Raw genomic sequence first — 72,089 nt, 5'->3', positions numbered from 1 at the left:
GACTGCTACTTTCCTAAATAATAGTTGCACACATCACCAAAGCGTTGGTGATGTGTGCAACTATTATTTAGGAAAGTAGCAGTCCGCACAATTCCAAATCTTAAACCATATATCAGATGCACGGTAGTAGAAAGGAGCGATAGAAACAAAACCCCGGCTCTAATAAATAAAGGGTCTTCTTAATCACCATGAGCAGAAAACAAATGCGTTTCAACTGGAATTCTAACGATGACGCAACAGGAAGTTGTTTGTTTTTTCTTTAACAATCTTTAGATAACTCTCTTCTCTTTTTGTTTCCGACAACACAATCCTGAATGATCATCATGCACTTCGGTCTTGTTATGCCGTTGCTTGCTTGCGTCTTCCATGACCCTTGAGGTTCTACAATCTCAGTCACGCAGACACCTCACACCTGCGCTGGTCAGCCAGCGGCCTTGCTCCCCTATTGTCTCCCATCCTTGCAGTCGTGACCCCGAACGCCACACAGCAGGGTTCTGTTCCTATTTATACTGGAGGGGGTTTCCTCCTCTTGTATTGTTGCTGTTTGCCAGCACTTCCTCCATTCATTCACTGACCTCTTCTCTACTTCCTGTTTGCGCGACCGACAAGTGGTCATCCCAAGGGCAGTTTGGTAAATCCTTAATTACTCCGGCTAAAAGGGTGGGGTTGAAGCAGCATGGAGTGTCATATATGGTCACAATATCCTGTTGGACCAAATTGAAGTGCGGTAAATTAATTCTATTCATTCATTTTTTCATTACTTTTTGTGCGTACATACAATGGGTACATTTTGGGGTTCAGTGTCTTGCTCAAGGGCCTTTTATCACATTGGCAGGAAGAAGTCAAGCTTGAATAACAAATCTTGGGATCGATGGATCTAACTGCTAGTAGCAGAACATCAAGGAAACTGATGTTTTATTGCACTAAGTAGAATAAAAAAATGTAATCAACTAGCCTTCACTGAAATGTACTTCTTAACTCAACACTTACAGACTTAAAATGCCCAATTTAGACATTTAAAGTCCTGTTTAAATATGATCAGTGTCAGTATTCACAAATTCTGTGGCTAACTTTTAACAGCAGTGCTTATTTCATCCATATTAATTAAAATATCTATCCAAATTCTTACTCCGACTAACTTTTCTGTAACTTTTTCTTGCCACCAAGGACCCATTATTTATCAATTTATTAAGATCCAGGCTGGTGGTGTGCAGTCGCCTCTGATTGCAGAACAATCTGTGAGTTCCACTTCAGATCTCATGTCCCAAGGGAGACCTTTTTATAGTTTAACAGGAACCAAACCTCCCATGTGGCTTCTACTCATCTGTGCGAATGACATAGTTTTCTTCATAATTTATCTCTGTTATTTTCTCCTCTGCTTTATGTTCCTCACACAAAGTAATCAGCAGTCATGAGGGAAAAGTGAGATTGTTTTTTTGTGGTGATGGTGAAGCGAAGGGTTAAAAACTGGAACACAATGATACTTTTGCAGCTTTAACTCCAAAGTATAATCACATGCATACTTGCCAGTTTTGTGCCAGTCTGTTGTTTCTCAGAGACTATGGCCTCAGGTGTTTAGAGGAGCAATTGAAAATAAACAATACAGTTGACACTGCGATTCAAACTCAGACAATTAGCAGCACAATATAAGCTGAAGCTCTGGTGATACCAGTGCATTGCTCACCATTGATGCATACTTCACTTTGTTGCCCGGCCCAAGTTAAAACTATGGCAGGAAATGATGTAAATGGTGACCCGGAGAGGCAAAAACATTGTATAAAGGGAGTCTCATGAGAGTCTGGCTGACAATGGATCAAAATGAGACCAGGAACAATGGAACACGAGTTACTGACAACATTCACAGCCTCGACCAGATGCTAGTGTGAGAAAAAAAACCTCTAGTTTGATTATTTGGACCTTTGAGCTGTTAGAGCCAAGGGTACGGCCCACCTGGATGTTACAAAGCCTCATCATAGAGAGATGGGAGGCTGAACTCCGACTCATGGGCTCTTATCTCATTCCGACATCTGTTTGCACTGGGTCTTCCAGATGTTTCCTGCTTGGCTTCTGCTGATTCTTACTAGGGCCAAGGGCCTGCGCACTTGCCTGTCCTCCCAGCTCAGTGTTGGTGCTAGACCTTTGGGTCCCATTAAATGTGTTTACCTAAGACCCCACACTGATAGTAACTTGGCGACAAGGCTAAATCATATTCCAAATGTCATCATCTGTGGGAGAGGCAAGTTATTTTTGATATGGGACAAGTGCTTTGGGCTTCAAAAGGCACAAATGGGAGGGTTTTCGCTGAGTACTTTTTCATCCAATGGACATTATGTAACTGAACTCTATCTGCTGCGCTAAGGCACAGTTAAAATAGTCAATCAAATGTGATAATCTGCCAACTGCAGTCCTTCAGGCCTACGTGACTTCATTCACTGTTTATTTCAGAAGCTAATAATGTCCTTTGTTTCGTTTAAGAGACAGGTTGGATGACAGCCAAAGTCACCTTTCCACTAAATACATTCCCGGACTGAAATGTGAACAATGACTTTATCAATACTTTTATATCTGATGTAGAATTTGCTAGACATTCAAGAGACACGTACACAGCCTTGTTACTATGAGTCACTGTAGCATGATGTATTTGGCTTTTTTTTTTTGTTAAATAAGTGTGACGAGAAACGGGACATTGTGACATGTGACCGTGAGAAGTAAGATTTCAGTTAATTCTGACCACAAGTAAGACATTTGTTAAAGTGGGTTAAATCAATATTTTACATTGAAAATGGATCACATGATTGTATGTGAAGGGTGTCGCATGTAGAGATGAACTCACAGATTGTACCCAGTTATCACCCAACTCTGCAGCGGCTACAGCAAGCAGCTATGTTTATCAATCAAAGCATTTCAAATGTACTGTATGCTTGTTCCCCAGCAACCTAGCTGGAGACCAATCTAAGCAACTAGCTGGAGAACATAGCAGAGCATTTATAAGATATTTCTGGATATTAACCTTAGGAGTTGGTGGAGACCAAAAATATAGCAAAAAAGGAGAATGAACATTCACAGGGTGGACATAAACACAAATCCAAATGCATGCTAATGTTGCTCTGTGTCTACTGAATGAGCTAATAGGCAACTGTTAGCTAACAGGTTAGCAAATCAAAGTCAGCAATGCTTGTTTTTGCTGCCTCTTGCAGCCAAAAATCGGTTATTACTGGTATAAAAGAGCTTGTATAAAGAGCGTTTTTCTCAACACAGTTATTTTGATGAGTACTTTACCTTTTTTCTCAAAGCAACAGTACTTTTTGTTGAGTACTCTTTTGCTGTACTCTAACAAACACTGCGTTTATGACAAATCACTGTTCATAGCAGTCATATTTTGAGAACTGAAAATAAATAAGGTTTGTGCTTTCAACATATTTTGGCTACTTGTATCACTCAAAACAATTTGCCAAGAATCTGAACCATAATTCCTGAGAAACGGGATTGATAAGCAGAGTTATAATCAGAACTTGACAAATCTAAGTGATACCTGACCCTGCTGAAGGCTCACACACAAGACCTGTAAGCACACATGGGGATTGCATCGCACTTGATATAAGTACAAATAGGATCTTTCTAAAATATGTTTTCTTCTGGTTCTAGCTTTATTGGTGGCTCACTTGGTAGTCTTACAATACATTTTCATTCATTAATCATCATTTCATGCACAGTGAAAGAGCCACTGGTCATGAAATAATGCGTTTTTATAACTTCACCCCAAACCTTGGAATCACTAATGATGGTGAACACTGTCACCACCCCCATGAATTGATCCACGCTTTGATCTTCTGCTTAAGTGGCAAATGTCTACAAGGCCTGTATCTGAGCAATGCAGGGATCAGTGGTTTACTGCAGCTTGATAATAGTTGGAGACAGTCTCTTGCAAGATGCTGAGTTACTCTATCATATCTGACAGCAGTGGAGACTGCCTGCCTATCTCCTGTCTCATCCTCCTCTTCCTGATATTCTTCTCCAAATTCTCCATCCAACCCTCCTCCCTGCTAAACCACATTTATCTCCCCCTAACCCCATTCCTCCTGTACTTTCTACTTCCTCTCATTCCTCATTGCTCTATCTTTCCTCGTCCTGCTGCCTAAACCAAGATTGGTGTAGCAATGGAACAAGCTATAATTAAGTTGGACCTTTAACATCATTTATAATAATTTCTAACAAAGAAACAGACATTTAAAAAAAGACATATTTGTAACAAATTAAAGTGTATTATTATTCCATTAGTTTTTAATTACAAGTTATTTTTTTGTTATTGCTCCAGAGAGCAAACACCTCTCTTAAATTCCTACACCCATGCTGTGTTAGAATGTAAAACAGAACACGTTTAACTCTATGCTCGGAAAAATAACATCTGCTAGAACGCCCGGCACAAGGTGTCTGTCACGCTAGGCTGCAACGCTGCAAGGCGAGAAGAAGACTGAAGACGAGAAGCCGTAGCACTTATTACATCATGAAATGAGTGTCTGAAGCCTGCAGACATATCACAGAGACATTGTCTGATGGTTTGGCAAATGCGTAAGCGCCGCCTCTCTTAGCCCACACACACAAACAAACCCAGAACCCTACATCACCTCAGTGGTTCATGATGATTTTTATTTTTGTCCTGCTGCAGATCATGAACTCTTCTAGAAGAGAATGAGAAGTTGAATGCGTCAATTTCCAGTGAGACACCAATGGCAGATGAGATGATCAACTTGACACAGTTGTGATTCACTCACATGTTTTTAAGTAGTTTAATAATCCAACTGTTTACTGTCTGTGGCATTGTGGTTTCTCCTTCTTGCGTCACTGTGAAGCAGCAGTTCTGTCATTGCTCCTGCTTATTCATTTGAAACCATTTTCAGAGAAAAGATACTTCAGCAACAAAGTGCCACCACCTGGAAATGCTGACGAATACAGAACATTCGACAAACAGAGAAGAACCCTTTACGTACACAAGTATCTGTCGGTTCAATGCGACAAAGATGTGACATACCCTGTATGGATGTAGCAAAGGAAATTGTAGCCTGTCCAAAACCCTCCATGTAAATCTGATATCAATTTTGAGTTATTTCTAGCAAGCGTCTATTCCTAGTGAGTTACTGTACTCACACCACTGGCACTGGTATACACTAGCTTTAAGGCAATGGGATCTATTTAATATCCTCCTACGTTTCATTTGAATTATAAGGATCAGAGCATATTTATGGGATGTACTGCCAGAATGTGTGATTCTTTCCAGACCGTTTGGCACAAAGCTTCGCAGAGTGCCCTGCAGATGGTTCTTTTATTCACCTTATCTGCCTTTTTATTTTTTTCGCTCTTTCGTTCTCATTTTTCTTTCATAAAATGCTCCGGCTCAGTCTTTTTTAGAGAAACGAAAGAGGAAATCCATCAGATCTGCAGTGGTGCACCGTACCTCTGGGCTCATAAATTGTACTTTCCTCAAAGTAGCAGGAAGCACAGGCCTAATAGGGTGTATCCTCCAGGTTTCCTGTTAGGTTAACCCATTGGGTCTGGGGCATTCTACCCTGCCATTGGATCACAAGGCACGACCCCTTCTTTCCCTAATGCTTGAAATGAATGGACCTATAATGCAGTCAAGCTGCAAAGTCACCATTGAACATTTTTTTGTACTGCATTGTTATGTATATTTTGCGCAATGCTTTTTATAGAAACAAAAGCCACCAAACCCCAAGCTAGCCTAAAGCCACGATTATTATTATTATTATCATTATTGTTGAAGATGATGTTATTCCAGGCTGGTCACGGTGTAACAGATAATGTCTTGTTTGCATAGTGAAGAATGATCAAGAAATCCCGCATATCAAACAGTTATTGAGTTTCCATACCATTATAGGGATCACCACCAGTTCAGATGCACACATGCATACACTATTTCACCACTTGATTCGATTCCGAGCTCTTCACTCAGTCTCTAGGGGATGAAGTGGGACTGGCATCGAAAGGGTTAGATCTGAGCGCACAAAACTCAAGCCAGGAGCAAAAAGAGAGAGAGAGAGAGAGAGAGAGAGAGAGAGAGAGAGAGAGAGAGAGAGAGAGAGAGAGAGAGAGAGAGAGAGAGAGAGAGATGATCAGGTCCCCCATCTGGATCCAATCCCACCTGGGCCCGGATAAAAATAGAGGCTTTGTGATGGGCCACAAGCGCACTAGTCCTTCTTCTTCAAAGGTGTTAGGGGGAGGAGTGCAGTGTGGGTCCACGTTTATCCTTGATACTGACCCACGATCTTCTCTTCATTTTAACTTAAATCTATTTTTACTTTCATGACTGGCCGAATGAAAAAGGAAAAAGACGTTTTAAGTGAGGCTGTACAAGAAGCGCTCTCCCTGTTTCCCTCTTGGTTTTGTCACACTTCATCTCTGTCCGGTGGATGGGTTGCAGGTGTTGGGAGATGAGCTTTGCGTCACACACATCCATATTTCAGCAGTCGCTGCAGTATGTTCGACTGGAGGAGGAGTTGGCCACGGTTTCATCACTGAATTGAGTTAGGCCCTTGAACCGTGGGGGTCATCCCCCTTGTGCCTCTTTTCACAGATAAAATGCTCAGATAGGACATGTTGAAAGGACATGTTTCCAATTTGGCTCGTGCCACCCTTATCCCTCTCAGCCCCCCCCCCACCCACCACCACCACCTCACCCATCATCTTTCTTCTTATCTCCCTCCCACTGTCTGCCTCCCTGTCTGCCTTGGTGCATGTGTCAGACCACTGATTAATTCCCCTGAGGAGAGAGGGTGTGGGTGAGAGAGAGAGAGAGAGAGAGAGAGAGAGAGAGAGAGAGAGAGAGAGAGAGAGAGAGTGGGGAACACAAGAGGTGAATTGATAAATCATCTCTTTATTCATCCACAGGTAAATAAAAAAACATGTCCGTGCTCAGAAGATGCATAGATCTACCCTCTGACACCCACAGATGCTCTGCATTACAGTAATGTCTTCCTGGCCTCGCTGTTGTAATTTATACACAGCTTCTACATGCAGACCACGGGAATGACTCCTATCGCTGCTGCACTCGCATGCATATGTGCCTGGTTGTGTGCATTAAGAGCGTCATTTAATTCGTACACACGTTTATACTTGATATAAATAATTTGCTACGTGGCCACAAGCTGTTGGCTTTAAAGAGCTCCAGACGTTGGTCAAATGGTAGTGTAGTCTTTGCGTTTGTTTAAACCTGCTGAGGATAGCATGAAGCGTGAGATCTATCAGATAAGGAATTCTTTTAATCACACCGTTGTCTTTCATTTACAGTGAGTTTTTTTTGTCAGCACTATCATTGCGTTGACGTACATATGCGAGTAAACTGTCATCGTGATTAAATATAAACTGATGGAAGTATTCACAATTGCTCACACAGGTTCAGACTCAGCTGTACTTCCCCCCCCCCCTTTTCAACTCCTCTTAAAACACTGCTTATTATTCATCACACCTTCGTAAACATTAACTATGTGCTGTAATAATGGCATTACGTGTGTTTCTTCCTGTAAACGTTGTTCTAATTATATTTAACAAGGTATGAAATATGCAACAACGTGAGAATCGTGTTATGTCTGTTCAGTGAGAAGTCCAAGCTGTTTCTTTCGAGCAATGCTTTTTATTCACGCCACCTGCTCTCTCTCTCTCTCTCTCTCTCTCTCTCTCTCTCTCTCTCTCTCTCTCTCTCTCTCTCTCTCTCTCTCTCTCTCTCTCTGTCTCATGTCTACATAGAGGAGAACCATACAAGAACACAGATATTAAAGGTCCCTTTGAAAATATTCACAAAAACATGGACCAGTGACATAGGTCTTCACATTTGAAAACACAGTAGGCCTATTCAGCTCAAGATTCAAGTTTCAAGAGATTTATTTGCACCTTAAAAAAGTACATTGGAATTATTTGAGCAATGCTCATTGAGTCAGTTTAAAAGGGAAAACAAGAGAAAAGGCACAGAGGTAATAAAAGGCACATGAGGATATAAGTAGCAGCATCTCTGCCATATAAGAATAGGACAACGTCTAATAATAGCACAGACAGCAATGTACTCTGAAAGCCATTTAGCCCACTTTTTGGGTATCCAGTTGTTGAAGCCCTCTTACAACCAACGTGTGAGTGTGTCCCAGGCTGCAAAATATGACAACAAGTAGTCCATCAGGTAACACTTATAACCCAGCTCTGAGATGGTATCAAGGACTGGTTTGTATTTAATGACCTTAAAGGCTTCATCTAGGCAGCCAAAGCTGCCACCTCTAAATCAAACACTTGTTGGGACTTTTGATTCACCACACCTGGTGGATTGTCAGACAGATGTGAAAAAAGTATGTGGGTTTCTATTGCAGAGATGAAACGTGGAAGGTTTGACACAAATATGCTTTTTACACGCTGCCGATTGGTCTGAAACGTCATCCATTGCTGCTCAGACAGCAGACAGACGTACTGCTGAAGGCCGGGTCTGGTCTCTGCCAAAAAAAGGAGGAATATGCCTTCTGATAGCTCCAAATGTGTCGTATGTCTTAGCCTAGCCTAGCTAGCTAATTCTAAGCCTGCATTCAGGAATCAGTTTGAAGTGTGGGAGTCCTGCAGCTTCACTGTTATGATAGCAGTAAGGACCGTTGTGGAGTGCTGTGTGCAGTCCCTGAGGATATGTGAAGTAGCTACCAGTAAATTCATTTGTTCTTAGGTCTTTGGGTTAATTACCACCACACCTTATGGCTGATCAGTACCAGCCACTAACAGGCCATCACATACCATCAATGCCTTGGTTGTCACCACAATAAAAGGGCACAAACCCAACCCGAAACGGAGTGAACCAACTTTACGCCACCGTTCCACTCAGTGTCATCCCGTCGACTGCTCTATCGGGCGAGCTCACTCAGGTCAGCTCTGGTCGTTCTCTTGTGTCACCAGCCATGCACATAGTTCAACAGGGACTTCAGTTTATTTAGGTTAACTAATAGACACCGACGGAAACTAAATCTAAATAGTTCAGGGGTGAGGGTTATCGTTCATCGTCCTTCACGCAAAACAGTTGCAGTTATTGCTGTTGAGGGACCCGTCTGACTCAAACAACTTGTTTTGGGATGAAATGGATGATTGTGTTGAGACATTGTGTTCATAAAGACATATTTACCATGCTGTTGAAGTTGTAGTTTATGAATATGCAAAAAATAATCAGGCCCCAAATTATTTAATGTTGTGTTTTTTTAGTTTTTTCTTAGTGTACATTATGTGATAGTCAGTAGTAGTGAGTTTTTGTTATTTAGATAAGTTCAATCATAACAAAGCACGTCTTGTTTTTTTTGGTTCAGGTTTCTCAGGCGTTCAGCTTTGCGAGTGCAGCAAAAGAAATGTCTTCTGGGGTGGAGTTTCTGCTAAAAGTGGTTTCCTGTATTTGCTTCTTTTAGCAAGTGAGTATGTGTGAGCGTGTGTGTGTAGGTGTGTGTGTGTGTGTGTGTGTGTGTGTGTGTTAGATAGAGAGAGAGAGAACTATTGGGGCGAGCAGCTCTAGCTAAACAGAAAGTGGAGAAGATTGTCAAATCATCAATTGGTCATTCACCGTGTGTGTGTGTGTGTGTGTGTGTGTGTGTGTGTGTGTGTGTGTGTGTGTGTGTGTGTTTGTGGGTGCGCACTGTGTTTACAACTGCAGAGTGAGTTACTAATGGTTGCCTGGCCAGTGACCCTCAAAACAGACTGCCCCCCCCCGTCCTCTCTTGCTCACCAGGCCTTATCTCTGCTGCCACTGCCGCCCACCCATTCTCATCTGCTGACAGGGAGGGGAAACTGAAAGTGCTGTAGAGCTGCTTTACTTACTTTGCACACCCAGTGATTTGTACTTTGAGAGTTTCAAGGGTAAGTATGTCCTCTTCCCCGTGGAAGTATACTCACTACTTTTTCTCCAGTTGAACTGTATTTTTAGCATCGATTCACGATACACCATCAACACTCACTTGAGATGTTCTCCTGGCCTTTTGATCAGAACAGGAAATCGCGAGTAATAATCTATCCTTGACATTTGGCAAGCAAATTCAGTTGATCTTTCTCCAGATGTAGGTGAACTTAATGCACATACCTACTCTCACTATGACTACACCAGTCATAATGAGGGCAAGTCGTGCACATGAAGGGTTTACTTAACCCCACAAGTTGCAATCGTGCCCACAATTTGGTTTTGTGATTAAAATCTGCTGAAATATTGCGACGTGTTTGTGAGTTAAGGAAAAACTGTGCAAGAAACTGTGCAAGAAGACACGTTAGAGCATCTGAGAAACATATAGTGTAGCACTAACCTAGGAATGATAAATAACACTGATAATGCTTTACATAAGGTCTCACAACTGTGGCCAAGAATATGCATACAAATGTATACATATTTAAAGAAATTTGATGTTATAGGCATACGGTTTGGGTATGTCAAGTAGTAAAATTAAATATTGTTCTCACACAGCATGTGAAAATATAGTATAAGATTTACTTTCATTAACAAATGAATACATGTAGTTAAATAATCGTATTGTCATTTATCTATTAAAAGCTCAAAAAGATATACAAATCTAACTGTCACATGCAAAATAAACAAAACAATAACAGTACAGATAACAGTCGCTATATGTCGGTAATGCAGCTATACACTAAGGAGAGTAGTTAATAAATACACAGTACAATGAAGATGTTGAGCACAGTATAAACAGCAATCAGGTATGTGTGGTCTGAAAGACAACAATATGTACATTTGAAAATGGTCAGAGTAAAATATAAGTCAACTGTATGTATAGCTCAAGACAGCCAGTAAGTGGAGATTAATAAGTGGAGCAAAATGAAGTGCACAGAATGCATGCAGACATGTAAGCATGAGGTCCACATGTTGCGTAGGCACGCTGGGTTGTAAATGTTATGCAGTTGTCCTATGAGTCATTTGAAAAGGATGACTACAGTTTGGCTTTGGATATGGGAACAGATATAAACACAACTTCCCCGACAGGAAAACATTGATGTTAATCTACATTCGTTTCTATCGCTCCAAGATCGCAATAAAACATTCCCCCCATATTCAAGAGCAGTGTCACTCCGCTCTGCTTTGTTTCAATTTGTTATCACCTGACAGCCAGTCTCCTCTCACAAGACATCAGCTGTCCTCTGACTCAGTACTCTGGGCTGATTCCCTGACCACAAATTTGCCTTGGTTATCTCTTCCTCTCTCCGTCCATCTCTTTCTCTCTCTCTCTCTCTCTCTCTCTCTCTCTCTCTCTCTCTTTGCTGGGTTAGTGACTACAAGGGGAGATGGTGAGAACAGCGGGCCGTAGCCTTTCCCAGCCACAGCCCAGAAGATTGCTGTGGAGCGAGAAGCCCACCTCTCGCCTCAGCCCCTGGCCCCCCCCCCCCCCCCCGGCCCCCAGTGATGTGGGAAAAGCCTGGGAGGGTGTCCCACTGAGCGCACTCAGGCTGTCGTCCCAGGCTCCAAAACTATCACTCCTGCCCCCTCAACGGCAGCGGCAGTAAGGCCCGGGCCCGAGCTTGTTAAAGTTAGCTTGCTTCGCGGGTTGTTTACTTTGCCGTGTTGTTTCACCTTGCCTCAGACCAAACAGAAAAGTGCCACACAAGTTGCAGTGGGAGTCAGTGAGGGTGAAATGCGCCAGTGAGTGGCGACTTCTCGTTACCACTTAAAAAAGATCTGTGTAAACATCTGTTAGGCTACAGTCACGGGAGGGCTATTGCTCTGACGGTTCCAGCTTCAAACTCGTCACTTTAAATTAATTTTGTTTTTTTTCGTTGGGTTTCTTTTTATTGCTTTTGATACGAGCGACCGTTAAAACAACTACGAACAACCTCTTTAAGTGCAATGACTTCTATCCAGCTGCGTGGCTAAAAGTTGAGAATTACACAATGTCCATGCGGAGCGAGAGGGATCGCATGATGGCCTGGTGAGTAATCTCTGGCTAGTCCCCGTGTGTTAAACTGATAAAGAGCAGGAGGATCTGTGTAGTGTCAAATCCTATAACAAGCCAAACGCACGCTCGCGCACGCACATGCGCAGATAAAATGACTTAGTACCGCTGCAGGGGATAAGAACGCCCAAACATGAGGGAGAGAGGGAGAAATAAAGAGAGATCATTGACCTTCATCTAGGCTTAGAGAGTATTATCATTCTAAGATCCTCGCATGTCTCCAGCAGCAGCAGTTCTTGCCATGGGAATGTGTATTGTTCCACTTCCTCCGTCACAATGCTTTCATGTGAGAAGAGGAGCTCAAGCAAAGCAAAACTGCTCCAGAATTCTTTTTTTTTTTTTTTTTGGTTTTTGTTTTTTCACAAAATACACAAAGAGGAATAAATCATGCCTGTTATAGTACGTTCACATGCGCGCCCCTCTCTCAGCTGAGAACTTTACACTCTTCCCGTTAACCCGTTGCACTGATTCAGCATTCATATGTGAGTGAGCATGATCTCTGTGAGGGGAACTCTGTGACCTGAGCAGCGTCCGTCTACTCTGCAGCGTGTGAACAGCCCCCCCCCCCCCTCCTTTTCCCCATGCCCCCACCTTCCACCACTTCATGCTAAACATGGCATTACGTTTTCCTCATGTCATCTTTAGGTTTCATTGTCTCACTGAAGTGGTGACCAGTTGGCACCAGACCACCCCTGTGTCTGCTTCTACGTTAGCTCTGAGTCACCAGGGGAGACCTGTTTATGCTGGCAGGGACGCTTGGGAAGACAGCCAGGAGACAACTTGTCCGCTTATTGTTTTGTTTTTTTATGCTCAAAGTTTTATCTTGGGTCTTGTGAGATACATTAACTGTCTTGGGGAGGGGGTGGGGCAGCATGAGCATGTATTATGATGATGATTGGGCGGCATGGGGGAATGGTTTGTGGTTTTGTGTGCAAGAACTTCTTGGCACGTCATCATGCGACTTTATTGTGTCACACGGTGAGAGAAAAGAGGATGTGAACACATATTGTTTTATTGTGGAAAAATATCACCGTCGCAGAGTCATAGTAAACACATGATTACATAGCAACCACAGGGAGTCTTAAGCCAGTTTGTGTAAATATTGGTGGAATGCTATTGACTCTGTGGGTTCCCAAGATATTTCGCTGCTCATTTAAAAATACAGTGATGATGCTGTGCTGTGGTTATGATTAAGGGAGACATATTCTGCTGATACCACTTACAGTACACCTGAAAGGCTCTGTTTGCCTTTCACATATTTAATTTGGTAAATTTGTCTGGGTTTGAATTTTAAACTTTTTTATTCAAACTGACACAGACCCTTACAGACTTCTAGTTATATCTATGAAAGTAGAACATCTCAGTGTCTGCTTGGGACCCGCTTCAAGACAAACTTAACTTCCAACATTTAGTAAAACAGGAACTTACTCCGCAACAAAAATCCCCTTGTTTTGAACAAAAAGGAATTATATTTGAATTATATAAGACTTTTATAAGAATTGCATAATGGTTATTATTTCTCTAAAGATGAAAGGGTATAAAGGCAGCTGGACAAATCCAGATACGGTCATGGTAAGACTTTTAAAGGTTTTCTTGAAGTGGAAAACTATTTTTTTCCCCCACAATTGTTGTGAATTGAACCCACATTTGTATTTTTAAACAATATAGTATTTCATAAAATGCTGTGAGACCATTCATTCGACTTTTCCAAGTAAAGTTAATCTCAATTTCAAAATGTCTCCTACCCTGGATTCCCAAGAGATTTCTGTTTTCTGTTCTGTAAAATCACAGACTGGCTACTTATGCCCTTCCGTTCCTTTGGTCCCCTTCAGCTGCCAAGCACAAACACATATCCGGAGACTAAAACCATTAGCATTGCAGACTCAGATGATATCTAAACTGTGTCTTTCCATCGCCTGACACAGCTCAGACCAGAAGTGTAAGAAGTGTTTGAAGTGTGTTTAGGAGAAGAGGAGCTGTCCATGGTGCTGTACAGGTGAGCCTTGTGACACACCTGCAGGGCTCTCTCCCAGGTACTGCAGCACCACGGCTAAAGATTCAGTCAAATTACAAAATGAGGTGAAAATGATTTTCAAGTTGTAACAAATCATCAACTGGAACATGATCTGACTTCTTTGGTATGATACAAATAATGTATCAAAGACATTATCAGCTTGGGAAAAGTAACTTTTTTTACGGTTCAATCCGAATGATTAAATATCCCTATTATTGTAAATATAACGTTATTAGAAACACAACTCTACCCTTGCAGCTCTCTGAGGCTGTTTGGCACAGAGGTGCTAAATGCTAACATCACCATGCCAACATGCTTACAGTGGAAATGCTAACATACTGAGGTTTATTATTAAGCATATTCACCATCTTTGTTCAACATGTTGGCATGCCAATATGTACTAATTAGCACGAAACATAAAAATCCAGGGGTTATTGTTGTGTGATTTTGGCATTGTGTACATTTTTGATTTGCATCGTACTTGCACTTTACTGTTATTGGTATCTAAGATTTTATGTTTGCACCCTTCCCTCTTTGTTTTGCAGATGCTCCTCAGCAATATTGAATAAAGTCTTGTCTTATTAATATATTTCTGTCTGGAAAAAAGTGATCGACTGAGCAACAATCTTTGCTTAAAAAAAACCTTAAAATACATTTAAAGTGCTAAAAAGTATTTCAAACGTGTGTAGTCACTAGAACACATTGGCTTTTCAATGTTACACCTTTGTTTTCGGTCATCATTAGGTCACGTTCTGCTGATCTGTCCACTTCTCTGATGTCTCTCCTGGTCTCAGCGGTCTCCTCCCTGAGGGCCAGAGGAGCTGCCTCACTTCTCCCTCCCCTCCTCTGCTCCACGCTGTTATAGCTCATAGCTCAAGACGAAGCAAATGTACTCACTGTGTTATTGCAACAGACATAGTTCATTCATGTTGTATACATATGCCTTCACACAAACCCCGGGTGTTTCTGTCCTTTCCCACAAAACTTTAACCTCTGAAGTGTCAAAGGTGGAAACAGCTAACTTCACTCACTGTGGTCTTTGCAGAAGGGGCTGTGCCTAAATTCCTCATGGGGACAAGATATGTAGTCACTCGCTAGTCGTACTGGAAGAATGAACCCAAATGCAGGAAATTATACAGGCAACAGGAACCTGGAGAAGAAATTTAAATTTAAGATCTGGTGCAGGATTGGAGTTATTGAACATATTGTAACAAAATCTACACTAAAACAATGCTTTCAACAAACTTAATAAAGTCATGGAAAGTATTTCCACACGATTAAACTGCTTTCTACTCTCTATTAGGGTTGGTTCAAGTTATTACTCAGGTCGGGTCCGACTTGACTAAATAGGGTTGGTCGAACTTATTTTACAGTAGTAAATTCAGTTCATTCAACAGAATTGCTTATAGGCTGAAAACCCAGCCCACTCTCACCAAATGACACAACAATTTATAGGCCATTTAACGTGCAATAGGAACGCTTTTCTTGCTTTTTGTGTGTCTGTTTGTCCACCATGTAGTCTGTACTGCAACGTAAACGTATCAGTGCAACCATGATACTCTCTCTATAAGGGACGTAGCATAAAATGCAAGAAAGATCGCTTACAAAGGGGATGTGGGTCAAACAATCAATAGGACTTGCGCTTTTAGAATTGTGTTTCCGACCAGTGTCCCTAAGTATTATTATGTAGTTATGTTAAAGCCTTTTTTTAACATGTAGAAATGACACTCGAAAAGCTAAAAACATGTACTGATGACACACGGAAACATTAGGAAATTTCACACCATGAGATTGGGTTGGTAAACCAGCACTTCAGAAGGTTAGGTGAGGGGAATGAGGTGATTCGGCAGGAGAACGGGCAGGAAAATGATTGGCAGGAGAAAAACAAACTCATTCAGTGTGTAGATGGGCGAAGGAGGCAACGTTTGTACTGTAAACCTAAAACACAGTAAGCAATTACAGTCTGCAAAAAGTCTAAGTGCATCTGGACACAGTGGCAGACTGAGACAAAACTATTCTATTATTTCCAAACTTTCATCCACATGTATCTAGTTAAGATCATGGTCTCATCTCATCTGTAGGAGGCAATTACTCAGCCAAAGCAAAGCAAAGCAGCACGTCATGAAGCACATCATCCGCCAGTTCTCATGACTCAACAGTGGGACAGCAGGTGCTGAGATTTGGCTTTTCACAGCCTTGTACATCTCACTGAAACATATTTGCACTGACAGTGTTTTGTGTGTTGTGTGTTTTGCGCTTGCTGTGCTGTGCTGGGCCTAGTACGCGGTGTCAGAAGAAGCAAGTGAAACAGAGTCAAGCCTGGCAAGTGCTAGTGAGCAGCCTGCATGCAGCAAAAAAAAAAAAAAAAAAGCACTTACTTAGAGGGCCAACATATCCAAATCGAAGGCAGAGATGCTCCTACTGATGCAAAATCGTGGTTTAACACTAAAACATCAAAAATTTAAACTACCAAAAGTCAAAAGTATTTAGAATACAAAAAAAGGAAGAAATTCATGGTATCAAATTAAAGCTTAAATGTATGATTGGCACATTCCAAAGAAGTCCATAGACAAAATAAAACATGCTGAATATACGTCTTTACTTGAACACCGTGCTTTGTTTACAAATGCATTTAGCTTTGATCTGTCCCTTCTGTCACACCTGTATGTCAAGTTGGGTTTTTGTCCTGTCTCCACGTTTGTTTTGTGACTTCCTGTTTTATTTTGGAAATTAACTCTCCTCTCGTTTCAGGTTCCTTGCCCTTCCTCATGTGTCACTAGTCTGATTGTCTTCCCTGATTCCTGATTGTCTCCACCTGCTCCCCCACTTCCCTCATGTGTACTTATAGTCTGCGTCTCCCCTTGTCCTGTGCCAGTGTGTCATGTCCTTTTGCCTTGCACACCCGCCTCATGCTATCAGCAAGACCAAGCCTGAGTATTGTCTATCTTGTTTCTTGTTTCCTCTGTAAGAGCGACCTTGTTTTGCAATTTGCCATTTTGATCATCCAGCTCTTTGAGTTGAATCAGAGCTTTTTTTATTTGTAGTATTATACCTTCCTTGCAAAGTGATTTTTGGTTTGGCTTTTGCCGTTTTAACTTTACTGCTCTTTGAGTTAAATCAGAGTTTTTAGTTCTGCTTTGTAAGTTTGTTTTCCTGCCTCGCTAAAAGAGGTTTTGTTTCCAGGGATTTCCCTGAGCCTTTTTGTTGAAAATAAAAGATCGTCAGTTGAACCTTAACACCTGCGTCCGAGTCCTCATCAAGAGTTCCCCCCGTGACAGTACACGCTGGCCAGAATGGACTCGGCAGATAAGGACCAGTTGACTGCGGCGCTGCACACTCAAGGCTGGCGCAGCATGAGGATCTGGTGGCTGGTCTCGATCGAGGAGTCAGGGGACTAGCTCAAAGCCAGGAGGGGTTTGAGGCCACCATAACCACGCAGGTGGGACTTCTCAGCACCCAGGTGGAACAGATCCTCACCCTCCTCTCCACAAACCCAGCCGCTGCTCCCGAGCAACCTCCCACGCCTTCTGAGCCCTCCCCCGTAGCCACACATGCTGATGCATGCACCAGGCTGGCACCCCCGGAACGATACTCTGGGACCATTGGACAAAGTAGGTCATTCATTATTGAATGCGAAATGCACTTTGAACACTCTCCGCTTCACTTTCACACAGAAAGATCCAAGGTCGCCTTCATGATGTCCCATCTCATGGGAAGGGCCAAGGCGTGGGCCACCGCTGAGTGGGCCAGGAATTCGGCAATCTGTGCTTCGCCTAAGAGGTTTGCCGACGCTCTCAAACTCGTCTTTGACCCTGTGGTGACAGACCGAGAAAGGGCTCGGGAGCTCAGCCGGATAAAACAGGGAGGCGAGCCTGTTTGTGATTACGCCATTCGCTTTCGCACCTTGGCGACGGAGAGCGGGTGGAACACCACGGCCCTATACGATGTTTTTCTGAAAGGACTTTCAGATCCGATCCAGGACCTTTTAGTCCCATTGGACCTCGATTCCCTCATCGCCCTCGCCATCCGCACAGACAACCGGCTGCGGGAACGGAGGCGGCAGCGCAGGGTCCAGGTCGACAGCCACGGCACCTGATTCTTCAGCGGCTCTCTGGCACGCCGCATCACGTCGGACCTCTCCTGAGCAACGTTCACGACCTCCCGCCGGAGGAGAAGAGGAGCCCATGCAGATGGGAAGGGCCCGGCTCTCTCAGGAGGAGCGGCAGCGGCGCTATCAGGAGGGCAGGTGCTTTTACTGTGGCGAACATGGCTAATCGATTGGGGTTTAGCGCGGAGACTGGGGCTTCGGGTTAACCCACTGAGTAAGCCTGTTAAGGCGAGCGCGCTCAATGGAAGCGCATTGTTCACTATAACACATGTTACCGAACCAGTAGATCTTCGCATCGCCGATCATTGGGAGCGCATAAGGCTCCCAAAAAAATCAGCAGGATGGAACTCTTCGCCTCTGCATTGACTATAGCCTCTGCATTGACTATAGCCCACTCAACGAAATCACAGTTAAGAACAGATATCCCCTTCCCCTCATGTCTACAGTATTCGACCAGCTTCAACAGGCACAGATTTTCACCAAACTGGACTTACGCAACGCTTATCATCTGGTTCGCATTCGGGAAGGGGATGAGTGGAAGACAGGATTCAACACGCCATCTGGACATTACGAATATCTGGTCATGCCTTTTGGTCTCACCAACACCCCAGCAGTTTTCCAGACGATGATAAACAACGTGTTGAGAGAATTCTTAGATCATTTTGTATATGTTTATATTGATGACATTCTGATTTATTCCCCCGACCTAGACACTCATAAAAATCATGTTGAACTCGTCTTGCAACGTGTCCTAGACCATGGGTTATACGTTAAAGCAGAAAAGAGTGAATTTCATGCCAATACTGTCTCCTTCCTGGGCTTTATCATAGCCCCTGGAAGGGTTCAGATGGACCCGGCTAAAGTAAGCGCTGTAGCCGAATGGCCAACACCTGATAACCGCAAAAAAGTGCAGCAATTCCTCGGTTTTGCCAACTTTTACAGGCGGTTTATCAGAGGCTTCAGCGCGACAGCAGCTCCGCTCCATGCTCTCACTTCTCCGCAGGTACCGTTTCACTGGTCCGCCGACGCGGACGCAGCCTTCCGAGAGCTTAAGCGGCGGTTCACCACAGCACCCATCCTCACGCTCCCTGATCCCGCTCGCCAGTTTGTGGTGGAGGTGGATCCCTCTAATGATGTTTTATTTTGGAAATTAACTCTCCTCTCGTTTCAGGTTCCTTGCCCTTCCTCATGTGTCACCAGTCTGATTGTCTTCCCTGATTCCTGATTGTCTCCACCTGCTCCCCCACTTCCCTCATGTGTACTTATAGTCTGCGTCTCCCCTTGTCCTGTGCCAGTGTGTCATGTCCTTTTGCCTTGCACACCCGCCTCATGCTATCAGCAAGACCAAGCCTGAGTATTGTCTATCTCGTTTCTTGTTTCTTGTTTCCTCTGTAAGAGCGACCTTGTTTTGCATTTTGCCATTTTGATCATCCAGCTCTTTGAGTTGAATCAGAGCTTTTTTTTATTTGTAGTATTATACCTTCCTTGCAAAGTGATTTTTGGTTTGGCTTTTGCCGTTTTAACTTTACTGCTCTTTGAGTTAAATCAGAGTTTTTAGTTCTGCTTTGTAAGTTTGTTTTCCTGCCTCGCTAAAAGAGGTTTTGTTTCCAGGGATTTCCCTGAGCCTTTTTGTTGAAAATAAAAGATCGTCAGTTGAACCTTAACACCTGCGTCCGAGTCCTCATCAAGAGTTCCCCCCGTGACAGTACACGCTGGCCAGAATGGACTCGGCAGATAAGGACCAGCTGACTGCGGCGCTGCGCACTCAAGCCTCAAGGCTGGCGCAGCATGAGGATCTGGTGGCTGGCCTCGATCGAGGAGTCGGGGGACTAGCTCAAAGCCAGGAGGGGTTTGAGGCCACCATAACCACGCAGGTGGGACTTCTCAGCACCCAGGTGGAACAGATCCTCACCCTCCTCTCCACAAACCCAGCCGCTGCTCCCGAGCAACCTCCCACGCCTTCTGAGCCCTCCCCCGTAGCCACACATGCTGATGCATGCACCAGGCTGGCACCCCCGGAACGATACTCTGGGACCATTGGACAAAGTAGGTCATTCATTATTGAATGCGAAATGCACTTTGAACACTCTCCGCTTCACTTTCACACAGAAAGATCCAAGGTCGCCTTCATGATGTCCCATCTCATGGGAAGGGCCAAGGCGTGGGCCACCGCTGAGTGGGCCAGGAATTCGGCAATCTGTGCTTCGCCTAAGAGGTTTGCCGACGCTCTCAAACTCGTCTTTGACCCTGTGGTGACAGACCGAGAAAGGGCTCGGGAGCTCAGCCGGATAAAACAGGGAGGCGAGCCTGTTTGTGATTACGCCATTCGCTTTCGCACCTTGGCGACGGAGAGCGGGTGGAACACCACGGCCCTATACGATGTTTTTCTGAAAGGACTTTCAGATCCGATCCAGGACCTTTTAGTCCCATTGGACCTCGATTCCCTCATCGCCCTCGCCATCCGCACAGACAACCGGCTGCGGGAACGGAGGCGGCAGCGCAGGGTCCAGGTCGACAGCCACGGCACCTGATTCTTCAGCGGCTCTCTGGCACGCCGCATCACGTCGGACCTCTCCTGAGCAACGTTCACGACCTCCCGCCGGAGGAGAAGAGGAGCCCATGCAGATGGGAAGGGCCCGGCTCTCTCAGGAGGAGCGGCAGCGGCGCTATCAGGAGGGCAGGTGCTTTTACTGTGGCGAACATGGCCACCTCATCACCGCTTGCCCCGTGAAGGCCAACCTGTTGGTGAGTCATGTCACAACAGTTACTCTCACCCCACAACGATTAACCACAGTGAAGATTAAACACCACAATAAAGACCTCGAGCTGGGAGCACTGATTGACTCAGGGGCAGATGAGTCTAATCGATTGGGGTTTAGCACGGAGACTGGGGCTTCGAGTTAACCCACTGAGTAAGCCTGTTAAGGCGAGCGCGCTCAATGAAAGCGCATTGTTCACTATAACACATGTTACCGAACCAGTAGATCTTCGCATCGCCGATCATTGGGAGCACATAAGGCTGTATCTTATACACTCACCTCTGCACCATCTTATCCTCGGGTTTCCGTGGCTAATTCGCCACAACCCACACATAGATTGGCTCACCGGGGACATTCTGGCATGGGGGGAGAGTTGTAGGAACCAATGTCGGGAATCACAGCCCCAAGAGAAGAACCCTACTCTTAACGGTGTCTTCACTCACTCTATCACAGACTCGGAGACCACCGATCTGACCAAGGTTCCAAGCTGCTACCATCATCTCGCAGAGGTTTTTAGTAAAAGCAAAGCCACAGCCCTACCGCCTCATCGCGCCATTGATCTCCTGCCCGGTTCCACCATCCCAAAGGGCCGTCTTTATTCGGTTTCTGGGCCTGAGAGGCAGGCCATGAAAGACTATATCGAGTCGTCTCTGAGAGCAGGTTTGATCCGACCTTCCTCATCCCCAGCAGGGGCTGGTTTCTTCTTTGTGGGGAAAAAAGGATGGAACTCTTCGCCCCTGCATTGACTATAGCCCACTCAACGAAATCACAGTTAAGAACAGATATCCCCTTCCCCTCATCTCTACAGTATTCGACCAGCTTCAACAGGCACAGATTTTCACCAAACTGGACTTACGCAACGCTTATCATCTGGTTCGCATTCGGGAAGGGGATGAGTGGAAGACAGGATTCAACACGCCATCTGGACATTACGAATATCTGGTCATGCCTTTTGGTCTCACCAATACCCCAGCAGTTTTCCAGATGATGATAAACAACGTGTTGAGAGAATTCTTAGATCATTTTGTATATGTTTATATTGATGACATTCTGATTTATTCCCCCGACCTAGACACTCATAAAAATCATGTTGAACTCGTCTTGCAACGTGTCCTAGACCATGGGTTATACGTTAAAGCAGAAAAGAGTGAATTTCATGCCAATACTGTCTCCTTCCTGGGCTTTATCGTAGCCCCTGGAAGGGTTCAGATGGACCCGGCTAAAGTAAGCGCTGTAGCCGAATGGCCAACACCTGATAACCGCAAAAAAGTGCAGCAATTCCTCGGTTTTGCCAACTTTTACAGGCGGTTTATCAGAGGCTTCAGCGTGACAGCAGCTCCGCTCCATGCTCTCACTTCTCCGCAGGTACCGTTTCACTGGTCCGCGGACGCAGCCTTCCGAGAGCTTAAGCGGCGGTTCACCACAGCACCCATCCTCACGCTCCCTGATCCCGCTCGCCAGTTCGTGGTGGAGGTGGATCCCTCTAATGATGTTTTATTTTGGAAATTAACTCTCCTCTCGTTTCAGGTTCCTTGCCCTTCCTCATGTGTCACCAGTCTGATTGTCTTCCCTGATTCCTGATTGTCTCCACCTGCTCCCCCACTTCCCTCATGTGTACTTATAGTCTGCGTCTCCCCTTGTCCTGTGCCAGTGTGTCATGTCCTTTTGCCTTGCACACCCGCCTCATGCTATCAGCAAGACCAAGCCTGAGTATTGTCTATCTCGTTTCTTGTTTCTTGTTTCCTCTGTAAGAGCGACCTTGTTTTGCATTTTGCCATTTTGATCATCCAGCTCTTTGAGTTGAATCAGAGCTTTTTTTTATTTGTAGTATTATACCTTCCTTGCAAAGTGATTTTTGGTTTGGCTTTTGCCGTTTTAACTTTACTGCTCTTTGAGTTAAATCAGAGTTTTTAGTTCTGCTTTGTAAGTTTGTTTTCCTGCCTCGCTAAAAGAGGTTTTGTTTCCAGGGATTTCCCTGAGCCTTTTTGTTGAAAATAAAAGATCGTCAGTTGAACCTTAACACCTGCGTCCGAGTCCTCATCAAGAGTTCCCCCCGTGACAGTACACGCTGGCCAGAATGGACTCGGCAGATAAGGACCAGCTGACTGCGGCGCTGCGCACTCAAGCCTCAAGGCTGGCGCAGCATGAGGATCTGGTGGCTGGCCTCGATCGAGGAGTCGGGGGACTAGCTCAAAGCCAGGAGGGGTTTGAGGCCACCATAACCACGCAGGTGGGACTTCTCAGCACCCAGGTGGAACAGATCCTCACCCTCCTCTCCACAAACCCAGCCGCTGCTCCCGAGCAACCTCCCACGCCTTCTGAGCCCTCCCCCGTAGCCACACATGCTGATGCATGCACCAGGCTGGCACCCCCGGAACGATACTCTGGGACCATCGGACAAAGTAGGTCATTCATTATTGAATGCGAAATGCACTTTGAACACTCTCCGCTTCACTTTCACACAGAAAGATCCAAGGTCGCCTTCATGATGTCCCATCTCATGGGAAGGGCCAAGGCGTGGGCCACCGCTGAGTGGGCCAGGAATTCGGCAATCTGTGCTTCGCCTAAGAGGTTTGCCGACGCTCTCAAACTCGTCTTTGACCCTGTGGTGACAGACCGAGAAAGGGCTCGGGAGCTCAGCCGGATAAAACAGGGAGGCGAGCCTGTTTGTGATTACGCCATTCGCTTTCGCACCTTGGCGACGGAGAGCGGGTGGAACACCACGGCCCTATACGATGTTTTTCTGAAAGGACTTTCAGATCCGATCCAGGACCTTTTAGTCCCATTGGACCTCGATTCCCTCATCGCCCTCGCCATCCGCACAGACAACCGGCTGCGGGAACGGAGGCGGCAGCGCAGGGTCCAGGTCGACAGCCACGGCACCTGATTCTTCAGCGGCTCTCTGGCACGCCGCATCACGTCGGACCTCTCCTGAGCAACGTTCACGACCTCCCGCCGGAGGAGAAGAGGAGCCCATGCAGATGGGAAGGGCCCGGCTCTCTCAGGAGGAGCAGCAGCGGCGCTATCAGGAGGGCAGGTGCTTTTACTGTGGCGAACATGGCCACCTCATCACCGCTTGCCCCGTGAAGGCCAACCTGTTGGTGAGTCATGTCACAACAGTTACTCTCACCCCACAACGATTAACCACAGTGAAGATTAAACACCACAATAAAGACCTCGAGCTGGGAGCACTGATTGACTCAGGGGCAGATGAGTCTAATCGATTGGGGTTTAGCACGGAGACTGGGGCTTCGAGTTAACCCACTGAGTAAGCCTGTTAAGGCGAGCGCGCTCAATGAAAGCGCATTGTTCACTATAACACATGTTACCGAACCAGTAGATCTTCGCATCGCCGATCATTGGGAGCACATAAGGCTGTATCTTATACACTCACCTCTGCACCATCTTATCCTCGGGTTTCCGTGGCTAATTCGCCACAACCCACACATAGATTGGCTCACCGGGGACATTCTGGCATGGGGGGAGAGTTGTAGGAACCAATGTCGGGAATCACAGCCCCAAGAGAAGAACCCTACTCTTAACGGTGTCTTCACTCACTCTATCACAGACTCGGAGACCACCGATCTGACCAAGGTTCCAAGCTGCTACCATCATCTCGCAGAGGTTTTTAGTAAAAGCAAAGCCACAGCCCTACCGCCTCATCGCGCCATTGATCTCCTGCCCGGTTCCACCATCCCAAAGGGCCGTCTTTATTCGGTTTCTGGGCCTGAGAGGCAGGCCATGAAAGACTATATCGAGTCGTCTCTGAGAGCAGGTTTGATCCGACCTTCCTCATCCCCAGCAGGGGCTGGTTTCTTCTTTGTGGGGAAAAAAGGATGGAACTCTTCGCCCCTGCATTGACTATAGCCCACTCAACAAAATCACAGTTAAGAACAGATATCCCCTTCCCCTCATCTCTACAGTATTCGACCAGCTTCAACAGGCACAGATTTTCACCAAACTGGACTTACGCAACGCTTATCATCTGGTTCGCATTCGGGAAGGGGATGAGTGGAAGACAGGATTCAACACGCCATCTGGACATTACGAATATCTGGTCATGCCTTTTGGTCTCACCAATACCCCAGCAGTTTTCCAGATGATGATAAACAACGTGTTGAGAGAATTCTTAGATCATTTTGTATATGTTTATATTGATGACATTCTGATTTATTCCCCCGACCTAGACACTCATAAAAATCATGTTGAACTCGTCTTGCAACGTGTCCTAGACCATGGGTTATACGTTAAAGCAGAAAAGAGTGAATTTCATGCCAATACTGTCTCCTTCCTGGGCTTTATCGTAGCCCCTGGAAGGGTTCAGATGGACCCGGCTAAAGTAAGCGCTGTAGCCGAATGGCCAACACCTGATAACCGCAAAAAAGTGCAGCAATTCCTCGGTTTTGCCAACTTTTACAGGCGGTTTATCAGAGGCTTCAGCGTGACAGCAGCTCCGCTCCATGCTCTCACTTCTCCGCAGGTACCGTTTCACTGGTCCGCGGACGCAGCCTTCCGAGAGCTTAAGCGGCGGTTCACCACAGCACCCATCCTCACGCTCCCTGATCCCGCTCGCCAGTTCGTGGTGGAGGTGGATCCCTCTAATGATGTTTTATTTTGGAAATTAACTCTCCTCTCGTTTCAGGTTCCTTGCCCTTCCTCATGTGTCACCAGTCTGATTGTCTTCCCTGATTCCTGATTGTCTCCACCTGCTCCCCCACTTCCCTCATGTGTACTTATAGTCTGCGTCTCCCCTTGTCCTGTGCCAGTGTGTCATGTCCTTTTGCCTTGCACACCCGCCTCATGCTATCAGCAAGACCAAGCCTGAGTATTGTCTATCTCGTTTCTTGTTTCTTGTTTCCTCTGTAAGAGCGACCTTGTTTTGCATTTTGCCATTTTGATCATCCAGCTCTTTGAGTTGAATCAGAGCTTTTTTTTATTTGTAGTATTATACCTTCCTTGCAAAGTGATTTTTGGTTTGGCTTTTGCCGTTTTAACTTTACTGCTCTTTGAGTTAAATCAGAGTTTTTAGTTCTGCTTTGTAAGTTTGTTTTCCTGCCTCGCTAAAAGAGGTTTTGTTTCCAGGGATTTCCCTGAGCCTTTTTGTTGAAAATAAAAGATCGTCAGTTGAACCTTAACACCTGCGTCCGAGTCCTCATCAAGAGTTCCCCCTGTGACACCTTCGCTCATCTGAATCTTTCCCTTATGTATTAGTTTGTATTCATTCTTCCTCCTTAATCAACCCCTTTAACCTATTTGTATTCACCTTCAAAACACCTGGGACGTGCAAAGGTATTTACACAATACTTTTTTTTTTTTTTTTTTTTTTAACGCAGGCTGAAGAGAGACTGTCGGAGATTTAAAGGTTGAGTGAAAATATGTGTAATTGGTGTGATTATATGTTACTATAGAGCGCGCTGTCAGCTGGGATATGAAATCTTTCCTCCGCAAATGTGTTATTAGCTGTGATTGGCATTCACTCTCTGTGAACACATTGTTGATTTTGCCCATCGTTTTATTCATTATGTTGTGCATTGTAAAATTATTTTCACAAGGAAGACATTTTATTTTAACACATGTCTGGTTAACATCAACTGCATATGCTGTGAACATGTAATGACACAGAACTATCCCCACAGCACTTTAACCCAATGTGGATAGAATTTACAGAGTCTGTTTGAACTATGTAACATTCATATATAATGCTGAATTAAAAAAAAAAAAGTTAAGCTGATAGCATGTAAAGTAAATCTGATTTTTACCCAACAAACAAGCAAAGATAATGAATGAAAGAAACATAACACATTTCATAAACCCTATCTGCACTCAAAATGTAGGTTAACCCTCTGCTGCAGTGGCACACTACAGATTTATTAGCTTGGACTGACCCAGGATTACTCTTGAAGACCAGTCAGCACTACTGCACTGTAAATCAGACCTAACCCAGCAGGAGCACAAAACAAATGGTGTTAAAGGTGAAAGGTCAATGGGGAGGAAGCTCAAAATCAGGAAGCCACTGGTCATATCTTTATCTAGTCTGGAGGCCACAGTCCTCATTAGCATCAGGTTTAAAGTGTACCAATGAGTATTTTTAGTAGAAAGTATGTTTAATTTAAAATATCCTGTAAGCTCAGTGTTTAGTCATTATATTGTAATGTAGGTAGTCCTTATAAGTAACCCTTATCTTCCCTTATTGCTGTCTGTGATGTTTAGATTTGTCGAGGGGTAGCCTCTACACAACTGTTAGTAATAACTTCTACATTTCACTTGACCTACCTCATGAATTCCACGTTATTTCTCCCATGATTGTTTAGCCACGAGGGCCGGAGCCTATTAAGCAGTTTACTGGCAGAAACAACAGTCAGCCTTACTGATGATAGCGAGCTCTTGCTAAGAACTGGGGGAAAACTGCTGCTTACATTGTGTGTTTCTCTCTGGCTACAGTGAATGACCATGCTTATTTCTGAATATCTGTGGAAAGTACCTGCTATAATAAGCATGGCTTTGCTGCAGTTTGTTGACTTGCTGCAGTTGCAAGTCACGCAATAGGGGCAACAGTAATATGACCACACAGGAGGGAAGAGCTGTGAATGAAATAAAGTACGTGGAAAAAAAAAAAGAATAGCAGAAACTGATGCTGGTGGTCAAGGAAGTTGACCCTTAGTGCTATTTTTCTCATGAAAAAGTGAGGGATGAGGTACTGCGGGCCTTAGTTGGTCGATCGTAAATGTGTGTGTGTGTGTGCCTGGGACAATATTTTTCTCTTTTACCAATTTCTGCCCTATTTTGCTCAGTTAATCAGATTTGATTAGTGAATTGATTCATGTATAATGATGTATCATTAGTCAAACCTGTATAACTTCATGCATGTAAAAAGATTAAAAAATATATATAATATAAAGACACCATTTAGAAAAGCAGTTGAATAAACTTCTGTAAGAATATGCACACAATATTTTAATGTTGCTTGAAATGTAAAATTGCCTGACAGTTAAAGCAAGAAAGCTGCAGGGGAAAAAAAAAAAGTTGCTCGTTGCCGTGTGTGTGTGTGTGTGTGTGTGTGTGTGTGTGTGTGTGTGTGTGTGTGTGTGTGTGTGTGTGTGTGTGTGTGTGTGTGTGTGTGTGTAACCCAGACAGCAGGGAGAAAGAGAAGCGGTCTTTTCACTAACGTTGATTGGAAGCAGATGTTGGCGAAAGCCAAGACAGAGGAGAAAATGTTTCGGAAAATTCTCAGGGCTCAGCCTTCTCTTTTCTGGGCCCTGGCCCGGGCAGCCTATCACTGCGCAGCACACGCTCATCTTAGGGTTGAAAGAAGGACTGCTATTGGATGGAGATTCAAACGTGGGCGTCGGGAGCAGATGTCCTGGGAAAGTTGCTGAATCCCAGTCGACTCACAGTGAAAGAAAAGCGAAAACATTTGCTTGGTCAACTGGACAGTGACCAAAACCTGTTGAAGTCCAGCTGCACTCTTTCTCCCTCTCTTTCTCTCTCGCAGCGCTTGAACAAACACTTTTACACCGTCTCTCAATGATCCAGATATACATGTAAAACTATACATTTCAAATGAATTGGTCATCAAATGAATACCAAATTGACTTGCCTTAAAAAAGGAAACCTAAGAATAATATTTAGTTTGAAAAGAAAGTTGACGTCGAGACCTTTTCTCTGTCTTCTTTCATCTAGTTTGGAGACGGTGAAATGAATGCAGTTGAGAGAATCCACACCTTTGAGATCTCCCCATGCCTCCGCACCTCTCAACCCTCCGCTCCTCCTTTGCTCCTTTTCACCCTCTAACCTTCACCCTCCCGTATTCAGCCTTCTATTCAGTTTTTTCATCCCTCTACGTCTCCATCCCCAAACCCCCTCTCCTCTTCCCCTCCTCTTACCTCTCCCCCCCCCCCCCCCCCCCCCCATCATCAGCACCCTGATTCAGTCACACTCTGGTTCACACGAGGCCTCACCTGCACACAAAGCCCCATCTCACTCTTTTATTGTGCCAGTCTATTGCCTATTCACAGCAACAGCACAGCACAAATCAATCATCTTTCCTAATGGAAAGTCCACATTAACATGAGAGGACACTCCATTTCCGTCCCAGAATGCCAGGTCGACTGGTACCTGAGCTCCAGCCAATGACGATCCGGGGGCCTGCGGGCACTCTCATTTCAGGTGGGATAGCAGGGTGATGCCGTTAGGTCCAGGGGTGGCTCCGGGAGTCAATGGTGTATTAACTGAGGATGCGACAACGGCAATAAAAATGCAAATTACCAGCCAAAGCCGAGGATGGCCTGGATCTGCCCTTCATAAGCCTGGATAATACAGTCACCACACCTGCCAAGACATGTGGTTCAACACATCTCAGACACAACAATACAAGGAATGAGAGGAGGCGAGGATCAGGAGAGGTACGGAGTGTGTGACAAACACTGAGACCATAGGTGATATAGCTTAGAAAGGTGTAGTTTTATCTGTGGTAGCCATTATTGGTTTGTCAAATAGCCTCCGTTATGTTTCATTTGTTTTAGAAATGTATGTAGATTCTTAATCGTGTGCAGAAATCTGCAGCAGCTGTCAAAGTTTGCCCAGCCAGTGCATGTCAGTCACTTGGTGGCAAAGAGCTGATATTTGTGGAAGTAAACAAGCGAGAACCAAAGAACAAAATAAAGCTTGTCCACTAATGTTAGAGAGCAAACGCGCCCAGACAAGCTTGACTGCCTTTTTCATGATTTATCATGCAGCTATCTGAAATCTAAATCTAAAATAACCCTCTCCGTCATATATGTAGGTAGAAATAAAAGCATTTGCCAAAAGGTGGGGATATCTGTGTGTTTATCTCATTCAAGATACTTCAGCTGCAGCACAATGTGACACATAGGTCAAATGAGATGTTGTCCAAACTCCCAAATCTTTAATAGATGCAATTTTGACTGAGGTTGGATGTTCAGGTCATCCACCTTTTCTTTTTTATCCATTCCAACAACAAAAACTACTAAAACTTTCGTGACAAAATTAGTTTACAGTTTCAGTTCAAAAGGTGGATCTGAATGCAAGACACCACGCAGGTGAAATGAACAAAAAGCGAGCTTTAATAACACAAAGCTGGTAGCGAAATACAAAACTGAGGGAGCAGGCTGAAGCAACAAGGAAAAACTAAACTGAGCTCAAACCGGTGTCACACAAGGAACACCAGCAAACTGAGACGACCTGACACTGAAAGAAGCAAAGCACACAGACTAAATACACAAGGAGAGCAGCGTGATTAGACACAGGAGGACCAAATCAGGGCGGGGCAGGCAATCACAGAGGCGGGAAAAAAACACACAAAGACAGGATACCAAAAAAAAATTTGCAAATATCTACACCACATCAATTATCAATCACCTGCACCCACTGTGAACCTGTGAAAGTACCTGTAACCAGTTAGATGACTTTGAAAATCAGAACTTCAACACTAGAAACAGGATCCAGGTTTGCTCCTAGTTCTGTGCAGCAATTGAGGTCACTTTTGCAGAGAGACTGAGAACACTGTAAATGCAATACACTGTATCTAGTTTACAGTGCAATACAGTAACCATGTGAATGTCATCTTCACTTAAAGCCATTATCTCTGATACTGTTAAGAGTATGTGAGTACTAAGAACAACATTTACTAAGAACAACATTTTCAAACAAGCCCATTTCACTGTTGACCCTGATATCTGCCCCTCTCTCTCCCCAAAATCTGTGAGAAGGGTCATATTTGAGAGGACACGGTAAATCTTACTTTGTTTAAATAAGTCCCTGAACACCACTGGAGTCCATGCTAGCCCAAGTCATCCCAGCCATGAGGGACAATAGGACACGAATACATCCCCAGGCAACTGTGTCTTAAATTGGCCCATCAGGGCTCTCTGGGACACATCGGTCATATTTCACAACTTCTCTGCGTAATGGAACAACTGAGCCGGTCTCTTGTGCGTCACAGGGATTCTCTTTCTACAAAGAGGGTTGTAGGACAGCAAGGACAGAGTTGTGTATCATCTAGGTCTTAAATCCAAAGAATGTAGACTCTTAAAGCATTATGAGATTTTGCGGTAATAAATTCTAGACTGTGTGATAATGTCCGCCCCATTGTTACATTTTTGTATCCATTAATGTCCCTAAAATTAAAGATGCTATTCAACATTTTCTTTGGAGCCGGAGGAAGATCAGGATTTAATCCAGTGTCATTAATAGCAGTTCTGCTGCACTGATCTTTACAATTCATTTAGATTGCAAAAGCTTAGGACAGATTTACTAAATCTATTACAGATTACTGGACCACAAAACCTTTGCTACTAGCTGCTACATTCTCAATTTGATTTGATTCTGATTCTTTAATTTGGCACAGCCACAGTGTTGTCTATTATTTAGTTTCAATGCTGCTAATTAAGACTCGATCCAAGTCAAAGGACACGCTGTGTGCACGTCTGCGAGCAATTGTGCCAACTGACAGCTCCGCTGCTGAGCTTGAAATATCGAAATGGCGTTAAATACTGCTGCCGACTTGAGAAAGTAAAGTCATCTAAAAAAAAAAAAAAAATGAATAACTGGTGCTTCGCGACCGATCTTCAATCACAGACACAGTTTGCTCTGCTGCAGCTGTTAATCATCATTCATAAATCAGTTCCCATTCCCTTGTCTCGTATTTTGTGCTCCGATACTAACTAACTCAAAGCTCATTCCGTTCTGTCATTTCGCCCCATAAAAAGTACAGACAAGTGCTATTAGATCGATGAGCAGCTAAAAAGTGCTAACTAAAGTAACCTCATGATGTTCCGTGCTTCCTAAACCCTTACAGTAATCACTTAATCTCTCCTTGAATGATACTATAAACTACATTGTTTTAAAAGCTGGGGTAGTTTTAGAGCGGCTCTTGAGAAGTACGTATGAAAAGGACATTTCATAAGACCATGTGCATAACCCGCATACGCTGTTAATGTGACAATGGGTTCTGCTTAAAATGCCAGCATGGAAACCCTACACACCAAACGCTCATCAGTATCATCTGAATACACAAAATCCTGCTCTGAACACGCATCCTTCAATTCAACAGACTGATAGGTTGAATCCAGAGGGCATTTATGATGACTAATTGATTTCATCTGATAAATTCACTCCAGAGGTTCCAGTTTCTAATGCGATGCAGCTAGTATTTCCCAACGTCACGGCTACACCAGTGCATCGTTTAATCTCCCGCTGTCTTCCTCACTCATGCTAAGACTCCATGCAGGAGACAGACGTAGCTTGGTAAGACGCTTTAGATAAATATTTAGGTTTGAAATCTGACAAACGGGTTGCATTCCAGTGTCAAGAGAGCTGTGAGACGCTGCCTCTCCTGACTTTTTTTTGTCAGAAATCATCCGACATCTTTCTTGCGACTGCCAGGTGTGACAGTTCTCGCTCTCTGCACCGACTTCCTCTTCTCTTTATGTCTCTCTCTCTGCTGTCTTTCACTTTTAAACACCTCTTTAAATCAGTGGAGGCTTTCTTTGAAGGAGGCACAGAGGAGATGGTGGGGGTGTGTGTGTGTGTGTGTGTGTGGGGGGGGGGGGCAAGTGTGGCTGCATGAGCGAGGCCAGCTTTGTGTCTGGGTTTGGATGTGGAATAAGCAGGTATGAATGGTATCATAATGGTTTTTGATTTTGTTCCAGGTCTGTTTGAACGCGCGATGCCCTGGCAAGTATTTAAAAACCTGCCAAGGGATCCCGTCTGGTCTGGATCATAAGCCCAGTCAGAGAAGAGGGAGGTGGAACAGGAGAAGAACCACCTGTGTGACCTCAGCCTGGCCTCCGCCAACAGGTCCAACGGGAAAATATGGCTCTGATTTTAACAGAGGACGGCTCTATCGTGTTTGCTTTGGGGTTACATGTGAAATATGTTAAATCTGTCATGTATGTACAGTATATTCTGTTTTATGTGATTCATACAGTATGCGTGCCTTATGTCATCAGCATCGTTCTCATTTTCACATGGCTTTGTACATTGCAAAACATCACATTTATGTCAATTGACCTAAATGCACATTTCTAAAATGATGTTGACATTTAAAATATTTTCTATGGTCTGTTTCTACAGCCAGATTTTCCTAAAACGGATAAGCAGACTACTGGACCTGTCTTTTTGGCCGTGTTGCTAGACTGCTGCAGCGGGGCCAAACAGCTGTGCTGTGTGGGGCAAGCGGGCCGTGGCCCTGTATGTTTTTTATCTACAGTGGAATTTATATGAGCCCGGGGTTACAAGCACATGAATGGGCCCCAGTGTGCTGGTTCTGTTTTGACGTCACCTCATCAGTGCGCATGGGACACGCTCGTTAAAACTGTGACACCGCGGCCCGCATGGATTTCAAAAGGAACTAGGCCCCCTTTTGAAGGACCAGAGTGTGGTGATTTGAACAATATACAGATTTGTCTGACTAATTTGAGCCACTTTGAGTTAGGGATTGTTGCAGAATCAACTGTTAATTAACACTATATCTCAATATATTACTAAATCTATGTATGTATGTATGTGTTTGTCTATCAACAACAGAGTTCAATTCATAATTTCTTGTATCTGTTCAGAATCGCTGTGATTTACTTCATCTGTAAATTGTGTTCTGACTCTTAATGAACTGTATCAACATCACATCTCAGACCTGCAGAATAATGCAGTAGCACAATGCTGCCATGCAAAACTGTGAAATTTACTACAGTGACTGTTTATAAATAGTATAGCAAAGCTAGTGTATTATAATACTATGTATATAGTACTACTCAGTATAATAGTGTGCACTCATAATTCAAAACAGTAACACCACGCAGAGTATTAAATCTTTGTTCACATATATTTTATAACATTTTGAAGTACATTAAGTACATTTTAGAAATAGAAGCTACAGTTTATAAAACCTTTCCAGCAGAAATCATTGATGGGCCAGCATCAGCCTTTTTTCTCTAGCAGACAGGTCTATTTTCTATATAAAAAAGAATACAAAACAAAAACAAATCGCTACAATATTTTGTCCTGCGCTACCTTTATATTCCCATGAAAGCACCAGCTGTCTGCATCTCTTGTCTTTTATAAAATATAAATTATTGAAAAATATTCAAATGTTTGTGAACTAAATACAATAAAAATGATCTCATAACAAAAATACAGAGACACTATAAAATATACAAAAAAAAAACAACGACAACAAAACATCCAAAAACAAAAAAAACTAAAAGTTTTCCTTCTGAATCCATTCTGAGATATGCATATGCCACAAACTACTGGTGTGTATACACTTGCCTGACTAAGGTTCATTAATACATAAAACCTGCAGTAGATTGTAATCCGTGACATTGAACAATAGAATATTTTCCTGATAAAATAAATTTTAAAATACCTACATTTTAGGAAACAAAATGTTTTCTTTTAGCACATTAATCTTGTGACGCCAACCATACAGATATAATGACCTTGTGTGTGTGTGTGTGTGTGTGTGTAGGGGGGGGGGGGGAAATCACTTTTTCCAGGGCATTGACAACCATTACAATTATGATAAAAAATCTGGAAAGTTCTCTAATATAAAACACTGACATCAGACAGAAAAAGAACCTGAACAAAACAAAGATAACAGTGTTTTGGAACCTTGACATCAACATGCAGAGAAGAATGAAAGTACTGTGCAGCTTATTACTAATAAATTTGTCTAATTCGCTGTGTCAGATGACGAACACGGGTGAGGGTTTGTGAGTCAGTGTGCTTGATGAAGTCTGTTACCGATCAAACATAATGGACATATCCAGCATCTCTTTTCTACGCTCAGTGGGAAACCCAGCTCAGCGAAAGCATTTCTCTTTGTCCTTTTAACAAAAGATCAAATATAAGTCAACACTTTCCAAAAGTGTGAGAAAATTCTGGTCCCTGTCTCCCGACATTGTGGACGATACGCGAAGCACCGCGGCCAAAGACCTCACAAGGGTTTTGGTTATTATTCCTGCTTTGTCTCTTGCTTATTTGTGTAATCTGGGTCTCAATAAAGCATTATGAAATACAATCTGTACAAATAGACACAATTTTCATCCATATGGGTAACATTCAGCCATTGTAAACAATAACATTGTATTCTAAGATGATATTCCACTTTGGCATTTCCCATAAGGCCAGTGTGCAGCCACTGTTCCCACTGTTGAAAGGGAACCGCTGCCAAATTTGGTCAAATGTAACCAGTGAAGCTTTATGCATGTTTTCTTAGCAAGCTGCACAGGTATGGGTGGAATCATACATGAGTTACTCACTATGAACTGAATATTGTTTTTGCTCATAGATAAGTAAAACACAAACCCCAAAACGTATTTACAAATGTCTGCCACTAGTCCTACATGCCTCTATTCGCAATGACTTTTCAGCTGCATCCAGCTACAATGGCAGTGGAAAAATGAAGAACACAACCCATGTAATGCAAACTTCCAAGCAGCGCCAACTTGCATCACTCATGTCAGTCTTCCTCCATCAGACCTTACAACTGATCATCACCACCGATTCCTTTCAGTCACCTTCATCTACCTCACAAAACTTCCGCTTCTCTCTAGTCAACCTCTTTCTCTATTGCCTGTCCCTTTTTTTTTTCTTCTTTCTTACACTGTACCTCCACACTGCGTCCTCACGGCCAAAATGTACTGCATAAGAAAAGAAAAAGAAAAAAGAATAAACTCTGACATTCTTAGGATTTGGTAAAATCACTCCCTCAACTATTTCACTTGTGACTTTTTTTTTGTATAGACAGATAGACAGGAGACTATTCAAACACGTCTAAAGCAACACAGACATAGACAGTGAACCGACAAACGATGCATCTAATCCGCACGTTAAACAACTCTTCTTACCAAAGACTCCTGAATTCCCCCACATGGATTGTCTACAGTTTGCTAATACTGGTGGTTTATGCAAAAATGCATAAGTTTCACAATATGTGTCTCTAACAAAGGTGGCAAACATGTAAGTAAAGGTGAAAGCGTCAGTTTCAAAAGCAACGGCTACTTTCAGTTGTCTGTCTATCAAAAACTCTTGGTATGAGTAATCTCCCCGTGTCCTAAAACCCTACAAAGCACAGGGCCAGTGTCGATAGTGTTGTCTGATAACGAATCAGCACATTTCAGTTAAAGGCTCCTGGAGAAACAGAACAGATGCGCTTAGCATCTAATGTTTGCTTCCACTGTAATGACCGTCATTGACAACACCAGAAAAATACTCTTTCCAATACATGGTTTACATTGGGTGTTCTCAACATCAATACTCTAATACTGGCGCAAGCATACGCTCCTCAAACAACAAATTAAAAACAACACTTTTTGGTCCAAGCTGAATATTCTCTTTGCCAATGAGAGACACTGAGCATTTATGTAAATATGTCATTATACCTTAGTTTGGTTTTTACATTTTTGGCAACCTTTTTTTTTTTTTTCTTTTTTTTTTTCCTGTTAGCGGGAACCTTCCGCCCGCTCTACCCCAACACTGAAATGAATCTATTATTTTCTCTGTCGGTTATCTCAGACTTTCTGTCTTGGTCCTCTCGTCTCCCCACTGTGCTACTTAGGCAGAACGGAACCTGAACTCTACCCGATAGTGCTCCATCTGCCTTGAGCCGCGAAATAATACAGGTACATAACCACTCATACGCACGCTCACACACACACACACACACACACACACACACATGCTCGCACGCATCTCAAATGCAACAGGGTATGAATACAGGCTTTTGGCTTGTGCCTTCTTTTTTTACATGGTCTGAGAGACAGGAGCTTGAAGTTGACAAAGACCACAGTGAGTCATTAAAAACATTTTTGGTCCCCAAAAAAAACGGTTTACCGACTCTATCAAAATAGTTAAGACCACTTTATGAGCCCCAGTCCATGAATCTCCTAAACTTTCGTCTTCACTTCCCGTTTCGTCTTCGCTTTCACTCGTCCGTATCGGGCTTTACGTCCAACATTGCGTGGAGCTCCTCGGGAGTGTACCCCAGCAGGCTTTTTAAGTCACAGACAAAGCGGTAGACGTAGCGTTTCCCCGATGTCTTGTGGATGATATTCTTGTCATAGTAGTAGCGTAGGCCACGGCTCAGCTTCTCATAGTTCATCTTGGGCTTGTTTTTCCTCTTGCCCCACCTCCGAGCGACCTAAAACAATGCAAGAAATAAGTGTGTCACTAACGATACAACGAATGTGTAACAAACTATTTCAAATCAAAGCCACGCTTTCTATATGGTAATCTCTGAGAATGTATTTATTGACATTTCACTACTGATGCAAAACCAGCAACCCTTCCCAAAAAGATTGATGGAGCGAAACAAGGCACACAAAAAAGGCAGCAGACATCTTGTTCATCTGGCTAACTACTTAGGACCTCCCAGCACATGTACCAGCGACCAGCGGGGTCACAACCTCTCACCTCATCTGGGTCAGAAAGCTTGAACTCCCAGCCGTCGCCTGTCCAGCTGATGAAGGACTGGCAAGACTTGTCGGTCAGAAGCTCCAGGAGAAACTGCCACAGCTGGATGGGGCCGCTGCCTGCAGAACGGATGGGGGAGGGAGAGAAAGTGTGCATTAAAAACAAGCTATTTACACTGAGGAGACACAGGTTGGTGTGTGGACTTAACTAAATAACGCTAACGTTGGGGCAAAGACATGAAGATCCTGACTAAATTCTCAAGTTCTGTAGTCTTATTATTAGTCCAACGCTCCAAATACTGTATTATAGATAATAATACATTGCATACATGGTGTGTTGAGTGGTTTAAACACATTTTTGGGAAGAATATACAAAAGTGAGACATCGCAGAAAGCTACGCAAAGTCTATATTCTGTTAATGCACTGCAAGGACAAGAGGAGAGTGAGGATCCTTGAAAAGCGAAAGGTGTCTCAACAGTTTATACTTCGGCTATACATAATGTATGTGTTAAATATGCATGCCAATTATTCACTTATGTCTGAAGAGGGGACAAAGTAAACCTTCTAATGTGGGTCAGACTGGAGTACAGCAGTGGAACTAAATGTCCTCCTAAATACAACAGTCCCTTTCATTATGCATTCCCTTGTCTGGCAGTTGCCCCGTGCAGTATGTGAATCTACAGTCTGTGTCTGTACGAGTTCCATACTGATGAACTCACTAGTTTAAAAATAAGAGGGGCTGCCTGTAGACTCCAGCAACACATCTCAGGGATTTGAATGCAGACTGCGTGTGAGAAAGAGAGTGGTTGCTAAGTCATCTGTAATGTTGCAATGGATTCATGAATAAAGAGTACCTGTTAGAAGTGAACTTCAGCGCTATTACAACAGCTTATTAGATATTGTGGAGGAAAAAAAAAACAAAAAGGAGGGAAAGCAGAACAAAGATAACCCAAAAAAAGGGCTCGTCTATGAACTAGATACAAGGCTGCGCACTTTGATCTTGCGGTTTTTCAGCACACTCAACCACCCACTTTTGAGGCTCGCAAGTTGAAATCACACCTGCCTATGCAGCACACCGCCTCAGCAGAATTGAAGCTGCGCAAAAGTCCCCTCTCTCGAGCCTCAGAAAACCAAATGTGCCCTTATACAACACGAACAAAAGCTTTCAGGGAAACAGGCGTGTGGGTTGAACACTTGAAATGGCGCATGTGAGCCTTCTTTACTCCTGCAAGGATTTGGAGAAGGTGCATGACAACAGCCGCCAAGACTTTGGAAAATAAGTGGCTGTGCAACACTGAGTCTCTTTCAGACAGAAAGCTTCGACTCGCATTCCAAAAGTCTGCTACTGTAATAGCGAGCCCACATAAGGGTGACACAGTGCCCGTTTACCAACCCCCCCCCCCCCCCCCCCTGTGCTCTCACGCCAGAATGGAGGCGACCTTTTGACAAAAAAAAAAAAAAGTTTCCAAAAATATGTTACAAGTCTCCATGCACAATGGGCCTCATTGAAAAAGCATAGTGTGGCGGGGTCTCGCATTCGGAGCAGAGTTAAGAATCTGACCCGTATGATAAATGAGTCTTAAGCATATGCAGCCACAGCAAGAAAGCTGGGTGGTGAGTGGACCTGCAACTGAGGAGTAATGTATGGAATATTATTTTATAAATGTAGAATAATAATTAAAAAAAAAAAAGGTATTGAGATCACGGTTCTCATATTTGAAAAGGTGAAACCAGCTAATATGTAGTGTTTTAACTTTGTACAGTAAATCATCAATATAATACAACATGACTACATTTAGTAGCAATGCAAATAAAGTACCTCTGTGTGTGTGTGTGTGTGTGTGCGTGTGTGTGTGTGTGTGTGTGTGTGTGTGTGTGCGTGTGTGTGTTTGTACTTGTGAGACGGGAACCAGAGAATAGAGAAAGCAAAGTATCACGATTCAGATTGAGAGTTCACCGTGTTGTAAGGCCGCCTGATGTTACTGTAGACAGAGATGCAAATGGCAAATTGTCACAGGAAACCGCTGAGGTGACAACTGGAGCTTCACTTATCTCTCTGCAGTGTTATCAGGCGCTCTGTCAAGTGTCACCTGTCACCCTGTGACTAGTGCAGGAAGCCGAGCAGAGCAAGCATCAATTTGGAATCTTACAATTTTTTGGTTGAGGTCTCTCTCTCTCTCTCTCTCTCTCTCTCTCTCTCTCTCTCTCTCTCTCTCTCTCTCTCTCTCTCTCTCTCTCTCTCTCTCTCTCTCTCTCTCTCTCTCCTTCTTTCTTCCTGTATTTCTTCAACCACCCACACATATGCACATGGGCACGCACACACATGTACACTCAAATAAAGCTTCCATCTTTGAAGGACAACACTCTCCTTGCGCTGGAAAATTAGGGTATTTAAGGTATTTTAGTGTGATTTTTTTTTTTTTTTTTTTGGATCTTCCTTCCTCCATCTCCCTTTCCCCATCTTGTAAAAGCTCAGAGGAAGCACATTCTCCTCTGTGCGAGTACATCACTATGCATTAGGCTGGGAACACTCGCCAGGCTTTCACACATGAGCTCCTTGGAGTCATCTATCCAGTCGTAACAACTGATACATGTCAGACGTCAAGATTGAAGCGGTAAATGGAGCCAGAAAGCTTGTGGGGTACATTTGAAAAGATGTTTGAAAGAAGATATTTCCTCATGCTCCGGTTTGCATTTTGATAGAATCCAAATTCTTGTCAGAGCTTATTTCATAAAGGCGAATGTCATCATGGCTTGTTTAAAAGCTCCTCGTCAAAGTAACACAAATCTAGAAGGTGCACAAATCTCTCTGGTTCATCCTGACTTTATCGGCTGATGCGTCATATTTATTGTTTGTCATTTATTGTCAGATTCTAGGTTCAGTCCACTTGTGTCAAAGACGGTGCAGGGAGCAACACATCCTCTAATGGTCACTGGAGGGGCTTTTAGACTGTCTTTCTCCTCATCATTTGATTATGTGCATTACGACATCTTTCCAACATCATGAATGACTCATTGTTCTATAAGCGGCTTTAGAGCTAATAACCATACAGACGACCAATTAACTTGCGCATACCAACTTTAGGACAGTCCAGTTGAGATCTGATGTATGCATTGTTAGTGACATTGAGACATTTTCTTGGATTTCCCCTTTTCCAATGCTGGCACTCCTGCAGCCTTGTGACTGCAATTTAAAGATGGCAGGAAAAGTCCCAAACACGATGGCCTTAAGAGGCTCCTCACGATCCAATTTGAAACATCTGCCGTGTATTTCTTAAAGAGTTGAACTAAATCCTTGACTCGTGAATACAAAGGCATAATATGTATTCTCTCATGCAACACATGGTTTAAATGTGAACTGTTAAAAGTAGTGACAGTAGTTGCATTTGCTGCAGAAGAGCTTGCAGATATATCTCCACGTCGTATTGAACTTGGAGAACACACGTAAGCCCCCTCTTTGAGCATGTACGAGTGTGAAGATGCCTCTTGAGATAAAAGATATATATGTTTTTCTCTGCTGTTATGTGTAGGCATAATGTCTATGTTTCACCGGCGTTGCTAGGACTACCTGGAAAAAAAAATAGGTTGAGATGCGGGCTGCGGATAACAAGGAGGTGGTTGAGAAGTGAAGACAGAACAAAAGAGAGAGAGAGAGAGAGACGGAGAGAGAGAGAGACGGAGAGAGAGAGAGAGAGAGAGAGAGAGATAGAGAGAGAGAGAGTAAAAAAAAAAAGAAAAGAAGAAGGTTCAAGCACAATTTGTTTTGCTTCCTGTAATGTGCATGATTCAGGGGTTGTTTTTACTCTTCTGGTCTAAAAGCAGTGCATTGAGGCACCTCCACATCTGGAGGCAGAGCACTGAATCTTAACCATTAAGAATATAATATAATAACACCAATATTATATTTTACTGTAACTAAGTAACTATATTTAATAATAATATGATGATGATGTATAAACAAATATTATAGTTCTACATTCCAGCTATGTGTAGCAGCATCACAAGCCTGGGATCTGGCCAGCTTACTGGCACACCTAAATGGAACAGCGCTTTGATTCATTTTATTGCTTACCCTGTGATTTCCCTGCTGTGACATTTTTAAAATGTCTGCTGTAAAACGGTCTGTAAAGAGCTGCAGCACTTTTCGAGGTAGGACTGTATATACAATTATAGTGTATAAACTATGACCTATACACAGCTCTTACCTGTGTATCCTGCCAGCGCTGCCGCTGGGATGACGGGTTTATCCTTGCTGAGGTCTGAGCGCTCCCTCACATAGTCTTTGAAAGTGCCCTTGGGCTTGTGGCTGTGCAAGGCAGTGGGGTAGTCTTCCGAGTCGAAGCTGTCGTACGAAGGTACCCGCTGCAGGCTGCTGAATGAGGACTGGCTGCTCCATGACTGGGTCAAGCGGTCGCAGCTCTCGAAGCTCTCGATGCTCTCGAAGGAGTCCTGGCCACCGAGCTTACCTAAGAGGAAAGGACGGGGGTGGAAATGGCAAGACAAGGAGAAATGAAGTTGTTACAGAGGTTCAAACTGTACATTTTATAGCAAGTCACATTTTAATAAAGCCTGAATTTGTATAATGTAAGACTCCCTTCTCTGCTTTTCCTCTAAGAAATTCCTAAAAATAGATGTGTAGCTGTTTTTCAAAGTGATCCTTCAATGCATAAGAATTGTAATCGTTGTTACAAGTTTTCTGACGAATTTGACAAAATGTAAGAAAGCATCATAAACAACACCTAACAGTAAGTTATGCTCACGCTCACTAAGCTATATTGTTCTGTATGGTGCCACGTCTCTCTCCATTTCACACCTCATTTCCCTTTTGCAACCACCATATGGATTTGACTTTAAAATGGAAGACAATCACGCAAATTGCGTTGCTATTTTTAGCCTTGGGAAAGATAAGAGGAGCCGTTCAATGACGAGCCATTATCAAATGACAGATAATGCAGCCCCTCCATTGATGCCGAAATCTTCTAACTGCTTAAATTGAAGCCACATGTGGATATCAGCAGCGCTACGAAATACTTTCCCACGTTGGGAGAACACAACGCAATGCTCAAAAAGCTATGTGTGATGCATGAGGATCGGACCTCATACCTTGTAGGCAAATGCAGGAGGATCGCACAGTGTGCATGGCACATGCTATTCATTTATACAGCTGGGGATTTGTGAGAAGAAAATCCTAGCTTTATGGCTAATAATGTAAACCACGCTGCTGATTCCTCTGTAAACTATCACGGGGAGAGAAAACAAGCCTGCGCATTCAGTAAAGCAGACAGTTTCATGAGAAAACCCCACGCTTGCTAGCTGAGGATGACACCTCTATCTCCTTACCTAGAAGTCGAGGAAAAGGGGCCAACAGAAACGAGAAGAAAAAAAAAAAAACGTTCTTGAAGGTTACACCACTTGAACGGTTTTACATAAAGGACGGGAGGCAAGAACACGTTGTGGCTTTGGTTCACTGACACTGACGAAAACAAAATAGTTCTCTTTTTTTTCTTCTTTTTTTTTTCCCAACCCGGTCTAGAGTGTTCGACGCAGGTTTGCTTGAACCACAAACCAACCAGAAGGCCTGCTTTTCTTCTCTTCTAATACATGCACGCTGATGTGGCATGACAACTTTCTGGTAGCCTCAGCACTGTCACACGCACACTGACACCCACGCAAAAAAACATTTACATGCACTCGCATGCGGACGCGTTTATCGCAACACTCCATCCGAGCAACGTGTTGATTAAAACAGAAATGCAGCACATTCTCCACCGCGACGCTCTGCTTGAAAGTAAGTATCCAGGCCTCGTATTTAGCGTGCGACCCCTCACCTCTGCTGAGGCGTCCCACACACATGTTGTCGGGGGACACCACCTCCTGCTTGACGGTGAAGTAGTCCCCCTGCAGCGGGTTGAGGGGCGTGTCCCGTAGGATGACGGCGGGGTATTCACTCTCGTACTTGAGCGTCAGCAGTTCCTCCGAGCTGATGGGATGAAGCGTCTGGTAGGACTCCGTGATGAAGCCGGGCTCTGAGTATTCAGAAGGAGGGACACATTGAGCATGCTCAACACCGTAGCCTGGAGAGACAAAGGGAAATGAGTGTGGATAGAAAGCAGAGACGGAGAGCGAGGAGCAGAGCAGAGCAGGAAGATCAATCTTAGGAGAGCCGAGTCATAATGCATCTTGTGCCGAACGCTTAGTGTGTGAATAGTCCATAACAAAACACGGCCCTGAGCGCATAAGATGAGTACGATGATCATACGTGTACATAACTTTAGCAAAACTTATAGTGATGCCATATTGTTTTCTAAGATATGTGGTCAATTTATGGCTAAACAGGCTTTTTACTATATATCAAAATCAAAATGTCAAAGGGATCTTTTCCCATTAAGAGCCCAAAATCTTTCATTCACAACACTAAACCACTCCTCTTTTTTCCCCCCATTCATGTGGCACCGATCTTGTGCTATTACACAGTGATTGACTACGAGTGTGATGAGTACTTACTGACAAAGTAGTCTGAGGTATAACGGGATTCCTGGAAGTTGGAGGTCAGTCCATTGATGGGGTAATGCTTTGCATCCTCTTCATGAAAAATAGATAGAGAACGAGCGTCAGTGACCTCGCCATTGATTTCCATGTATCGTGTAACTGCATCCAGCGTTATAAAAAATTAATGACCTGAGCTAAATTGCATCTTCCTGTGTTTGCCTCCTGTTACTATTGCAAATGCCAACAGTGTGCTAAATTGGTGCAAGCAGCAATATCACCCTGTGTGGTACTGTACACATACTGTATGTGAGATATAAAAAAAGTTGCCGTCTTAAAATCGCCTGATAATAATACAAACAATCTGAAAATACGCCTTCGGACCAATGTGGCCTTACCTTTCTGAAGCATTTCTAGATGTTCCCAAAGGATGTCACCCACGAAGTCAGGCGCTAAGTCCAGGAAGCGCTCCTTCCCCATCGCACACAGGCTGGCTCCGTTCATGCAGAACTTGTCAAAGTCGACATTTTTCAGACTGAACTCGTTCACTGTCCACGTTAGCCACGCAGCCACATGGTTGTCTGTCCACTGTCTGGGATCTGGAAAGGGTCACAATTGGTGATTGTTTTATTAACTGTTTAAATAAAGTATTTGTGCAACTTGCTGAATCCCTCCGTTAAAAATTGTACATTCAAAAACAAGCAGGTACATAGCAGTGTTAATGACAAGGCAAAATCATAGCTTTGCAGATATAGTATGATTACTTAAGAGTCCAGCGCTTTCCAAGCAGCATGAAGAGGCTCTGCGGTCGGCCTAACTGCAGTATTTCACTCTTTGGATGCTGCAGTCAGACAGTCTGCCCGGTCGGAAATGTATGTAATATAAGGCCATTTCTGGAATAACTGGGTGTCTCCTTGTTTTCAGTCATTCTAAGAGATGACTCCACTGAATGATTTAAAGCAGGCTATAATGTGAACTGATCTAGTGAGTGTGCATGTATGACAAACGACCAAAAAGACTTTTCTGAGGGCTCATGCGTTTAACTTCCCAGATGAAAATGTGACCAGGGGGCTAATAAGAACACAAGCAGCTGACAGTTTTACCTTTGGGAATACCGAGCCGCTGCTGTTCCTTTGTGAAGCCACTGAAGGTGGCCTTCAGAGCCTGTGACATCATCTCTTTACTTCCTGGAGTTAGCAGGGGGACGTCTCCGCACTCCGGATCTGCTGGTCACAAATGAAAAAGGAAATTGATTATGTTATTATTGCAATTACAAATATGCTAATATCATATTCTGCTTTAATCATTATTGACAACTGACAATGCATCCTGTATTCTATTTCATGCTGAGAAAGATTACCGAGTGGGAAATTAAATTGAGACAGAGAACGGGGGTGGGAAAGAGAGACTTGTGAATGTGGCTCAGTTAGATATTCTCACGCACACGCACACGCACACGCACACACACACACACACACACACACACACACACACTTGTATTAGCCCGTGATCAACAACATGGCTAAACAATTACATCCCGTCTAGACAGACAGTGTCTCTGCATCAGATCCAATCTATTTAAACAAGACCTGTCACACTGTCGTATCTGAACTGTTGACAAACAGAGGTAACACTGCATGTGCATGTTTCAGAAAGGCTGAATAGTAGAAACAATGACTCAACCGTTTTTTAAACAGAATTTAGTGCTCGATGAGTTGGGACAGTTCAGAGAGTGGCTTCAACCACTTTATTTATATATATATATATATTTTTTTTTGCAAATGTCTAGTTTCTGGCAGTTGTTTGGAGTCGTAAGGCAAATATGACTCATCCGGCACTCTGCATTAAAATAAACACACAAGTTTACTTGCAAATACTACAAACACGACCAGCTCTCCTACATGGGTGGGAGAGCTGCGCCTGGTGCCCATCACTGACCCCATGACCCCCTGCTAGCCCTCCTACCATGCTGCCCTTGCACAGTGGGCCTACTGTCACCGGACCAAGCATGGGGTCAAACATTTTGAGAGGTCAAGGGTCGAGGGATGAGGTGATGATGTCACAGCGGCTGCTGGCGGGTGGCTAGGAGAGTTTGAAGGGGGGGGGGGGGGGGGGGGGGGGGGGGGGGGCTGTCTCGAGGGTCTCTGTCGCACACTGGGCTTTCTGTTCTCTGCTCACAGCCAGTGGGCACCCAGTGCGGAACACAGAGCTCCCTTTGATGGCTTTAAACAGTGCCTGATGACTCGCACTCATCTAATTAGAATGAACAGTCTGCAGAAAAGTGTGGGATGAGAGGGCAAAGCAGGGGAGATGATGAGGGGAGAAGGGGAAAGACCCCCGGGCCACTGACACAAGAATAGACTGCTAAAAACTAATCTGGCAGAGACTCAACAAATGACTTGTAAATAGACATAAAAAGGCCTTATAGAGTTCCAATTAGCTGACATGCCTCATTCAATCTGCAAAGCGCCCACACTCCTTTACACAACAAAGACAGACGTAGATAATGATCTGTTCGAATCTCGTCTAATCAACTTGGGGGGTGAAAGTGTGCGTGAGGCAAAACGTCAACCTCTTGGGGCTTCAGCGGGTTAAGGTGCACACAAATTCAAGGGTTCAATCGGGGCTTTGATTATTATTATTATTTTGTTGATGCATGTCTTTCTCTTTAGCTCATCCCTCTGGTCGCTCTCCATTGCGCGTCAAATCAAATCGTTAAAAGGCAGATCACAGAAGTCTTTGCTTGAAGGCAAAACCATGATGAGGGAGAGTTGTGTCACTCCTCTCACAGCAACGGCATTCGTCGAACCCAGATGTTCTGGCATCTCCACTGGCTGGCGGTTTGATCTGCCAGCAGCACACTGGGGCAACATACAGTTCATGCTTGTTTTCACCACTCGCTGACGTCTCGACCTCGACTGGAATGCTCAGCAGCTGTCCCTCCTTTGCCCATGCAACCAATGGCTGTCTGGCTGTTTGTAAAATTAGGTCTCCCAGTTTCTTTTTTTCTGTCTTGGGCTCCCCCCCCCCCCCCCCCTTCTTTTTTCTCTCTCTCTCTAAAGAAAGAAACCTCGCAACAGGCCGGAGACAGAGGACAGACAAAAGCCCTTTGCTTCTTCTTGTGATTCAATTAGGCATGCAATAATATATTGCTCTCTGTTACTCTGTTGGTGAACAAACAGAAAGTTGTTTATTCTCTGCTCTTCTACCTTGCTTTTACTTTCGACTTGGATGAATACTGTTTCACAGCCTTGTATAAGACCCCAGTTTAACTACTGTCAGACATATCAAAATAAAATGAGCAGTTTCACAATGTAAATAAGACCTGAGCTCTCTCTCTCTTTATGTACAAGTTGCTCCTGACAGCCAGGTCACGTTTTTTCTTTTCAATATTCTTGGTGTACGCTCAAATGTACATGCTGCAAACGGCTGCAAGCTGAGATGGGACTTGGGCTCAGACAGCCGGCGCTTTGATGTGAAGGCAGGGGCGAGATGTGGCAGTTTATTTAAGCTGGATCGAGCGGAGTTTGTCTGCACTTTCGAACCGCTTACGCCCCTCCCTCTCCATCGCTTTTATCAACCCAGCCCCAGCCCCAGCCCCAGCAGGCCACACAGACTTGAACCCACTTTAGCACTAAATCCTCCATCAAAGACACTCAACACCATCGTGCATGAGAACTGCCATTAGGCACTCTGACGAGAGAAATATGTGAACCATGATTATAGAGCAAATTTAAATGTGAACTGCAATTTGTTTGATTTCTTTTGTTCTTAATTTGAATTACTTGTTTCTCTTGTTTGAAATGAGTTTTGAAGTGGGATTTCTGTTTAATGTCTTGCAGCAATGCAAAGCACACAGATGTCTTCTAAGTTTGTTTATTTCTCCAAGGCTGTTAGGTGACTGTACAGCAGTTGCTATAAAACACAAATTACATTTCCAACAGAACAATTTGCTTTTTTAATAGCGCTTAATATGAATGTGCATCACTTTGTTGTGTTTTTGTGAATCAAAATCTTAAAGAGATGAAGCAGAGGACACGGCAAGGCTGAAAGGAAAACAAAAGAGCAAAGAGTGCAGCGATAGTAGAGCAGCCTCCGCGGTGAGTGATCCATGTGAAAGTTATCTGCGGCAGAGCTAATGTACAGTGTGCATCCATTAGCGAGAGAGGCGAGCTCGGATCTAGACAATCTCTAGTAAATGATGAAGTCCTGATAGGATTTCAATGCCTGCGAGTCCCATTAGATACAGAATGGTCAGTATGTACTGAGAGTTAGAGCATCTACAAGTCATCACTTTCCACATTAGACGGTGTGGGTCTGTCCACAAAATGAGTTCCATCCACTTAGCTCAAGAAATGTGGGAGTGGGTGTAAATCACATGCAGCATTATGGCATTTCACTAACAACTAACACGAGTAAAAAGAGCGTCTGGAGTGAAAATTTACAAAATGACACCAATTGCTACTAATGATAAAGAGGGAATAATAAGTCCATCTATTCTAAGAATCACTGATGAAGTGAGACTGATGTTTAGTCTGGATTTACAGTAAAAGGTATTGATTAGCTACTCTCCTCTTGCCATGATATGAGTAATGGACGGGCTGCTGAGTGCGACGACCATATTTTCCCCCGAGGGGTTCTCACTGACAGACCGTGCGCTGCCCTTGTGACCAAACCCCAACCCAACCTTAGACCGGGGTTCTGTTTGGCACCTTGAGCTGTTCAACCGACACGCATATCAACACACACACACACACACATGAACCAAATTAGCAGCCTGTGCGCCAGAGCGTGGGTGTGAAATTGGGATTTTTTTTTTTTTTTTGTTTGCGGCTGGGGCCAAAGTCTGTGGAGCTGGAACAGACGGGGCTGGGCAGGGCAGGGCAGGATCAGGACTGGGGAAGATCCCGGGTGGGTGAGGGATGACTGAGTACGGAGGGGGCGGGGGATGAGTCACCGGCCTGTAACATGAGCCCATCACAGGACAAGAGAGCCGGGGGTGGGCACAGCGGGGAGAGAGAGAGAGCGACGGAAGAATGAATGGGAGGTCTCATAATGCTCCCTCTCTTCTGCTTGTCTCTGGAGTGACATCACAGTGGGATCGGTGCCATCTCCCAGCCTCTGGCGGAGACTCGGTTCATTCATAAAGCCTGGACTGCTGCCTCTGCTCAGAATGATGCAATGATACAAGCAGAGCAGGCAACCAGACCCAACAAATGGGGGACAATATGCTTTCTATCATGCCATTGAGCTATAAATAGACCTTCAGAGTTCGTCCGATGGGTGGTAGTGTTTTGATGTGAGGAAGAGAGAGTCGGCTGTAAACAAAAAAAATAAATCAGGATGACATCTCAAAGGCTATTCAGAGCTGGGTTTTTGAAAAGTGAAACACTTTAGGGTCAAATTATCATTTAATTTATATCAGTTTCAAAGCATGTGGCGAGTCATGTCTCCACCCCCCCCCCCCCCCACCCCCTTTGTAGCTGAGAGTATGGTGGGCTTTATTTATCAGCAGAAGAGTCCATTTCCTGTGGCTAAGTCGCTACTTCCTGTGGGAAATGAGGTGAGTTGAGGGTTCAGGTGAGGGTCATACCCTTCCTTAATATCCCTACATGCATACAGGTACGCGTCAGCGGGGTCACGACGCGGTGCAGGGAAAAGAAAGGAGGTCTTGGCTACTTGCCAAGGGCTTATAATCGTCTCTTTAAAGCAGACCAGTCTATCCACAGCAGACCAGAGGTGGCAGTGGTATCTGAGAGGCCCTTTGATGGAGGCCCGTATCTGGACCCCTGGTCTGAGAACGCGGGGTCATAAACCCGACCAACATGAAGGGGGCCCATTCAGTGCCACGGGGTGATAGAGTGGTGGCTGAGGGCTGCAGTGGAACGAGAGGAGGGGAAGCGGTCTGGTTTTGAGAGGGCCGCTTGTTTCGGCCAGCCGCTCCACTGTTTAGATTTCCATCTCAATGCCAATGACCAGGAGTATACGTCTTGGCCTGGCTCAAGCCGAAGTGAAGAAGCCAGACCCAGACCCAGACCCGAGCCTGCTCCAGCGCGGGAGCAGCGTTAACCTAAAAAGATCCTACGCATAAACCAGGACCATCACAGACAACAGTGCTGCTGAGACACTCGTTTTATTCTTAGTTCTCCACCACTGGCTCCTGGCTGCCCTCTTGAAGCACAACCCTGCGGTGGTGTGAGGCAGCTGTACGGGACGAGGCCGCTACTGCTGACATCTGTCTCTGGCCATGAAACTAGAGTTGTCCAGGATCATCACCACCACAGACATATCGGCTACTGAAGCAGACAATAAGTGAGACTAATACCCGATAGCTGCCTTGCCGTCTTTCTTTATCCCACTCCCTCCATCTCTGAAATCATATTAGCTTATGATGTGAAAGTGCATTAACCCTACTGTTTATGCCAAAGTCTCAGCGCTTGATATGACATTACGTCTGAGTTTGAAATGATACGCGCCATCAGCAACAGACGCTAAAGATATTTTTGCTAAAAGCTTGATGGAACTTCTCTCCTTTCCAGAACATCGAAAGGAACAGAGACAAAGTGAATTTAGCAGGGTCTGGCTCCTTGGTGCTTATTTAACTTTCTACAAGCTTTTGTTGCTCTGTGATCTTTAACAGTGTGAAAAGGCCTGTTTTTTTTTGTTGTGGGGGGGGGTTTAGGTATGCCTCAAGTATTAAAAAGATTGAGCAAGAGTCGTGCACTTCTCACATCACATTGCACAAACAAGCTAAAAGCCAGCATTGCACTAAAGCACTACACAGACAGTAGCGATCTGACATTTCTCACACAACTTCATAGTTCTCCATGACATCCATATATGCTAACTATTTATAATGAAAGCACTACTTAGTCCAAAAGGATTCGACTGTCTTGTTTTATCCATCGGTGTTACGCCTAGTGGTGAGAAAGGGGAACTGACAGGCGAGCGCCGTGCTGGAGAGTGCAGGTGGTGTTAGCTGAGCCGTATCCAGGCTAGCTTCTCTCCCAGGCCCACGTCCCTGTTGTAAACAGACAGGGGATGCTCTGGGGGAACTGTTTAGGCGTTAAACCAAACACACGACACATCTGACAAACAGTTTACTCTCTGTGTTGCATTTTTTCCACAAAACACGGTGCCTGCCCCCATTTTTCGTCCAAACCGATACATTCCACAACCGGTTTCCTGATAAAATTGTGGATTATGTGGGACGGCACGCAGCCACACACACACACACACACACACACACACACACACACACACACACACACACACACACACACACACACACACACACACACACACACACACACACCGATGGAACTGTTCGCCACTCGGCCGATCTTTTGTGCAACACATACGCATGTAAGTCTTGTCGCGGCTGGCTCTAATTACACATATAAGAGCTCGTTGCTTGTTTGAAGGCAAGCTATGGGCGACAGATGGATACTTGATAAATAAATTCCCCCCAGACCGCAGTGTTTTCATGTTGCGCGCCTCACATTCCACCTCTGTTTTACAATCACTAATGTGCTTCTCACAGCTTTCTTGTTTTCCTCTAATGCGACCAAAAATGACTTGTGGTCTAAGTGGCACAATGGTTTCAGCTCAGGAAGATGAATTGCTCTTCTATTTTAAGCTCAGTGTAGACTCCACGGCTAATAGAAGCATAAAACATCAAACCTCTTCTTCCTTTATCATATGTAAGATGTGGCTGTTATTTTTCATGATGCCGTGAAACACCTCAGCTTCGGCTCACTTGGCTGCTTAAAGAGATGTAAACCACGGCGTGATAACTGGAAAGTCACAACTCTGTTTCGCAATAAGAAATGGAAACTATTTCCTAAACATGCGTTTTTTTCATTTCAGATGTTTTAACTCACTATCACCTTGCTATCTCCATATTCCTATCTGTCTCTGTCACACACACACACACACACACACACACACACACACACGCACGCACACACACACAGACTGTGACTCATTCCATCAAAGAATGACTGAACTTGAGGGGATATCGTGCTGCTTCGTTTGACAATGTGACTGGTCATGATGAAAGCAATGACCATATCTTGTAAAATTCCTGCGCAATGACTCAAAAGTGGTCACGCTTACCCTGTAACTATGAACAAAACAAACACAACTTTTAGGCAACAAACAGATCATCTCCAGTGAGCCTTTACGTGAAGCCGAAAAGATCATTTTGACACTATGGCATTTCTGAAACAGAATATTGTCAAAGTCAAGTTGTCATTATGCTTCCATTATGTGGGCCTACAGCAGACATAGTAAGAAAAGGCAACTCATTTCCATATTTGAAACATGCAGATACTGCAGACGTCAGGCGGGGCAGGCAATGGAATCCAGCTGCTTTTGCTCTCTCTAAACTCCAGAGGCCGTCCAAAAACTTACACCGAGTCCCTCTCCTCCACCACCTCCATGGCTGCCAGAACACATGTGCCTCCCATTTGACTGCGTCACTGGGGCTCGACTCATCGTGAGCGCCACAGAGTTTCACCTACACAGTGGAGCCAGCCACCTACGTGACACACACACACACACACACACACACACACACACACACACACACACACACACACACACACACACACACACACACACACACCCTTCCTTATCTTCCTTTGCTTCCGTCGGGCCAATCAATCAATAAAAGTCTGATGCTGTAGGTCTGACAAAAATATAGCCTGTGGCCCATTTGTTCACCTGATTACAAAAGCAGCATGCTGACACCAAAAACAGGTGGTGTCCAGCATACGCAGACAAAACAGAAAACAAGGAAAGGAAATCTGGAACATACACGAAACAAAATGAGTGACATGGCCTTGTTGAGAACAGCTGAACGCTCGTTGCCTTTCAGGACACCGGACTGATTCTCAAAGCAGGCATGTTTCTAAACTAGCCCAGTTTGCTATTCCATTACAGGAAACACGGCTCCTAAATGTGGAACCATAACACAGAATAAGAGGACAAAAATAAAAAAAAAGACGTTCTTATGCACTCCTGACAATGTTGAGATGCGTGGGAGGTTGTGGAGCCATTTTGGGGCACCATCAGGCCAGTTGGGGCCTCACAGTCAGACTGGTAATTTAGCCTGTGGCATCAGAAACCAGTAAGCGAGCCAACCAAACGCACAAGTCGGACAACCAGTGGCGTGTGGTGCAGCAGGCGTCTAGTGCCATGACTCAGGGATTACAAGCAAGGAATGACTGGAGATGGGACAAAGTGCACTCACCAGGAACTCACTGTGCACCACATCAAGGTGGCGTGCGAAAAAAAAAAAAAAAAAGCCCATGTGGCCAACAGAAAGGCACTGGAAAACAGGGGAAGAAAGGGAAAGGAGGGGGAGGAACACTTGACAAGGAATTGTATGAGTGGGTGGGTGAAAGATTGAAAAAGAATTGTCCAAAGGAAGCTTATTAATGCTTTATTTCACCAGCCAAGGAACATATTTTCCTTTGTTTTGCTTGTTGGCTTTTTGTGGAATGCGAGTAAAACGAGAAGCTGTCGAAGACCGATCGAAAAGGAGAGGCAACTCTAGTCATTTTGATCTCTAATTATTCTTTACAATAACAAGGACTATTTGCTACCATCATATCGGCCACACCTTGGAAGGCCTCTCTTTTCTCCGTCCCTCAAACACCCAACCCCCTCTCACGCTCTCCCACACCATATGCTTACTATTTAGCAGACTGCTGTATCTGGCGCTAACACGCCTTGCTTTATGACTAAGCTTTATAAGCAAAGATTAAGGCGTGTAGTCACCAGGGAAGCGTCAAGATAGGACCAACGCATTATAATGGTTTTATGTTTATATGGGCAACACAGCTTGATGAAGAAGCGATGAATGAAACCCGACCGAATGGAAAGAAAAAAAGGGAAATACTTTGGAATCACTGAGTAAGGCGACAAAGACAAGACTCATTGTGGAAACTCATAGAAAGCTATTTCATTTGTATCCGCCCAGTCTGTTGACCAGTCCGACCAGCACAGGGAGGGTCCATTGAGGGAGCTGGTATCAGTTGCCCTCTAGGCGCAGTCATGGCCTGATCAAACACCTAATGACATGGAAGTGATGCACTCACTGACTAATCAAGTTCCGATCAGACAAACCCTATCGTCCTCAGTTTGACACGGCGCACGTCAGGTGGAAAACGGACCGGTTAGCGCCGATTGGCCCGATTCATTGACGGACCACATCAAGAGAAGCCTGGATCACCCAAACTGTGTTTGCACAGCTGCCAGGCGGCCACGCACACTCAAACATTGGCATATATTACACCGTGCTACTGAAGGAGTGCTGACACAAACACACCGAAGCAAAAAGCTGGAGCTTATGTAACACCCTCTGTTCTGACACAAGCTACCCCTCTCCGCACCATACCAACATGGGAGGCACCTTGGAAATGAAAAAAAAAAAATCAAAAAAAATCAGTGAAGCTCTTCCAAGAGTCATTCGTGTGGCATGGCCTGTATGCGCTTGTGTGTGCATAGTGTATGTGGCGGGCGTGGAACGAGAGGCCTTATAAGGGCTCTCAGAAGAAGCATCAGGCACGCCAGTTATAACAAACAGCAGTGTTTTGATCAGATAAAAGTGAGCCTCCCACTCAAGCTCCCTCTATGCCTCCATGCATGGCACCCAGCAGGGCATGCTCACAAACATTCCTGTCAGCCACTGAACCCCGACCTCCAGGCCTGACGAAACAGAGACAGAAAGTACAAGAGGGACGACTCACTCAAGTCTAAAGCGGACAACTCCTTGTATTGTAAATGATTGACAACTCTCTTGCATATTAAATCTATACTTGGGTAACCTCGGGACAATGGGCCTCGTTCACCAACAGTTACCAAAGAAAAGAATTCTTCTTAAAATGCAGAATTCAGGAATATTCACCAATCTCAAAATTGGATTTGTGTTTCGTAAGCGTGTCCCCATACAATAGGTAATGCATGCAACCACGAGAGAGACAAGATACTTTATATAGTATTGAAATAGTTTGTTTTTACATTATGTGTGGTTTTCTAACATAAGTAATGATTTATTACCATGCCTCGAAAATCATTTTTTTCAAAATTCTAGACTTGCGGTTTCAATTTCTGTGTATGCAGACGGCCCTGCAGCCTCAGGCCCGTGCACAGCTTCATACACTCAATACGAACATCACAACACAAGAGCACTTGCTCTTTCATGTCTGCAATTTCACAATCCAACACCTTCCTGGTTAAGCAATGCTCTCTCCTATCGTAAAAAAAAAAAAAAAAAAAAAAAAAAACTCCTCTCTGTAGCGCTGACAGTTTTGTTATGGCTACATGATGCTTTCAATAATAAGCTACCATGGTCTGGGTTACATGGAAGTAAGAGTGCTGTGTCAGAAATTGACAACTATGACCGAACAGAGGAATAAAAAGCTTTGTGGAACTTTAGATGCCTTGTTTGGGTGCACCTCTGACCCTGGCACAGTGTGAGCGCTTTAAAAAGGGAATTACCTCCACTGGGGGAAGAGAGAGAGAGAGAGAGAGAGAGAGAGAGAGAGAGAGAGAGAGAGAGAGAGAGAGAGAGAGAGAGAGAGAGAGAGAGAGAGAGAGAGAGAGAGAGAAACAGGCCTTGGGTAGGCTGACACTGGCTACACTTCCATCGCAAAGGAAAACACACAACATAGTAAGGTGGGATGAAGCCACTTAAGGCCGTTGGTGGGTATATATGTACAGAATGTGGTTGCAAGTGTTTGGAGAAAGAAAAAAAAAGACCAACATCTGTAGTTCCCACAATGCCGTAGCTCTACGCTTGCTTGTGAAAAGCTGAGCATCCATGTTCTTTGGGGACAGCTGCTGCTTTCACAATTCCAACAAATGCATTCTGGCTTTATGTGGAGCTCTTATCTATTCCAGCAAGTACAAGCAAAGGGCCTTTCATGGTCCTTTGCACGCCTGCGACACTGAACATCACTATTGTGTCTCATTGGGATCAGAAGCAGCCTTGGACATGTGTGGGGCACTTATCTGCCGAGCATGCTAATAGCAATAAGCGAGCAGAACAAAGTGTGTCTGTGTGTGTGTGTGCGAGACAGGGGTGGAGAAAAGATTTGTTTGTGTCAAGTTGTGTGCTGCTCCTTGGCAGCCTCGGCCTGACCCGAGTGCACCCTAGTATGCGAAGAGCGGGCGCGAGCGTTGCAAAATGGTTTTGCAAGATAGTGCTACGCTTTGGCAACTTAACTGCAGCTGTCAGCACTTTTTTTTTCTCCGCGAGTTTGCGAGACGTGTATGCGCGGATCTACGCTGTGCAGGTATTGACGGCGAGGAGCAGGAGCGGTTAATGTGGTGAGTCACAGCCCCCTTAGTGGGTCAACACGAGCAATTAGTATCAAATTTCCACGATGCATCAATGCTGCTCGCTGCTCTGTGAACAGGCTCAACGCCACCTGAGCTGCAAATGCACAGGGGATTTGTTAATGTAAAATGCTGCTGGATGCAAATCATCCAAACATGCCACCATGTGTAACATCACTCTGGACAAAAAAAAAAAAAAAAAAAAAAGAAAAAAGAGAGAAGTGAAACCACACAATGGTTTGAATCCAAACACTGCTCACAGTTGTGGGCTTCCCTGTATTTTGCCCCGGACTACCCCTGGAGCAAGCCAAGTCTTCCCAGGCAGCGGGATCAGAAAGGCAAGCCTCAGCACTGCAGATTCATCACCTCAGCCTGCCTCTCCTTCCCTCTGGAAAGTCAGTTTCAACCACCGCAGAGGAGGGGGAGGTAGAGAAGGAGGGAGGGAAGGAGGTGGAGGAGACAGCGGGGTTGGTGGGGAGGGCAGTGATTAGGCACTACTGCCTTTCTCCCATGCCGGCTGGGCAGAGTGCCCTGGCTCTCCCAGAGTGGCACCGAACGTCGGGGTCAGAGATGGGTGTTTAGATGGAGGAGAGAGAGAGAGAGAGAGAGAGAGAGAGAGAGAGAGAGAGAGAGAGAGAGAGAGAGAGAGATGGAGAAAGATCTGCTGTGAGATCGAAGCAGGAAGAAAGAGAGCACATGAAAACTACAAAGCATGTGTCGGTAGGCAATTTGAGCGGCACGCATCCTAAACACAATATATGACAGAACTTAAAGTAGTTAGTTTCAAACATGCAAGTGTGTCTGAAAGTGTCATCCACATGAAAGAACGTTAAAAACAATGTAAACATAATCAAACTATGTGGTGTGACAATGTATTTTGCCTACATGACATTATTAAGCATACTTTTGTGATGTGTCCACAAAAGCAAAAACAAATAACTTCACTATAGTATCCCTTATTTCCCACAGATCATCGTATTGCTAATTATAAAAGGCACGCCAGTCAGAGTCTGATGGATTCAATAAACATGACAAACACACACACACACACACACACACACACTGGCTGTGGATATTACATGACTGTACAGCCTCCGGCGTGATTGCATTTGTTCTTAAGTGTTGCGTGTTGTCCAGTATTGAGCAACCGACGACCATCTGCACACTGAAATACGTTCACGACGTCATGTCCCACTCTCCGCGCGTGTAATTACCGACAATTATCACTGTCAACATTCAGCGCGATCACGCCAGCAGCCGGCAACGTTAGAGGGAAACCAGTCAGGAGTAACGTTAGTCTCGTGTTAACTGTCAAGCGCTCACAGAAGAGTTGTAGTGTAGCCTACTCACCGTCCATTTTTTCAGCCTTTATGATTGTTAACGTCGGTTTCATATCGACAGCTGCCGTCATGACCATCGGATCACTTTGACTTGATGACGCCGCGTCCCTCTTTTATTCTAACAGCTCCACACCAAAAAAAAAAACACACTATAAGAGGAAAATCTTCTCTTCCTTTTGGCGCCCCGCTCAATTCTACTTTTTCTTTATTTCTCACACTGAAAAAAAAACGATTCAGTTTCTTTTACTCCTAACTTATCTTTTTTTTTTTCTCTTTACCTCTCCGGTACATGTACACACACTCCCTCTTTTCCTCGTTCTTTCTCACTCACACACTCACTCACTTCTTCCTCTCTATCTCTGCCTGTGGGCGTTGCTTAGCAAAGAGCCGGAGTGCGACGACAGCTGAAGGGGGCGGTGTTTGGGGCTGACTTGCCAGTTGATTCACAATTCAATTACAATTCCCCCCCCAACACTCCTTGTGCACATGCACGCACACACACACACACACACGCGCGCGCGCGCGCACTACCACCTCCCCCGGCGTCTCAGTGAGAACCCACTTGTACCAAGACCCCTTTCGCGTCATCAGGACGCAGTTAGGAGTCTACATGTTCCCGCAAATCGCAAATTTTACAGGGATGAGAAACACTCTGGAGATGTGAGAGCTGCTCAGAAGCCTGAGAAGGAGCTGTGGTAATGCTTTAACACGTTCCTTCCCAAACAGTTCATTCAACAGCTCCATCGAGCCTAGCTAAAAATCAAGTTTTAAACATATCATGAAAAGACAAACAAAAAAAGCAAATCAGAAAAAAAAACGTTGCAAGTGTGTCTGAAAGTGTCATCCACATTAAAACATATTAAAAACAATAATTCTTTATGGCAATACAACTAGGGGACACAAACAGCTTGGAGATACGCCCTTTTTGGAACCTTTTAGGCACAGTATTGAGAGCGACATGGCTTTTGAAAGGGTTTTAGGTCTTAAAATAGCTTCTAACAGTTTAGCTGTAGCCTAGTTTATGTGTGGAGAACTGCTAACTAAAAGGGGAGTCCGGCCCGTCTGTGTCCTATATTCTGCAGGTCCAGGCTTCCTCATAACTTGTAGCTCACCCTCATAAACACCTCAGAGTATTTCCTGTTCACCTTGTACTGATCAATTAAAAAACAACCGTGTCTTCTTTTTGTCTTTACGCAGCTGTATTAGGTATTAGTGACAAAAGTGCAAATAGGTGCAATATTGTGTTTACAAATATTCTTGAATGAAAATGAGGTGTGTGATAGCAGTATGAAAATCAGTTAGTAGTACACATATCTAAATCAATCAAGCTGGGTCTCTTGTCACCAAGACCATCGTTGTAAATTCAGTTTGAACAGGGCAACATGTCTGATCTCATTCTCAGTTTGTATTGCTTGTTTTATAGCTTGTGCTGTCCTATCTGCAGTAATCTGGAACAATGGCCATGCCTTACTGGAAATTGAATCAGGAATTTGTTCTGCCACTGAAAAATGGCAAATACGAGAGAAAGATAGAGCTTTTTAGCCACAGCAAGGCTACACTCTGATCAATCCTTTGCTATCCAGGAAAACCTCCCATGGTAGCCAAGCACTGTTATAACAGATTCTAATAGTAATTCCCACTCCTCTGGAACCTGCTGCTTTCAAACAAGTGCACAGAAATGGAGCTACAGCGAGCAACGCTGAAGGGTTAGTGCAGTCTTTTGTTCATTAATGAAGCAATGTTAATGGGTTTCTCTGAGGCACAAGCCCACTTTTTCCATAGGCGCAACCGTATCATATCTTGTTTAGTGAGTCATATGGCACAACCTTATGATGCACATCAATATGATACGTCTGCATGCATACTGTACGCGTGTATGCGTGGAGGCTGGGGAGCCAGGGATATTGATCACACATGGATTTTTTTCAACCGGTGGTACTTCACCGGCTCCATTAGCAGCCCAGGATCAGGTTTCATTGGCCTGATAGGAGCCTCGTCTGGGAAGAGTGCTGGTGGGTTCTGTGGTGAAGAGGAGCTGCCTCACCAGGGGCAAAGAAGAGGGGGTGATGGAGGAGAAGAATGGAAAGGGGAACAGTACCTCTCACTTCATCTCAGTCAGTCAGAGACTCTGACTGGACCTCTTTGTTTTCTGTTAATGAACTCCCTCCTATCTGTTCTTAAAAGGACAGCCCAAGTCCTTTTGCGCCTAAGGGCAGCCATTAGGGGTTTAATGGCGTTGCTGACTAATATCTGGGCTGTCGTCACTGTAGCCCACTTGAGTTTGGGTTTTCTTCCGCCGGTCTTCCCTTCTTTACATGCCTGTTTGATTAGTATTATAAGAAAGCATTTAAAATTGTATTTTTACGGATTCATTTCAGAATGCATAGTAGATCTGATATGAGTTAAATCGTATTTGTAAGCAGGCAATTTGCTGGCAAAGTTCCTGTTTCCAGAAAACATCTGAATTTATATTCTGTTCTTGTATTCCAGAACACTGTGTTGCTGATCTGTCTCTCAGAGCAATGACCATTGCCATGGCCCTTACACAGCCTGGTGTACAATGACCTTAAAGACAAACACATTTTTCATGAACAGGACACTGACATCAGGAAAATGATTTCCATAAAAAAAAAAAAAAACATGTTTAAATATTAACAGTTTATCTCCACGGTGATCTTGATGTTAACTGCAGGAACAGCTTGTGTCAAAGTTTTGCACAACACCAATTTTAAAAAAAACAGCTATTGTTGAAACAAACTGTGTAATTTCCTATTTAGATGAAGGGATCGCTAATTGTTTTACACTCATAAAACAATCCGCCAGCATGTGTACCAGTATACATGTGAGGACATCTCAAACAAGTTCTGGTTCCAGTGTCTCTTTTTCCTCACCTGGCACATGCTGTTGCCATGGTTTTGACAGTTACTCATTTTGCGTTGCAGCATAGCAGCCCTCTCTCGCTAAAGCAGCTTGCTCTCTCCTCGCTGCTCTCTGCCGCTCGCTGTCTGAGTGTGTCTGCCTTGCCTAGACGTAGCCGTTGCACCTGCTACTTTTCACGGAGTTAACTGAAAGGTTATTAGATTTAGAGCAATCCATACAGCTGTCGAGTGACATTTTGTCTTTGATGCCGGTGCCCTCGCAGCAAGTCACCAGAGTATTTTGATTTCAACGCGACGCTTTCTTTCACATTCACAAACGTGAACTCTGAAATGATGACTTAGCCGAGACAAAGTGCGAAACATCTCGGACAATGGGCATGGCCTCACAGGGTCGGTATGTTGCGTGGATACAGTATTTAGCGTGTAATCAATCTCATTTACAGATACTCAAGAGCCACACTCAGACTGGTGATGGACACACACACACACACACACACACACACACACACACACACACACACACACACACACACACAGACAGAAAGAGACAGCAGACAGTAAAACAGTGGGGTCCTTGTGGTCTACGTCTAGTAGCTCAGTCTCAGCTCTATCTGTGGCGGATGCTGTCTGAAGTTGCCACAGGCTGAATGCACTCCTGCTGAGATCAGAGGGTTAGCTGGGACAGGAGTAGTGTATCCCTGTGTGTGTGCGTGTGTGTGTGTGCGCGTGTGTGTGTGTGTGTGTGTGTGTGTGTGTGTGTGTGTGTGTGTGTGTGTGTGTGTGCATGTTTTAGCCATGTTGCGGGGATATATATCTGATTACACATTGTGGGGACTCCCTTTCTTTTTTTGGAACAAAATATGGACAATTGCACATCCCCATGATGTAAATCATCACATTTTAGGGAAGACTTGGTTTAAGCTTAGGTTGAGGTGAAGGACAGGGTAACGGCGAGGGTTAGGATTTTGCTGGTTAGGGTATGTCTCCAGTAAATGAATGTAAGTGAATGTAAAGTCTCCAAAAGTCATAAAAACACATATCTGTGCATGTGTGTGTGTGTGTGTGTGTGTGTGTGTGTGTGTGTGGCAGGGAGTGCGTGTGTCTTTGTGTGCGCGCTCGACCTAATTGTGTGCACGTAAGTGCAAAGTCGCAGGGCCTCCCTGAACAAAGGCTCAGCTCTTTTCTGAACAATTAGCTTCGCTAAAAAGGACATCTCTTCCTCCATTAGCGGCACCACGTGCCCCCCATCACTCCATTGTGCAGATAATTCAATTATCCCCACCCCCCTCCGAGTCTCTCTGCCTCCCAGACCTCCCTCTTCTCGTCTTGCCCTCCCTCCTCTCTGTTACCACCACGCTCTCAGATAAAGCTCCACTAGTCCCTGTAGCTGAGGGGAAAATACATCAGTCTGCGGTTTTAATTCATTTCTCATTAAATAAATGAAGGTTGTACATCGCAAAGTACACGGTAGCAACTCAACAGCACTGTACACTCTGAAAAGATAATGATCTGGCTTTGGTTACATAGCTGCTGCTTGTTGTATGCTGTTTCTATTGAGTGATAATAGGGAAGAATTGACCTTCACCTACTAATATAGGACGGACTTGATTCAACAATTAACGCACATTACGAGAAACAGTAAGAGGTATTCTCCTCTTACTATTACCGGTGTACACTCATTGTAGTTAACATTGTTGTAATATTGCTAAGCTCACGATATAAACATTAAAACAATGGGAGGTCTCTCTTAGGATTCATTAAAGCGCCACCTTTCCTGATGAGCTGGCATCTGTTGCATCATCAGCCGTCAGTGATTGTATGTGTTTCAGAACAGCGTGTTCTCCAACTGAAGTGGTTTGTAATGAGTCACCGCGCTATCAAGAGGAACTTACCACACTAAATAGTTGCATTGCGTTGCACTTGAGCACACCACAAATAGTACAGCCAACGGCCAATGAGCACGTACATCCAGAGCCTGCATGAGAGGAGAGTCTGTATTTTAAGTCTGTGTAGTCTGTATTCGTAGTTCAAAATAGAAACCGTAAAAAACTTAAAATGTGGATAAGCATTACGTTGTTATGATACATGAAACAAAGCAGAGTTTGCCTACCATTTTGACATCACTTTCGCTCAATCGACCGAAGAGCCACCAAAAAAAAAAAAGGCAGACTAGTGCCAATGGTGAGGGACATACAGCAAGAACTAGGGCCACAGACGACGGCCGGTCAATGGGCGACGGTCTGCCAAGGCCTTTAAGGTCAAGAGCATTTCTTTAGAAAAACACTCCAATAAATGACTCATCAAATGAAAAGGTTTACTTACCAGAAATTACTCTTCGAAATGCATTTTTTTTACAGTCAAGGACAACAGTGCTTTGAGTTATGGGGTAAAAATTCCAGAGTGATTTTACTGTAATTGTTGATTTCAATGAACAATGCAACCGCTTCTTAGAAGTCTAATGTGGAAACTCAAATAGTTCAGATTGCTAAAAATACTTCAACATTTACAAATGTGCAGTGTAGTCATAACCGATTACCTTTTTCCTCTGTTTATTGACTAACACCTCTTGCCTCAGAACTGTCATCACACTGTGCAGTTCAAATCTAGAACCATGGCAGCTCATTCCTCCACAGTTGTCTGCTGTTTTTCCGTGTTTCCACTCTTGTTTTGTTTTATTGTCTGAGGGGGAAGTGTGCGCCGGCCTGATTAGCATCACTGTTTCCTCCTTTCCCATAACCCCCCAGACCCCCGCAGGCTGCCTGTTTACTTTTTGAAATAAAAAATGGGCCTGCGCCCGTGAGGACGTGCCCCTCATCAGAGGAGAAGCCCCCCTCTGTCTCCCTCCCCTGAAGGCTCCACATCCCAGATCCTCCTCCCCTCGTCTCCTCTCCTCCCACCAACCCCAGTCTCCGTCCTGTGACTTATCCCTCTCTTTATCCGTCTTCTCTCTTCAAACTGTATTCCGCCCACTCTCCTTTGCTTCCCACCCCGTTCCCCTCCTCTTCCAACTGTCCAGCTGTCAAATCACATCAAATAAAACACAGGCCAATGGTCCCTGAGTGCCAGATCACAGCTGTGTATGCGTGTTCTAAATGGGAGGGCATGTTTAAATGTACAGTGAACTCATGAGTATCTGGGAGTGTGCGTGTGTGTCTGCTTGTGTGTGTGTGTGTGTGTGTGTGTGTGTGTGTGTGTGTGTGTGTGTGTGTGTGTGCGTGCGTGTGCCTGCTTTACTGAATGGGAGGATGCTGTAATACAATACACACCAGAGTGCAGGGTGTGAATTTAATGAATGAATATGTGGAGTGTGCATCACTGCAGGATGTTGGTGGAGTGTGTATGCATGTGTGTGATATCTGTGCCTGGATTTCACTGAGATAGTACGCAGAAATACACACACGTTTTTTTTTTTTGCTCACACACACACACACACACACACACATACACACACACACACACACACACACACACACACACAGATAGTGATGTCCACAATGGGAGTTTACAACAGGCCCTGTGGTTTGAGTGTTGGATAGTGAAGAGGAGAGCTGGGTTAGTGTAAACATCACCATGGCATGGCTGTTGTCAGGAAGCAGTGTGTGTGACATCGGGCGCTGGGCCAAACATGCAATGGTCCTTTCACATCCAACATCCCCGCCTAACATCTGCTCTGTACTATTTCTTTCTCACACTAGCACATTTAATTTTAACAACACCCAATCCATTCTCGAAGAAGTGACTTGAGTTGTAAAATTGAATTGACTTACCCACTTTAAAAGTTAAATAGAATATATCAAGCCCGATATTTAAGACAGTGGATTACACTGTGGATTACACTGTTAGGAATTACAAGTTAGGAATGTTGTCAACTAAAGTACTTTAGTTTAGTACATGTGGTGCTAAAAAGTATTATTTTTATCATATCTTGATTACCACGCAACCATTTTGCCGGTAAAGTGTTTTGAAATGGCTGACTGTCTGGTTTCTCAGAAAACTTAAAGCGGCTATAATCAATATTTTTCATGGAAAAAATACATCAAATCAAAATGTGGCAATGTGAAAGGGGTCACTCGTAGTGATGAACCTCCAGAGAATTATCACCAGTATCTGCAGCTCCCCTCGGCATTACAGTGACTTTCAGCTTATTGTTTTAGCTATATTTTCGGCTGCAGCAGGCAGCTGTTTTCACCAAAAAAAGCTGTAAAACCCATTGTGCACCACCTGTTCAGCACCAAACAGCAGTTAGCAACTAGCTGGTGAACATAGCGGAGCATTCATCAGTCAAAGAGCCAGATATTTCCCTCAGGAGTAGGTAGAGGCCAAAAAACCGAGCTAAACGAGAGTGACTACTGGACTTGCATTCGCCAAGTGGCCTGAAACACGACTCCACATGAATGGATGATGACTGATAAATGCTCGATGGGCAAATAAGTAACTGTTTGCTATCAAGATTGCAGTCTCGACTGGTGAAAGGTGATGATATGTCTAATGTTGTGTCCACAACTCAGTCTACTGCCCCCAAGTGGACAAAAAAATAATCCGGTATTGCAGGTTTAAGGAATATAGCAAGGTGAGTTTGTATTTACACTATTTGTTTTCATGAATGTATTGTTGCTTTAATAAAACAGCATAAACTTGGTGTAACCCTACTTGTGAAATCATTATATCATGGTATTCCAGCAAATCCTCAGTTGATTGACTAATGTGTGTCCTGGTTGGTTACATAAAACACTTGTTAGTGAGCAAATAATCATAATTATTAAGACTGGCACAACCTCAGTGGTTAGAAAATGAATGGTGCGCACATATTACTTCAAAGCAAAAATCTCCCAGTTGCCAAATCATTTTCACGGCAGGAGGAAGATGAAATAGTTTGTGCCCCCATCTCTAATTATATACAAATTGAATGAGTGTTCTGGAATTGCAAGTTCAAAATATTAAAGGGGAAGCCATGTTTTCAGTTTGACAGAAATGAGTCAAAGCAACGGCTGCAGGGTTTGAGACCATGTCAGAGGTTATTTGGCTGCTTTTAAGTTTAGCACAGACTCATAACGCCATATACTGGTAGCAAAAGAACCTCAGTAGCTCTATATGACACCACCAACGGGAGCTAAATGACTCTAACAACATATCCAGGTGGCTAGAAGGCTCTTAGACCTGTGGTCTGCATTGCGTAGGACTTCGGAGAGGGATGAGAAGAAAAAAAAAGGTCAACGCTCGGTCATTTTTTTCCACTCAGCAATGTTTATGTCAACGGTTTAGCGCTGGGAGCAATGAAGAGAGGGCTCCAAAGGAGTGTGTCTCTGGCAACAAACATCAGCAAATCCCATCAAATCCTGACTCCCTCTCATACTCACACACACACACACACACACACACACACACATATGTACACTCAGGCCCCCTCCACCTCTCCAGAGACCAAACCAGAAGCTTGGGAAAAAGATGGCCGCCCTTTAGACCCCTGTCTTGCCCCCTGCATCCAGCTCAGGGAGGTGACGGAAGAAAGCTTGTGCCCCCCAGCACCCCTACCCTACTCCCGTGGCGTGCGTCCCAGTCCACCAGCATCAATCACTTTTGAGGACAAGAAGAGGCCAGAGTCAAACACAGGGAAATGCACTGGAAGGAATGTTCCAGTTTAAAATAAAACTCATATGAAAAAAAAATAAATAAATGAAAGAAAAAAAAAAAATAGAAAGAGAGGATTGGAAGAAGAAAAATGCACAGCATTTGGTTGTCCTCAGAAGAAGAAAGAGGGAGAGAGACGGAGAGTAAGAGAGAGAGAGAGAAGGGGTATCTGGTAAAGGCATTGCCCTCAGGGTCAGCATCACCAACATCCCTCCTGCAGCAGCCGCAGAGCAACAGGCCAAGTCGAGCCACTGTGTGTGTGTGTGTGTGTGTGTGTGTGTGTGCGTTCTAAAACAACTCAATGAGGAAGTTTAAATGTGTGCGTCAACATACCAGATTGAGAGCGAATGATTGCCCATTCAGCATTCCAGTTAAAACAAAGTCTTTTGTTTTCTTTGAGCTGTTTATTCACAATGAACTATTGACTATTGTCTTATCATCATATATCAAAGCATCTACAGTATGAATAAAAAATAAGGTAAAGTGCGGGGGTTCTTTTATAAATCGTATCAAATACATTGTGGTCAGACTTGTCTGTGTCCATGTCTTACCTGTAGGGCACAGGTCGTGTCCGTTGGGCACCTCCTGCAGGGGTATGTCCTGGAAGTAAAGGGGCTGTGATGGGTAGTACTGCTGCTGAGGGTGAACCACACCTGGGAGGTGGCTGTGAGGTCCCAATGCCACCCCTCCACCATGCCTCTGGAGAGAAACAACACACGGAACGGTTTAGCCTAAATGAACTGGGAATGGAATAGATGAGTACTGTGTGTTATTGAACAGCTGATTTACTTCTGTTTGCTTGGTTTTATCTGCCTCAACGCGCTAAGCTGAAAACAACCGATCTAACTTCAGCTTCGGCCGAAACCGCGTAACCTTGGATTTTGATGACAATTTTTTTTTTTTCATTGTTTTCCCGCACAGATTACCGTCGCGGCTAAATTTGACTCATTGAGTTTATCTTTTGCCGTGTTGATTTATCCCGCTTATCACAGTAATGTTCACGTAAGAGGTCGCACCAAAAGGGAAGTCTAAAGTCAGCACTTGACAGGAGAGCCAGGGCAGATATGACATTCTTTGTGGACACAAGAGATAGTCGGGAGGAAGATAGCCACTTGGCCATTTTTAGCATATCAAAGCCTTCATTTGACAACAAAACGAGAAACTCAATAGATATTGTTGGACGCTTCTGTTTAAAAGTGATGTGAACAGGGGATTGGCATTTTTCTCACAAGAGTGTATCTGTAGATAAATTGTGCTCCTTTTAACATAACATCTTAAATACGGGTTAGAAAAGTAGTCTTTTAAATACAATTTTTTAACAATGCAAAGAAGTCTTTGTAATGTATTCTCCATATTTGTTATCCACTATAGAGTAATATGTTCATTTCACAAAGGTTTTTAAGATTTAAGAGCAAGACTTTTATATGTGTAACATGCAAAAAGACACTAAAAGCAATGCTGCAGTTAGTTTTACTGTCAGACTGTCGTATGCTATATGTCATATTTGTAACTGACACACTGGCTGACAGAGTGACTGCCGATCTGATAAGCAGCTCCTGTTTAAGCACTGCAGCATTTATCAGCAGCCGGCCAGCTTTATGGATGGCAAACACGACCGGAGGATCAGGGAGGCCAGTTTACGAGGTTCTGTGGAGGGTTTGCGTGGGACGCTGCCTTCTCCTATCAATCCAGTCAGCAAACGGGTCGGGGGGGGGGGGTTAGGCATGGAGGGAGTCACATGGATTAGACAGAAAGACTGACATAGATAACAGTGAAGATAACATCGACACCATGATACGATTTGATCAGTTCAAGTGTAGAATACCTTCCACTATAGAGGGTTGATATAGAATTTGGAAAATAAAGAATGATATAGAATATTCTATAGTGAAAACAGAAAAAACATAGACACCAGCATGGTCTTCAACACTACTACTGCTATGATCAATTGTGCACTCCATTAGAATAGGAATGTATTTACAGGCAAAATATTTGTGAAACTAACATATATTTGTAGAAAGCTGCATTAGTTGGAAATCAGTTTTGCAATATGGGAACATAAAACCTACATCAAATAGGTAAAACCAATAAATATGATACCATTTATTTTTTTTTTATTCTGAGCTGTGACTCATTGTTTTCATGCAATGCCACATGATTATTCGGCACTTGTACATATTCATTCATTCAATGTCACGTGTGTTTAGTTTACCTGCCGCCTAATTTACAGTGTGTAAAAAGGAGCAGACAGGTGTAATGAAAGGCAGGTGTAGTGAGTGTCGGCTCACTCTAACGTCTTAGGATCTTTATGGAACTGAGCCGTCGTTATTGTTATTCGTGACACCTGCGCTTCTTCTTGCGGTCACAAATTTAAACACCTGCCGTAAAAAAAAAAAAAGAAGTCCTAAGCGCGTGTCTCAAATCACTCCCATTTCCAGCATTTCCATCTGCCTTTTCATTAGTGTGTCCGGATTCTGTCTGACTGCATGCCATTCCAAACCAAAGCTACGTCAGGAAAGAATGCTCTGATGAAAATGTCTTGCTTATGTTACAGATGCCAGAGTAGGGAGGCCTCACACTGTGCTGCATAATTTCTTCTGAACAAAGATCACCTTTGCAGTGAAGTGGCTTCTGGCATTTTCTTTTTAATTGCTACTTGGCGGCTTGAAATCCCTGATTTCCCCCCTCTGTTCTCAGCATACGGTCTTTGTGAAGCATATAAGACGCTGTCAATCACTAAACATAGAAAATAAAACACATCAGGCCCTGCTGCTGTTTGCTGATAATTCATGTAAATTCAAGAGAATAGAGCTAGGTGATCCAGGTTCACCTTTTGACCAAGTCTGCCCTGGTATACAGTAGTCTCAATTTCAAAGGCAACCCCCACCACCTGAGCCAATTAGGACGCTGGGAGCTGTATCCTTCTATGTTTTCTATCAGGCCAGGGTGGGGTTGCCATTTGCATATAACCTCAGTCTCTTATCCTAATGTGCCGGCGCTCTGCATACAAATGGAGGCATTTATTTTGCCGCTCCTTGGCCTTCACCCTTCAAACGCTCATCTGACAGGAATCCCAATGTTCCCGGCTACCACTGTCTCTGACTCTGTATTCAGCTCTCTCATTTGGAAAGCGCTAAGAGCCTCGGTGTTCCTGCAAACAGACTGCTGCAAAGCACTGTGCGGGTGGCTTAGCTGAGAAAAGAGTTATTCAGTGGGGATGGTCTGACTCCAATTTGATTGGTTAGTGGCAAGGTTGGAGGCCTGCAGGTCTCAATATTTACAATATTACTCGCTAAAGAGAAGTGCATCTTGGCAGGCGGTGGTTGCGCAACACGGAGCAGTTCATAAGGGCGATTTCACAGCCTTGCAGAAATTTGTCTTGTTCAACAGCTCCGTTTCCTAACATTTGACGAAATCATAGGGAACAGCATGTACAGATACGGGCACTATTAGTGCAACTGTGGTGGACTAAACCCAACAGGAAAAATGGTTAAGATAGACTCTGTTCCTGTGAGGTGATGGGATCCAGAGTTGCTAACACACACACACACACTGCTCATATGCTCCTGCACACATTCCTGCACTACAGCTAACACACACACACACACACACACACACACACACACACACACACAAATGCTCATTCCTGGCCGGCTGTGTGGCAGGTAGCTGAGGCAGCCTTAACACGGAGGTAATTTACGAGGGAGGTCTTACCATTGCACCCAGACGGTCACAGGGGTGAAGAGCCGGGTAGGAAGAAACTGGATCCATGTAGTAACTCATCACGGACGCTGCGGACAGGAGAAGCAGGGCCTGCTGAAGGGATCAACACTGCAAACAGACGGGACAGGGTGACGCGACCTATCTATCACAAGCTGTTTACACTCTGTGTGCAAGTGTGTGTTTGGTATGTACTATATGTGTGTGTGTGTGTGTGTGTGTGTGTGTGTGTAGGTGTGTGAGAGAGAGAGAGAGGAGGAGGGAGAGTAACGGGGGTCAAAAAGAGAAGAAGGGAGAGTGAGACATTTGAGCTGGGTTTCAATAACCTGCAACATCAGCGCCACACTTTAGAACTGTGGTTTGGGTAAAACATGTCCGATCTTCATGTGATTTAGGTTACAGGGGCTCACAGGAGTGTTGGTGTATTTCTTTTAAATCAAACGCGGCTGATTTTTATGTGGCAAGAAAAGGATTTCAGCTGAAGAAAAGCCATCCATCCAGAGGCTTGTCAGCCTAACATTTCCATCTCATCTCTCTCAACGTATCCCTCCCTTCTCCTTATGCAAAAACTGCCTCCTCCTCTTCTTCTTCTCATCTGCCTCACCTCTTCCTCCTCCTCTTTCTCCTCCTCTTCTCCTTCCCCTTCCTCTCCTTCCTCCCCTCCTACACACTTTGCTTATCACTTAACATGGTTCACTTGAAGCAGCATCAACAAAAGAGACTGGGAACTGAGCTGAAGGATTACATTAGAGGAGGAATGGTGTATATGGGCAGTGGCAGGTCCCATCCTCCTCACATTCATATGTTAAGCAATTTGGCAAAGCTAGTTTGTGGCAGCTGCTGACAGACTGAGGGAAGATGCGCCACTGCTCAATGCTTGCAGATGTTCATCAGCTCAAAAAGATTCAGACGCTCTTGTTCCAGAATAGAAACAGAAAGTACCCATACACAAAGTGAATAATGTGCAAATCAGTTCTATCATTCAAATGCATGCACTACCTTTGGGCTTCTACTTAAATGTCAGGGTGAGGGGAAAAAAAGAAATCAATGCTAAATAAAAGAGCTAAGCATTCATATAACCCCAATTATTCATTTTGGTATACAAATAGATCCTACTTATACATTGTACATTTTGAGTGATCTTTTTGAAGGCAGTTTCAAACCCACGGGAAATGTAACAATAGTGGAATAAAGTTCTTTTTTTTTTTTTTTAAAGAGATAAATGCATGCAACTTTACTTTAAGTGGCGTTTTGAACGCTGCTGCAAGGTCGCAAAAATGGAAAAATAAGCAGAGATGAAACGGCGCATCTCAATTAAAAAAAAAAAAAAAAAAGAAAAAAGCGCGCTGCACGCTTTATGAGAATTCCTGACGGGAGAAACAGAAACTTTAAAGGCAACACTTTCACCCCCGATGCATCAAAGGAGCGACACGCGCCGATAATATTACACCGCCTCTCGTCGTATCAGTTGTATTTAACAGTTCATTTTGGAACAATAAAACTTCGCACTTACCGACTTCGGTGTGAGAAGTTTCCTGTAAGCTGGAGGCGCCGGGCAGCTGAGTGTGACAGCTGAGCGGTGGACTGCAGAGATGCTGTATACCTGCTCGCAGCCAGTCCCACGGAGGAAGGAATATTATGCACACTTCTAGTCCCTCCCTCAATCATACGGTGATCCTCTCCAAATCCTCTTCTCCTCTCTTGAGTAAGCTTTGGACTTGCACGTGCAGTTGTGGTTCACATGCAGCCACAGAACAGGTGTGGGCACGAGAGCCTGAGCTGATCAATACTGGGTTTAGCGTGACTAAAGTTGTCCAGTCTAATATCAGCTTTACTGTAATATCCCAAAATCCCGTGGGGGAAGTATATGTATCCAGTATCAGCTAGGACGTTTATTTAGTGCTGTGCAGGGAAGTTTAAGTCAAGAAGGCAACAACTGATGCTACACTCATCATTCCTTAAATAACCCAGATCCACATTTTCTCCTTGTTATTTGTTTATGTTTCAATAAAAAAAAAATGTGGTTGTTTTAATTTGGGATACATTTGAATTAAGAGTTTATTTGTTTGTTTGTTTTCCTCTCACAGAGAGCCAAAAGTCTTACTGGGAAAAATAGCAGGAAAGAAGGAGGAAAACACCACACAGCGAGTGGGTGTGATTCTAATGACAATGGCCGATCTTCCTGTGATGTTGTCAACTGGAAAAAATAAATGTCCTTTTTTTTTTTTTTTTTTTTTTAAAAACACCACTTTACCATTTTTGGACATGTGTGTCAACCTTTTGTTTCCTCAGTCAAGCCCTAATATGTTTAAGATGCTGGTGAACAATCTCCTGGCATATTGTCCCTGCATGGTGACCCTCTGAAATCTGGTATCAAGCAAGCCTTAAAGCAACCATTTGAAGAAGT

General features: G+C 44.1%; 1 protein-coding gene across 5 annotated transcripts; it reads right to left on the bottom strand.

Moving 5' to 3' along the window:
* Positions 1–33,672: 33,672 nt before the first annotated feature.
* ets1 (v-ets avian erythroblastosis virus E26 oncogene homolog 1) lies at positions 33,673–71,275 on the bottom strand. 5 transcript variants are annotated; one of them, XM_068707532.1, is made up of 10 exons: positions 71,196–71,275; positions 69,677–69,793; positions 66,514–66,661; positions 44,871–44,990; positions 44,166–44,366; positions 43,786–43,863; positions 43,110–43,307; positions 41,487–41,747; positions 37,282–37,400; positions 33,673–37,009 (listed from the first exon to the last, which is right to left on the bottom strand). In XM_068707532.1, exons 2-10 carry the CDS (start codon positions 69,743–69,745, stop codon positions 36,794–36,796), a joined length of 1,410 nt encoding a protein of 469 aa, XP_068563633.1. In that variant the 5' UTR covers positions 69,746–69,793; positions 71,196–71,275; the 3' UTR covers positions 33,673–36,793. The 5 variants fall into 5 exon arrangements, with proteins under 5 accessions (XP_068563633.1, XP_068563613.1, XP_068563623.1 ...); XM_068707512.1 differs by having other exon boundaries at positions 43,110–43,355; positions 71,196–71,274; XM_068707522.1 differs by lacking the exon at positions 71,196–71,275 and having other exon boundaries at positions 43,110–43,355; positions 69,677–69,996.
* Positions 71,276–72,089: the final 814 nt, after the last annotated feature.

The sequence above is a fragment of the Cebidichthys violaceus genome, unplaced genomic scaffold, assembly GCF_023349555.1.
Source record: "Cebidichthys violaceus isolate CVI_PGR_0920_01 unplaced genomic scaffold, fCebVio1.0.p SCAF_1, whole genome shotgun sequence".
Lineage (NCBI taxonomy): Eukaryota > Metazoa > Chordata > Actinopteri > Perciformes > Stichaeidae > Cebidichthys > Cebidichthys violaceus.
This window is presented reverse-complemented; position numbering and strand designations above follow the sequence as displayed.

Excerpts from the sequence above, each read along its gene's own strand:
- ets1 (XM_068707512.1), bottom strand. The coding sequence starts at position 69,745 with ATGAGTTACTACATGGATCCAGTTTCTTCCTACCCGGCTCTTCACCCC. Across the intron at positions 44,991-66,513 it reads ACACGACCTGTGCCCTACAG|ATCCGGAGTGCGGAGACGTC; the intron begins GTAAGACATGGA and ends TGTGACCAGCAG. Across the intron at positions 37,010-37,281 it reads AGCTTTCTGACCCAGATGAG|GTCGCTCGGAGGTGGGGCAA; the intron begins GTGAGAGGTTGT and ends GCATTGTTTTAG.